General features: G+C 45.2%; 9 non-coding genes and 1 pseudogene across 9 annotated transcripts; 4 read left to right on the forward strand and 6 right to left on the reverse strand.

Annotated features, from left to right (window-relative positions):
- Window positions 1-5,799: 5,799 nt before the first annotated feature.
- TRNAM-CAU (transfer RNA methionine (anticodon CAU)) lies at window positions 5,800-5,872 on the reverse strand. The gene has a single exon. It is a non-coding gene; the product is annotated as a tRNA-Met (tRNA).
- Window positions 5,873-11,467: 5,595 nt separating this feature from the next.
- Window positions 11,468-11,540, reverse strand: TRNAM-CAU (transfer RNA methionine (anticodon CAU)). The gene has a single exon. It is a non-coding gene; the product is annotated as a tRNA-Met (tRNA).
- A 623-nt stretch (window positions 11,541-12,163) lies between these two features.
- On the forward strand, window positions 12,164-12,269 carry LOC131275396 (U6 spliceosomal RNA). The gene has a single exon (XR_009182860.1). It is a non-coding gene; the product is annotated as a U6 spliceosomal RNA (small nuclear RNA).
- Window positions 12,270-19,961: 7,692 nt separating this feature from the next.
- Window positions 19,962-20,034, forward strand: TRNAA-AGC (transfer RNA alanine (anticodon AGC)). The gene has a single exon. It is a non-coding gene; the product is annotated as a tRNA-Ala (tRNA).
- Window positions 20,035-29,147: 9,113 nt separating this feature from the next.
- On the reverse strand, window positions 29,148-50,264 carry LOC101428964 (biogenesis of lysosome-related organelles complex 1 subunit 5 pseudogene; annotated as a pseudogene).
- LOC111766514 (U6 spliceosomal RNA) lies at window positions 35,254-35,360 on the reverse strand. The gene has a single exon (XR_002798546.2). It is a non-coding gene; the product is annotated as a U6 spliceosomal RNA (small nuclear RNA).
- TRNAM-CAU (transfer RNA methionine (anticodon CAU)) lies at window positions 35,986-36,058 on the forward strand. Its single transcript has one exon. It is a non-coding gene; the product is annotated as a tRNA-Met (tRNA).
- On the reverse strand, window positions 39,519-39,591 carry TRNAA-AGC (transfer RNA alanine (anticodon AGC)). The gene has a single exon. It is a non-coding gene; the product is annotated as a tRNA-Ala (tRNA).
- On the forward strand, window positions 41,682-41,754 carry TRNAM-CAU (transfer RNA methionine (anticodon CAU)). The gene has a single exon. It is a non-coding gene; the product is annotated as a tRNA-Met (tRNA).
- Window positions 46,944-47,016, reverse strand: TRNAA-AGC (transfer RNA alanine (anticodon AGC)). The gene has a single exon. It is a non-coding gene; the product is annotated as a tRNA-Ala (tRNA).
- Window positions 50,265-71,554: the final 21,290 nt, after the last annotated feature.

Raw genomic sequence — 71,554 nt, forward strand, 5'->3', positions numbered from 1 at the left:
CACAAAGTGATTGACTGTCCCCGCGCACTGGCCCCAGGCAGTCTGTGAGATCCTGGGCAATGTTTGCGATCCTAGTTTCACCTTGTTGCCTTAAAATTAAAGGGAAATTGGTTCCAAATTGCAAAGCGTTGAAATGCGTGTAGAAAAGCAGCTTTCTCACGGGGAATGAGCTCAGGTGGTAGAGCGCTCGCTTAGCAGGCGAGAGGCAGCGGGATCGACGCCCGCATTCTCCAGCTCTAAGCCGGAACTGGCGTCTTGTGGTGGTTTTTTCATTAGTCCTAAAACGGTTATGTGAGGTAGGAGAATAGGAATACTTACTTGACCAGGCAACCTTTCTTAAGCAGATGTGTGTCTGCCCACTGCTCTGAATAAGTTTTGAGAACAACAAAGACCGGCACCTAGGAGCCACGATTCCTAGTAGCGATCCGGATCCCTAGGAGAGGAGCAAGGAATCCACAGTAGGCGGTTAACATGAGGTGCTGAAGCTTGTCACGGATCCCAGCGACACAGAACATTGTGTCTACACGTCATGGTTTTCCGAATTTAAATCCGTAGAAAGATCTGGAAAATCATAGAAACAGGTACAATTCTCCTATGTCAATGCCAGAACCCAAGATATTCTTTTCTTCTGGTTTTAGAAGCAGAAATATGGAAAGTATGCAAAAATTCACGGTGGGATACAGTGAAAAACAACTTTGTTTTGGTCAGTTCTCAGATCCCGGTAGGGGTCAAGTGAAGGGAAGGAGGTTGTCCAGGGTCGAGCAGTGGAGTCCTGGCCTTTCACCCCCAGCCCATGCGCTTCCTCCCCTTCACCTTGACCAAGAACCTGAGACACCCAGAAGCCTGGAGATGACCTTCTGGACATGACAGACCTTGGGAAGGGGTGGACCTTCAGGAAAGCCGGCGCTGGTTAGGCCCGGGATGCATGGCCTCCAGGAAAGAGGTGGGACGATTCTCCCGTCAGGCTCTCTTGCAGACACCCAGAGCCCTGGGCCGCCAGCCTCCCGCTGGGAACTTGTCTGCTCTTGCTCTGTCTTGGCAAGGCTGCCGCCCTCTCCCCCTTCAGGCTCCAGCTCAGTGGTGCTCCTTCAAGGAGCTCTGAGGCTCGTGGTGAATCGTGCCCTCCATCGTCATAGAAACCACCTGTATTGAAGAGTTTCACTACGTTGTTGCCCTGTGGTCTTTCTCTTCTCTAGAAGTTAAACTTCCTGAGCCCTGGTCTTTATTAATCTCGCATTTTATCTCCAGAGATGAGAGTTAGCCCAGGGGCTCTGTGAGAAAGGGAGATTCTGGGAGAAAGACTAGAGAAGAGACAGTTGTGCATTCATCAATGATTCGTTGATAAGGAAAAGCTTATTTATGCTATGTTATTTATCATGTTATTCAAAGAGGCAGAAAGGAGTGAATGAAAGGAATCTAATATCCATCTGATAACTGCAGGCAGGTAGGAAATTCATTTATTCCCACACAAACCTTTTGTCTTCCTGTCACATGATGATTTGATGAATGTGTTTAATCTTCCTTATAGAAAATGAAGATTGAGGATATGTACTGTGATTAAAATAATGTCATAGAGTAGCATTCCTCACACTTAGTCATATTTCCATGGAAACAAATTTTAAAAAACTGCAAGTAAGAGAATTACATCCATCATCCATGTGGAATCTAAGCCTCCTCTATATATGGAGGTGGAGTGGACATCACCATTCCAGGGTCCACAGGATGGAGGAATAAAATACGGATTAGAGTGGACTTACTGGTATTCTACTATAGAACTATTGTGACTAGTAATGGAAGAAATAGTAGAATTGATGTGGAGAAAGTGGCCAAGGTATTTGCTGAGGTCAGGGAGAAGGAAGAAGTGGTGTGATGTGGGGGCATTTTTGGGACTTGGAGTTGTCCTAAATTATATTGCAGGGACAGATGTTGGGCATTATATATCCTGCCATAGCCCACTGAAGGGACTGGGAGAGAGTGTTACTACAATGTAGACTATTATCCATGTGGTGCAGCAGTGCTCCAAATTGTATTCAGCAAATGCAATGAATGTGCCACAACAATGAAAGAGGTGGTTGATGTGGGAGGAGTGGGGTGAGGGGTATATGGGAACCTCATATATTTTTTGAATGCAACATTTAAAAAAATACAGAGATCATTAAGAAAAAAAATGAAGAGAATTTGAAAATCACATTATAAATCAATGAGGTAATAAAAAGTGTTTGGAATTTAAAATATGTTAATTGCTTAATTAAATATCACAGTAATGTTATATTTCAAAATTAACATTCATTTTACTCAATATAGTAAATTCAATTTTAAAAATAAAATTAAATGGAGAAAGATGAAGGGTAGTAAATGCTATTCATTTTATAAAATTTCATATTACACTTTTGTAATATCATATATTGATATATAAAGTATAAAGACATAATTAAATTAGAAAATATCATTTAAAAACTTAAAATCCAAAACATGTACAGGTGAAAGATTAAATTTCATGCACCTGTGAGAGAAGTATAGTATCAGAGTCCATCCCATTTGCAAGTAAGGGCAGGTAGCAGAGAGTACTTATTCTTCTCTCTCTAAAGGGAGTTGTGATTGAGGTTCTGTGAAGTACAAGGGAAGGTGAGTTTCTGACCAAGAAAAGAAGCTGCCCTCTCTGAGGCTCAGACTCAGGACTGTCAGATTATGAGACTGACTGCTGCGCTAAGAAAGTGCTGTTAAACTACCACTGGCTAAAACTTAAAGGAGATTTATTGCATTTTTTGGACCACTTTCCAGTTTTCTCCACCCAGCATCGCTGGTACTGGAAGCTATTTCCAAGTAAGTCCACAAAGCCCCTCACACCGGAAGACCCCTGCAGTCACCGGGCAATTGCGCGTGCCTGACTTCTGTTGCTGTTGTTTTAATGATCTGGATCTTCCAGCCCTGAGAAATAGCCATCGACATTTTCCCTTCCATCGGCTCCTCTGTGGGAATAGGAAGCGCTCACTGAATATTACATTCGCTCATTACATGAATGAATGGCCCCCAAACTTTTCTGCAGTCTACACTTGTCAATTTAAATCTGCATTCCCACCCATGTCGCCTCAGATTTTGCCCCTCAAAATATCCTATACTGATTTTATGGCATTATGATTTTTTCACCTCTATGTATCAAAAACTCAAAAGACTTTATACACGGCATTTCATTTAATCCAATTTATTTTTTGCCATAATCTATATATCATTATCTCCATTTAACTGATGAAATTGAGCCTCACCAATTCCAAGAGGCTTTTCTGATTCCAAACATTGTACTCTTTTCTTCACTTCCAGCTCATATTCTCTTCACCATTCTTCTCCACAACAATATTATTAAGCAAATACATATTTTTTTTGCTCCTTTAATGCAATCAACAGACATAAATGATACCTACCTCTTCCTGGATTCAAAACTTCCATATCTTCTTTGTCCTTTCTCCCTTAAACCTCACAAATCCTGTAGATCAGCAGTTCTCCAAGCAGTGTCCGGACCCCCACAGGTCCAGAAGCACTTTCAGGGTGCCTGTTAGACGACCGCATTTTCATAATAATATCAAGACTTATTTGATATTATGGCTGAATCGCAATAACATATTAATTGCTTCAAGAATATGAGAATAAATTTAGATTTATTAATCAGCATTAATTTTTATCCTTATTTCTAAATTAAAATCTGAAAGTAAAATTAATAAGGGATAAAGATGAAGGGTGATAAATTCTATTCCTTTTTATAAAATTACCTATGTATACATATGTACTATTACATACTTATGCATACAATATAAACACGAAATTAAAATTGCAGATTTCATTTAAAATTTTAAAAACGAACACATATATATGTAAGATTAATTCTTAGTGCATAGAAAAATCATTGAAATGTAAAATCTGACTAATTAATGATGGAAATTATAGACACTGAAATATTTGATAGAATTCTTAGAATATACTTAAAATTTAGACTCCACCTTTGATGTTTTTAAATTACAAATGATGAAATAAACTGTGTACTCAACAAAGTAGTAAGAAAAAAGAAAGCATGAGTAATAAATATTGTGTAATTATCTATTACTGTATTCAGTATGCAATAATAGATAATTAAACCATAGCAGTATCTGGCGGTCCATTGGGGAAAAAGTCAATCATTTATAAAAAAATAATGGACAAAGGCAAATTTCTTAACTCTTTTTCTCTTTCAAGTAAAATGAATCAGTGGATGCTGGGGTTGACATTTTTTAAGATGGCAGGAAAATTATCAAGATTTCAATTTGTATTTTATCTACCTATTCCCCTGGGTGCAGAGAAGTGGGCGCCTTGCCCAAGCAGGGGCCAGAGTTCTGGGAGGGAAACTCGGGGTGAGAGCAGGGCCTCTGCGTGTAGCTGAAAGGGAGCCTGGAAATATCAGGTTTTCCAGTCATGAGGAACGCAGAGGTGTCCTCAGCAGAGCCAGCAGGTGGTCGTGTCTCTTCTCCTTTCTTCCAGATTGTGCATATGTTTGCACTTTGTTGAGGGACACCCTCCCTTTCCCCAGAGCCTCCGCGGGTCCCCAGCGTCACCCTCAGAAACCTCGGGGTGTGTGGGGCTCGGGGTAGAAGGTGGAGAAGTGCAAAGCTGTGAGCGAGAGCAGCAACGCGGGGACTGTCCCGAATCCTTCCCCTGCTGTCTTGGTCCCCACAGGTTCTGGGAACAGAGGAGGTGGGTGGCTCTTCAGTTCTGGCTGCGCAGAGGTTTTCTTCTATTCCTGTCCATCTCCAGGCGCCTGGAAAACCAGAGGTCAGTGTGCGCAGCCTTGTGCGTGGCGCATGGGAGGGGCCTCTTTGCTTCCTTCTGAACCCTGGAGGCTTCCAGGCTGTGGCTCAGGGCTGGCTCTACCCTAGAAATCGAGGGGCAGGAGGGGAAGGTGGGGTTCCAGGAGGTGGGCATAGAGCCTCGCTCCTGGTGGGCTTCCAGCGCCCCCGAATTCCTCGTCTCCGCGGTGGATTCTCTTCTGTAAACTCAGTTGGTGTCGGACCCCCTTGGGCTGGCTGCCCGGCATCTGCAGCCCCCTGTCCAAGCCCTGGTATCCCGGGAGGACTCAGACCCACTGATCGTCTCCTATCCACCCTCTTAGGGGCCGTCCTCGCCCTTCCCTGGGTTCCAAGGAAAATTCCCTCTCAAGTCCCAGCTGCAAGTAGCCGGGGGGTCTCCCTGCCCCCTTGAAAGCAGCTTTTTTAGGCTCTTATAAGTGGAGTTGGGGTTCCCCCCACGCCCTTCGCTGAGACGAGAAGCCCCCCAGGCCCGAGCCCTCTTGCCCTGAGCTTGTGGCCTGCGCGGGGCTCCCTGCCTTCCCAGCACTCCCGCGTCGCCCTCGCGCAGGCTGGGGTGGGGGTCGAGGGCTGCCAGCCTCGTCACCAGGGGAGCCGTGCGGGGAAAGCCAGGAAGAGCCAGCGCTCCCTTCCCAGGGCCCCCGGGGCTTCCTGTGCGAGGCGTCCATAGAGGGGAAAACAAAGACAAAAAGGAAGGGATGCTTCCCACACTGGACAGGCGGGACGCGGGAAGCAACGCTGGCTCCAACAGCTCTCAGCAAAGTGTCCCCAGAGGCTCTGCGCAAACACCCCGGAGGGGTTACTGCGGGAAGCTCTGTCCTGACACTATTTCTCTTTCTTGATACTGTAGAGGAGAAGGAGCTTTATTCCCCTTCCAAGTAAGTACAGCTTCCCCAGAGGCCTCTGATCTTTTTCTCTTAAAGGAAGTGGTGATGATGTTGTGGAGTTGAGAAGTCCAAGGAAAAGAAGCTGCCATCTCTGAGGCTCGAACTCAGGACCTTCAGATTATGAGACTGACGCGCTGCCTGCTGCGCTAAGAGGGCGCCGCGGTGCCACTTATGGCACATCTTTTCCGGAGCCTTCTGCGGGATTTCCCCGCACTTGGCCCAGGCAGTCTTGGAGATCCTGGCCAATGATCCGGATCCGAACTGATCTTTAGAGATCTTAAAATTACAGGAGGCGGGGCCCCGCCCCGGGCCACTGCCAGAGCCCACTCCCGGCCCCGGGGGCGCCGCGCCGGGGCTCCCGCTCTGCCCGGCAGGGGCTGCGGCGCCGCGGGCTCGGGGGCGGAGACGAGGACCCTCGACGACCAGCCGCGCGGCGAGACGGCGCTCGCGGGCCCCGGCGGCCTGGGGCCAGAGCTGGCGTGTGAGATGCAGGAATGCCCCATCCTACAACTCCAGGGGCGAGGGCCTCCTCTGCCCGCGTGCGCTCAGGGGGAAAAAGGAACGTGCGCCCCTTCCGCCCGAGAAGGTGAAGGTGCCCGGGCCTTCGGGATAATGCCAGCCTTTTGGTTTTCTGGTGTGTAAGGGAGCCTGTCCCTTCCTGGCGATAAGCGCGCCCTTTAGGACGCACCGCGTGTAAGGCTTATCAAGGAACGTCAGCATCAGGTGGGAGCAAGGTGGGCACACCCGGGCCCAGCCCTCCGCGGGCTTTGGAGAAGGGTGGCCAGTGCAGTCCCCTGATGCCCTTGGAACTTAGCTCTATTCTCCCTTGAAAAGCTGCCAGCTGCCCTGGATTTATCGTGCAGACACACAGAGAAGAGAGGGCTCTGAATTCAGTTTCCCGGGAGCACAGCCGGCGTCCAAGCACAGGTCTCCTAGGGAGAAAACGGTCCATTGTGCCTCCTCCAAACCTGCCGTGCATGGTCCTCCCTCCACGTTTGGCTTCTAGTAACTCCCGCAGGAGCACGGGATGTGGCCCCTTCCAGGCCTGTCTGTTCATTTTGCGTGAACTAATTGCCTGAAAGAAAAACAAACATTGTAATGTAGGCGATGGTTCCTACCTAATATAATTTTCTAGAAACTGTTATGTATTTACCAATGGCTCATGGAATCCAAGAAACCTGCTGTGGTCTATCAAAATGAACCCTGTTCACCTTTTCTTTCGAGGTCCTGCGATGATTCCAGCTCTGAGTTGCATCTCCTAATAATCTCAAGCGTTAAGCGGGTGCATTCTGGTGCTGGAGCCCCGGGAGACACTTCTGGGTGCAGATAAGATGTTTGGCAGCTTGTGTGACAAGTGAGTAACAGAAAAGGGAGGCAGAAGACATAGGCTCAAGTCCCAGCCCACAAACTTGGCTTCCTGATCTTGTTCCCCTCAGCTTTATCTTGGAGATAAATATATAGTCACTGAGAAAAATGACAGCATACTCTGAACTGGATAAATGTGCTGTGTGGAGTTTGGCACTCAACAAAACTATCAATTATAAATGCTTGTCAATGTCAAATCCCAATTCTTTAGGTTCCTTGGAATGTGATCCACAGGTGCTTCTCACAGAGTTTGAATTACGCAGTTCCAATTATGGAATTCTTGACAAGTACGCTAAATAGTTACTCTCAAGCAAACAACTATTTCTTGACCTCTGGATGATAACATCATGAAGATATCTAATGATTCTCTCTTTGGTCTTGTCTCCTTTCTAGTAAAAATTCATCCAACTGTGACCACTGTACAAAGGTAAAAGTTGGCTCAAGAAACACATAATCAGCCCTGGAAAGGAGTGAAGTTCTGAAGCATACTACACCACGGATGACCTTGAACACATCACGTGGAACAAAGTGAGCCAGACAAGGAAGGACAAATACTGTATAACGCCACTTACATGAAATATCCGGAATGGACAAATTCATAGGACAGGAAGTAGATTAGAGGTGCCCAGGGACCAGGGGGACAGAGGGGAAGGTAGTTATTCCTTGATGGGTATGGAGTTTGTTTGGGTGGTGAAATGTTTTGGTAATGGATGATGGCTGTGCATTTTACCTGTAATGTAATGCCACTGAACTGTACACTTAAAATGGTTAAAATGGCACAAAAACAAATGAAAGGAGGCGAAGTGGATCCAAATGCAACTGGTGAAATGTGTGGAAAGGACCCCTTACGAGGGGGAATTAGCTCAAGTGGTAGAGCGTAGCTTAGCATGCTAGAGGCAGCGGGATCGATGCCCGCATTCTCCAGTTGCTCCTGTAAATCAAACTCCTTCTTTGTTAAATATACGTATTTGTTGCAATTGTCAGATGCTTGAACTGTAATGGCCCTTTCTCAAAAGTACAGGAGAGCTTTTGTTTAGAGAATGAAATGAAAATTAATTCCATGTTTAGAAACAGAGACGTTCACAACCACCTAGGTTTTTAAAAGTTACTAAAAATTTTTTTCTCTTTACAATTCGGCCTGGAGGAGCCATCTTTTCCCCAATGTAATGGAGGTGGAGATTTATCCATGTGCAAGCTTTGAGTATAAGGAGATAAAAAGTAATTTTCACTTTCTTGAAACTGAGTTGATGAGAGGGCATAGGCGTCTCTAGAAATGTCTGATGAGTGGGAGCATTCGAATGACTAAATGACTTAGGAGCCAAAACGGAGGTCATCTCACAAAAGACTAAAGCTATGAATATCCCAACTGCCTTGTAACTACTTTGTTTTGTGCATCTGGGGAGATTTCGTTGCTAAAATGCCAAATTGCCATTGCCTATTTTCCTTTTTTTTTTTCTTAATATATTCCCTTTGTTAACAATAGCAGCCAATAAAGTTTACATAACCTCAAAGAGAACATGTATAGTCCATAGTCTGTAAGAAAAGATCAAACTGTATTGACTACAGCATAATAATATTTGTGTATGTCAAGTATTAGAATAGTAAGGGCCTCAAAACACTTTCCCTGACGCTGTTACTGGCCCGCGGTTTCAAAATAGCCATTTCATTATTTCATCATGGAGCAAAACTTTTCCTCTTTTTCTCTTTGCTTTAAGGAAAATGAAAAGTACTGAAAAATGACCTGACTGAGGCTCAGGATTCTCCTTAGCACCCAGCAGCAGGAGGTTCTTTCTGTGACTGAGTTGTGAGACTCCACAGGACTTTCAAGGTTTGGCATAAAGTCTTCAGCAGCTGCAACCACTGTTCCATTATCTGTGTAACTGGACAGCATCTTGAGGTTCTTCTCCTTTGAGAAAGACCATGTGTCATAGCTGTATGTCCTGAGCTTGAAGTCTGATAAGGCAATCCAATTGCGGAGCACTTCGACTTGGTGAATCACAGTTGCGATGTGACAGAATTTCAGCCAGGCGCTGCTTCTGGTAGACACTCAGAAGCATCGACACACTTAGAGGCCCAGCATTCGGTCTGCCCAGCTCCTTTAGCTTCTCCTGAAGTTTACAGTGGACTTTCTATTGCCATTTTCCTTATGGAGAACTAAGTTCTTTGAGGAATGTCAAGAAAGTTTTAAGATTCTCAACTGTGACAACCTCTGGAATTAGAACTGATTCACCAGATACAATAAGACCTCCAGATACAAATAACTCATTGTATGTATGATGCAAATCAAAGTGTTACAATAATTTAATAATGGAGAAAGATGAAGTGTGGTAAATTTTATTTCTTTTACACAGGCACATGTAAAATTACATACTTATGTATAAAATATAAACATGAAATTAAATGAGCAGATTTCACTTAAAAACTTAAAAGCAAAAAGTGTATTAAAGAAATTAATTCTTAGCACCTGTGTGAGAAAAATCATTAAAGTATGAAATCTGACTAGTTAGGAAATAATGAAAATGAGATCCACTGACAAACTTTATAGAATTCCTAAGATTATGCTTAGATTTTAGGTTTTAAATTACAGTGTTAAAATAAACTGGGTATTCAAAAAAGTAGTAAGGAAAAAGAAAGCAAGGGGAATAAAGGGTAAAGAACAATGCAATAATTGATTAATTAGACAGTAGCAATATCTGCTTGCCCCACTGGAAAAAATTCTATCATCAGTCAAAAATAATAGACAAAGACCAAATTTCTTAGCTCTTTTCCTCTTTCAAGTAAAATGAACCAGTGGATGCTGCGGTTAACATTTTCAGATTATGGTAGGATAATGTATCAAAATATCAATTTGTATTTTATCTACCTATTCCCCTGGGTGCAGAGAAGTCGGAGCCTTGGCCAGGCTGGGGCCAGAGTTCTGGGAGGGAAACTGGGGGTGAGAGCAGGGCCTCTGCGTGTAGCTGAAAGGGAGCCTGGAAATACTTGATGTACCAGCCACCAGGAGCACAGAGGTGTCCCCAGCAGAGCCAGCAGGTGGTCGTTTCTCTTCTTCCAGATTGTGCCTCTGTTTGCACTTTGTTGAGAGCCCCCTTTCCCCCTTCCCCAGGGCCTCCTCGGGTCCACAGCGTCACCCTCAGAAATCTCGGGGTCTGTGGGGCTCGGGGTAGAAGGTGCACAAATGCAAAGCTTTGAGCGAGAGCAGCAACGCAGGGACTATCCCGCTGCTCAGGCTGTCCCCAAATCCTTCCCCTGCTGTCTTGGTCCCCACAGGTTCTGGGAACAGAGGAGGTGGGTGGCTTTTCAGTTCTGGCTGCACAGAGGTTTTCTTCTATTCCTGTCCATATCCAGGCGCCTCTAAAACCAGAGACCAATGTGCGCAGCCTTGTGCGTGGGGCATGGGAGGGGCCTCTTTGCTTCCTTCTGTACCTTGGAGGCTTCCAGGCTGTGGCTCAGGGCTGGCTCTACCCTAGAAATCGAGGGGCAGGAGGGGAAGGTGGGGTTCCAGGAGGTGGGCGAAGAGCCTCGCCCATGGTGGGCTTCCAGCGCCCCCGAATTCCTCGTCTCCGCCGTGGATTCTTTTCTATAAACTCAGTTGGTGTCGGAACCCCCTTGGGTTGACTGCCCGGCGTCTGCAGTCCCCTGTCCAAGCCCTGGTATCCCGGGAGGACTCAGACCCGCAGATCGTCTCTTATCCACCCTCTTAGGGGCCGTCCTTGCCCTTCCCTGTTCCCAAGGGAAATCCCCGCTCAAGTCCCAGCTGCAAGTAGTCAGGGGGTCTCCCTGCCCCCTTGAAAGCAGCTCTCCTTGGCTCTTGGCTTCCATAAGGGGACTTGGGGTCACCCTCCCAGGCCCCACACCGAGACGAGAGCCCCCCCCCCCCTCCGCCGGGCGCGAGCCCTCTTGCCCCGAGCCTGTGGCCTGCGCGGGGCTCCCTGCCTTCCCAGCACTCCCGCGTCGCCCTCGCGCAGGCTGGGGTGGGGGTCGAGGGCTGTCCGCCTCGTCACCAGGGCAGCCGTGCGGGGAAAGCCAGGAAGAGCCAGCGCTCCCTTCCCAGGGCCCCCGGGGCTTCCTGTGCTAGGCGTCCATAGAGGGGAAACAAAGACAAAAAGGAAGGGATGCTTCCCACACCTGGACAGGCGGGACGAGGGAAGCAACGCTGGCTCCAGAAGCTCTCAGCAAAGTGTCCCCAGAGGCTCTGCGCAAACACCCCGGAGGGGTTACTGCGGGAAGCTCTGTCCTGACACTATTTTTCTTTCTTGATACTGTAGAGAAGGAGCTTTATTTCCCTTACAAGTAAGTACAGCTTCCCCAGAGGCCTCTGATCATTTTCTCCGTAAAGGAAGTGGTGATGACGTTCTGGAGTTGAGAAGTCCAAGGAAAAGAAGCTGCCCTCTCTGAGGCTCGAACTCAGGACCTTCAGATTATGAGACTGACGCGCTGCCTGCTGCGCTAAGAGGGCGCCGCGGTGCCGCTTATGGCACATCTTTTCCGGAGCCATCTGCGGGATTTCCCCGCACTTGGCCCAGGCAGTCTTGGAGATCCTGGGCGATTAGCGGGATCTTAATTGAACCTTGGAGTTCTTGAAAACTAAAGGAAGCCAAGCGGATCCAAATGCAACCGGGTGAGATGTGTGGAAAACGATGCCCTAAGAGGGGGAATTAGCTCAAGTGGTAGAGCGCTCGCTTAGCAGGCGAGAGGCAGCGGGATCGATGCCCGCATTCTCCAGTCGTACTTGAGTTTCGAACTCTTTTAATGCCCTAAATGTGTTCGCCGAGCGCAGTGAGTGTGCCGCAATGATGAGGGAGATTGTTCGTGTGCGGGGGCGGTGCGGGGTATACAGGAACCTCTTATATTCTTTAGTGTAACTTTTTTCGTGATGTACGTAACTTCAAAAAATACATAATTTACACAAATTATGTAGTGGGGGTGGGAGCGGGTTATATGGGAACCTCTTATGTTTCTTGGTTTTTAATGTAACATTCCTTGTGATCTATTAACCTTAAGTTAAAAAAAAGAAAAAAATATTTCTTGCAGTTGTCAGATGCTTGAACTGTTACAACACTTTCTCAAAAGTACAAGAAAGTGATAGCTTCGGCAGCACATGTACTAAAACTGGAACATACAGAGAAGATTAGCATGGCCCCTGGGCGAGGATGAAACGCAAATTCGAGAAGCGTTGCACATTTTAAAAAAATGTACAAGAAATCTTTTGTTTAGAGAAGGAGATGGAAATTAACTCAATTTTTAGAAAGAAAAAGTTAACAACAACGTTTTTCTTAAGTTAGTAAAATTTTTTTCTCTTTACAATTCGGCCTGGAGGAGCCATCTTTCCCCCAACTTAACGGAGGTGGAGATGTATCCCTATCCACGCTTTGAGTACAAGCAGATAGAGAGTAATTTTCGCTTTCTTGAAACTGAGTTGAAGAGAGGGCATAGGCGTAGCCAGAAATTCTGATGAGGAGGAGCATTCAAATGACTAACCTGATGGCACATATTTAATTGACTGTGATAAACCTGAGCGTTGCTCTATGAATCTTGTTCTGAATTGCTTTCTCTCCTTCAGAGCAAGGGGTACCAATGGACGCTCTCTCTACAGAAGTGATTTGAAAACTCTCATAAACTTTTTTTGCACCTCAAGAGACTATTACAATTCTATTCGAATACCCTTTTCTTATCTGTTCCACGTGATCCTTTCCTCTCTTTCGCCAATATTTCTGAATGGTAATTCCTGCATTTGTGAGATTTCATCCCGAATCCAGAGACATAGCCTCCTCATTCTTTTCATCACTTTCTAAAAGAGCTACACTTAAACAAAAGACCTCCTCTACTGAAATACACAATTTATTTAAGTTTTAAAACTACACACTACCACACAATATAGTGCACCAGGGACTGCAAGTCCACAATCCTCAGAGCGCGTCTTCTGCCACAAGTCCGCTTACAACACCCACCCTTGTGTGACTGTCCAAACAATCTGACACTGAAAGCTTCTGTGAAATGTTCACGTTTAATATTGGGAAATCCCAACTCCCAGCTCCAAAGGGGTTAATGTCAAAACAGCATCTAAAGTTATGCAGTAATTCAGTATTTGACAGAACAAATATAACATAAAATTGTTTGATACCTCGCTTCACTGGATTAGGAAACTGACCAGGCTTTATTGAATGTTTGATCATCTTTGCTTTCCTGAAAAAACAGAAAGTACGTCTTTTTGTTTTAGGAACCAAAACAGAGATCATCTCACAAAAGACAAAAGATATGAATATCCCAACTGCCTTCTAAATAAGGTGTTTTGTGCATCTGGGGAGATTTAGTAGCTCAAATGTTCAATCCCCGTGACCTACTTTCCTATTTTTTTCTTAATATATTCCCTTTGTTGACAATAGCAGCCAATAAAGTTTACATAACCTCAAAGAGAACATGTATAGTCCATAGTCCATAAGAAAAGATCAAACTGTATTGACTACAGCATAATAATATTTGTGCATATTAAGTATTAGAATAGTAAGGGCCTCAAAACACTTTCCCTGAGGCTGTTACTGGCCCGCGGTTTCAAAATAGCCATTTCATTATTTCATCATGGAGCAAAACTCTTCCTCTTTTTCTGTCTGCCTTAAGGAAAGTGAAAAGTACTGAAAAATGACCTGACTGAGGCTCAAGATTCTCCTTAGCACCCAGCAGCAGGAGGTTCTTTCTGTGACTGAGTTGTGAGACTCCACAGGACTTTCAAGGTTTTGCATAAAGTCTTCAGCAGCTGCAACCACTGTTCCATTATCTGTGTAACTGGACAGCATCTTGAGGTTCTTCTCCTTTGAGAAAGACCATGTGTCATAGCTGTATGTCCTGAGCTTGAAGTCTGATAAGGCAATCCAATTGCGGAGCACTTCGACTTGGTGAATCACAGTTGCGATGTGACAGAATTTCAGCCAGGCGCTGCTTCTGGTAGACACTCAGAAGCATCGACACACTTAGAGCTCCAGCATTCGGTCTGCCCAGCTCCTTTAGTTTCTCCTGAAGTTTACAGTGGACTTTCTATTGCCATTTTCCTTATGGAGAACTAAGTTCTTTGAGGAATGTCAAGAAAGTTTTAAGATTCTCAGTTTGATAACCTCTGTACTTAGAACTGATTCACCAGACACAATAAGACCTCCAGATATGAATAACTCATTGCACGTATGCTGTAAATCAAATTTTTACAATAAAATTAATAATGGAGAAAGATGAAATGTGATAAATTTTATTTCTTTTACATAGGCACATGTAAAACTACATACTTATGTTTAAAATATAAACATGAAATTAAATGAGCAGATTTCACTTTAAAACATAACAAAAAATACAAATAGACTATTTCTTAGTACATATGATAGAAAAATCATTAAAGTATAAAATCTGACTGGTTAGGAAACAATGCAAATGACATCTACTGACAAACTTTATAGAATTCTAAAGACTATACTTAGATTTTAGGTTTTAAATTACAATGTTAAAACAAACTGGGTATTCAACAGAGTAGTAAGAAAAAAGAAAGCAAGAGGAATAAAGAGTAAAGATCAATGCAGTAATTGATTAATTAGAAAATAGCAATATCTGGTTAGTCTATTGGGAAAAATTCATCTGTCAAAAATATTTCTTGGCTCTTTTCCTTTCAAGTAAAATGAATCAGTGGATGCTAAGGATAACATTTTCAAAGTGTGGTAGGATAATGTATCAAAATATCAATTTGTATTTTATCTACCTATTCTCCTGGGTATAGAGAAATAGGCACCTTGAAAAGTTCTGGGAGGGAAACCTGGGATGAGAGCAGGCCTCTGCATCTAGCCCTTGAAATACCAGGTGTACCAGCCACCAGGAGCACAGAGATGTCCTCAGCAGAGCCAGCAGCTGATCCTTTCCTCTTCTGCTTTCCTTCAGATTGTGCATCTGTTTGCACTTTGCTGAGGGCCCCCTCCCTGCTTCCCCAGGGCCTCCTCGGGCCCACAGCGTCACCCTCAGAAATCTCGGGGTCTGTGGGGCTCAGGGTAGAAGGTGGACAAGTGCAAAGCTGTGAGCGAGAGCAGCAACTCAGGGACTGTCGCGCTGCTCAGGCTGTCCCCAAATCCTTCCCCTGCTGTCTTGGTCCCCACAAGTTCTGGGAACAGAGGAGGTGGGTGGCTTTTCAGTTCTGGCTGCGGGGAGGTTTGGGCCTATTCCTGTCCATCTCCAGGCGCCTGGAAAACCAGAAGTCAGTGTGCGCAGCCTTGTGCGTAGCGCATGGGAGGGGCATCTTTGCTTCCTTCTGTGCCTTGGAGGCTTCCAGGCTGTGGCTCAGGGCTGGCTCTACCCTAGAAATCGAGGGGCAGGAGGGGAGGGTGGGGTTCCAGGAGGTGGGTGTAGAGCCTCGCTCCTGGTGGGCTTCCAGCGCCCCCGAATTCCTCGTCTCCGCCGTGGATTCTCTTCTATAAACTCAGTTGGTGTCGAAGCCCCCTTGGATTGACTGTCCGGCGTCTGCAGTCCCCTGTCCAAGCCCTGGTATCCCGGGAGGACTCAGACCCACAGATCGTCTCCTATCCACCCTCTTAGGGGCCGTCCTCGCCCTTCCCTGTTCCCAAGGGAAATCCCCGCTCAAGTCCCAGCTGCAAGTAGCGGGGGAGGGGGGGTGGGGGGTGTCTCCCTGCCTCCTTGAAAGCAGCTTTTCTTGATCCTACAAGGGGAGTTGGGGTGCCCGCCCCCAGGCCCTTTGCTGAGATGAGAAGCCCCCCCAGGCCCGAGCCCTCCTCTCCCCGAGCTTGTGGCCTGCGCGGGGCTCCCTGCCTTCCCAGCACTCCCGCGTCGCCCTCGCGCAGTCTGGGGTGGGGGTCGAGGGCTGCCAGCCTCCTCACCAGGGCAGCCGTACGGGGAAAGCCGGGAAGAGCCAACGCTCCCTTCCAAGGGCCCCCGGGGCTTCCTGTCTGCTAGGCGTCCACAGAGTTGAAAACGAAGATCAAAAAATGGAGTGATGGTTTCCACACCTGCCTGCAGGTGTAAAGCTCCCAGGTAGTCAACTGGAAGCCGCAGTTAGGGACCAAGGGGCAGGCCAGGAGCCAAGCTGGAGGCACCGGCCTGGGTCCCTCTGGCTCCTGCCTGCCAAGTGAACGAAGTACTATTTCGGGAGCCTTCCAGCTACTGGGAATTCCAGGCACGTGGTTATTTCGAGACTAGACCTTTAAAGCCCCGCCAGGTTTTTCAGGGTCAAGTTGGACACGGGAAGCAACGCTGTCTCCCAAAGCTCTCGGCAAATTATCCCCAGAAGCTCTCTGCAAACGCCCCGGAGGGGTTACCGTGGGAAGCATTTCGCTTTCTTAATACTGTGGAAGAAAAGAAAATTTGTCTCCCTTACAAGTACAGCTACCACAGAGTACTCTGATTTTTTTCTCTAGAAGGAGTTGTGATTATGTCCTGCAGTTTTGAGAAGTACGAAGAAAATTTTTTCTGTGTTAAGAAAATAAACAGCACTCTCCAAGGTTCGAACTCGGGACTTTGAGAATATGAGTCTGACGTGCTGCGGTCTGCGCTAAGAAAGCACCGCAATGTACAATGTACGCATTGGCTGGATCGTGAAGAAACCAGGTAACGTCTTTTTCGGGGCCATTTCCTGGATTTCCCCACATTGGCCCAGGCAGTCTCTGAAATACAGAGCAATTAACGGGATACTTTCTGCACTTTGTTTCTGAGCAGCGGGAGAAGGAAGAATAGGAGTAATATGGGATATTTTGGGAACACTGGACTTGTTCTGCATGTTATTGCAATAATGGATTAAAAGATAAAAGATGGATAAAAGACGTTAATAATAGGGGAAAATCTGAGAGGGGGTGGTTGGAGCACATGGGAATCCCTCTGCATTTTCAATGTAGGATGTAATCTAAAAAGCCTTTAAAAATAATATTGAAGAAAAGATACTGCCATATTTTCATCATCATGTCTACTGCCAAGTTTGAGGAAGAGAAAAGTGCATGAATGTCTCTCATTTCCAACTTTCCTTCCGTTTCACCACCTACTGTTTGTTACATTAAGGGACTGCAAACTTGCTAAGGCACATCTGTAAGAGACCAGTTACATTGTGGCAGATCATACAATGGAATCTTTGGTGGACCTCAAAAGGGAAAGAAGGCACAGGATGAAGAACAAAGAGATCCCAGGTCTATTGTTAAAAACAATTTCCTAGAATGTATAGCAAGGAGCCAATTACGTAAAAATATAATTTGGTACATAGATCATTTCCTCTATTCCTTAATGTTCAAAAAGATGCATATGTCTTTGCTAATTTTGGTTGCATGTGGTCCAGAAATTGAATGTATTGGAACACAGCGAGGAAAGAGATTCTTCTCTATCAAGCTTTGGAAATTTTCTAAAATATACAGAGGTGTGAATTTTTTTGCCTCTTCAAAAATACTTACACTTTTAAAACAATGTAATTCTCTCAGTAGTATCCACACTTCTTTGTTTTTCAAAACAAGTGCCAAATCTGAATCATCGTCTTCTTTATGCTCAATCTCAGGGGCCCTCCACAGACCCTGCACGGCAGTCTTCATCTGCAGAGACAAGGTGGAGGGATGCCCAGGGCCAGGAGCTCAACCTGCTCAGGACTCTTGCAATTTTGAGAACAGAAATTTTCAACATTAGCATGTTTTCAATCCTGGTGGCATTTCTAAATTTACCTGCCCAGGACTGAGAGTGGAGACAAGGTGTAAGTTTAGGGAGGTAACTTGCAAAGGGAAAGGGGACTCCTGGCCTGAGGGCAGGTGGGTGGAATCTCAAGGACTCCACCGAGTGCTCACAGGTTCTGGAGTAAAGGGGCTGCGGTGACAGAAAGCTCAAACCAAGTTTTCCTTGCCCAGGAACGACTGCTCGAGCCCTTGGTAAGGAAATTCAAACAGCGCCTGCTGGGGCTGGGGCTTTAAAGAAGGGGGCAGGAGGAAACGGCGTGCCCTGTCCTGCAGCCCCTGAGCTGCAGCCAGAAGGAGCCCAGCTCTGCCAGGTGCCTGCAGGGCCAAGAAGCCCCTGTCCCCCCACGCCGGCCCTGGCTCCAGCAATCACGCCTGCTCGCCCGCCCAGCTCCCACCCCTGGTCAGAGGACGTCCCGCCCCCAGTCCTCCAGCTCAGCCAACAACTCTCTCCTCTGAGCCTTCTGCAGAGCTCACGCCTTGTCCCCGGGGAGTCTGGGGTGAGTGGGTGAATCTGCGGACGCTGGAGCGCACGGTGGAAATGCGACGCCCGCGTGCACGGGTCAGACACGGGATCCTCCCAGGACCTGCGGCAGCCGAGGAGGGGGCGTGCGCCCCCCAGGCGGCAGGGGAAGCCACGCTGCTGGCCTCGGGGAGCTGAAGGCTCTGCGTGGAGGAGGGGGCAGGGAGAGGGTGGGCGCGGGGCCAGCGCTGTTGCTGGAGGGGAGGGGGGAGCAGGGGCGAAGCCAAGCTGCCCAGGCGCTGCGCGGAGCATCAGCATTAAACGTGATCGTTAACTTCTTTCTAACAAGTACTTTGTTTGACAACATTTTGAAAAATCACCAAAAATCCATATTCCCTGTGGCTGGAAAGGGTAGTCTAGGGATGTCAATGTCAATTGACAGAATACAGAATAGTCTAGGGACTGAATAACACAGTCAGCCCAGAGGTGGATGAGGGGTGTGGTTGGCGGGACGGATGCTACAGGAGATTATGGCACTATTGCAGGATGGTGGGAATGTGGAGAAGCATGGGAAAAATACGTTTATTGTGACCTATGGACTGTGCTTAAACAGTAATAATATAATACCCATGCATCTAAGCCAAAGATGTACCATCTTGATAATGATGGAGTATGGAAAAAAGTGTGCCCGGTGTACATTATGACCACGGTTGGTGGTAATAGTCTGGTGATATTATCTCATAATCTGTAACAAATATTCCACCATGGTGTGGTGTGTGGAAGTGGTGTAATAGGGGAATTCTACAGAAATACATGATTGTTTTGTAAGTTCAAAACTTCTGTAATAAAAAAAATTTTAATAAATAATAGTAGGGTAGGTTGAGGGAAAATACACCAAATGTAAGATATGGACAGTAATGAGTAGTAAGATTTTTGATGATCTTCTTTCATAATTTGTAACAAATGCCTCATGACAATGCAAGGTGTAGGTGGTGGGTTGATATATGATGCCCCATATATCATATATATCATATATCATAACCTCAACCCCTGTATGAGGTTATGCATGTGTGTTTTGTAAGTTCACATCTTTTACTATGCATTTATTGTTTATGGATGTTCATGTATGAATGATATGTTTCAATATAATTTTAAAACCTACATTCCCTTTCATACCTAAAGACGGCATATCTAATTGGAATTTTAAACTAATAGTGCTTATCTTAAATTATATATAAATGAACGATTTCCCCCACATCCGTGGTTATTCCGCTGATACCTGACTGGACACGCGGGGGGTGGCGGAGAGAACCCAGAGCCTGGGAAGCTGGCCCCAAAACCGCCTCCTCGAGGGCTGAGGGCCACGGGCAGCTGATAATCTTGACTCATTTTAAACTGAAGACCAGCAGAACATTCCGGGCTACCTGTGCAAATCTGTCCGAGATTTCTTCGTGTGGCTACCCCAGATGAGACGTGCTGTCTTCTCTTCCATGAAAACGGGAACAATCCGTTGTGATGGAGATAAGACACTTCCCAGCAGATCTTCTCCAGGTTTTCCTTATCCATTTCCTCCTCTTCCCCGCACAGGGATTGATTGTCCCCGCGCACTTGTCCCAGGCAATCTCTGAGATCCTGGGCAACGATTGCTATCCTAGTGGTACCTTGGTGGCTTTAAAATTAGTCGAATTGGATCCCAGTTGCAGGTGAGATGTGCGTAAACGGGCCATCTCGTCAGGGGGAATTAGCTCAGGTGGTAGAGCGCTCGCTTAGCATGCGCGAGGTCGCGGGATCAACGCCCGCATTCTCCAGGCACTGGGGTCCTGAAGTTTTTACGAGACTGGGAGTACAACTATTGTATCAACCAGCTGCAAATACAAAGGACAATGCAGGTGCTCTCTATTCTTCAGGAGTGGACTCTTGCGTATTGAATTAGCAGGTGCTTTCTATTCTTCAGGAGTGGACTCTTGCGTATTGAATTAGGCGGAGCCTTTTGGTCTCTCCCTCCCGCTCGGGGTCGGGAGAAGCTGGAATCAATGACGGAGTCAGCCTGGGGAACCGAGTGGGTGTCCGGAGCCTAATTTGTAGAGTTCAGGTGTCGGACTGAGATGGTTCAGGGGAGAGGGGCCCAAGGAGTGACAGGGTCACCACCGCAGTCCTTAGGACAACTTCACGTGGGAGGAGCTGGAGCAGACAGAAACCAGCAACAGTGGCCAAGACCGAAGTGTCACGGTCCTTACACTGTTAAAGCTGATTGGTCTAGAAGGTGGCATTCAAATTCTCATTTCTACTTCATTTCAATGGAAACATGCTAAGTGAGAGAGATGCTACACTATGACATTATTTTAATTGCAATCTATATCTTCAGTCTTCATTTTACCGTAAGGAAAAAGTACATTCATCAATCTATCATGTGACCTGAGGGAAATAGGTTTGTGTTGGAACAGATGAATTATCCTACCTGCCTGTAATTATAGATGGATATTAGATTCCTTTCTTTTATTTTATTTTATTTTATTTTATTTTATTGACTTTGTAATAATATTACATTAAAAATATATATGTGAGGTCCCATTCATCCCCACCCCCCCACCCCACCTCTCCCCCCCCCCCCCCCCAGCAAAACTCCCTCCCATCATCATGACACATCCATTGGATTTGGTAAGTACATCTTTGGGCACCTCTGCACCTCATAGTCAATGGTCCACATCATGGCCCATACTCTCCCCCATTCCATCCAGTGGGCCCTGTGAGGATATACAATGACCGGTGATTGCCTCTGAAGCACCATCCAGGGCAGCTCCATGTCCCAAAGACGCCTCCACCTCTCATCTCTTCCTGCCTTTCCCCATACCCATCAGCCACCATGTCCACTTTTCACAATCCAATGCCACCTCTTCTATGTGGACATTGGATTGGTTGTGTCCATTGCACCTCTATGTCAAGAGGAGGCTCAGATTCCACATGGATGCTGGATGCAATCCTCCCACTTTCAGTTGTAATCACTCTAGGTTCCATGGTGTGGTGGTTGTCCTTCTTCAACTCCATCTTAGCTGAGTGTGGTAAGTCCAATAAAACAGATTGTAGATGCTGGAGTCTGTTGAGGCTCAGGACCTGGCTATCACATTGTCAGTCCAGAGATTCAAATCCCCTAAATATATCTTAAACCCCAACATTAACTGCACCTCCAGCACATTAGCATGAAAGTCTTATGGAGGGAAATCCCATCTGAGTCCAGATTCATCACACATAAACACCATTTCCAAAGAGGGGCCATCTGACCTGGTAGTTAACCCCATCGGCCATGACCATAACTCCCATGGGTCTCTTTAGCCGTCAAAGGAACCAATATCTGGGGGTTATATCTGCTTTATCTGTCTCTCTGACTCTGCTCAGTTGTGCATAAGGGCAATCCTTCTGACAGCCTCCAGACTCTTTTTTAGAAACTCGTAGCCATATAAACTCATTTCTCCTTTCCATTTCCCCCTTACTTTAGGTCAAACAGCATTTTAAAGTCATGTTATTTTATGTAGACAGGGATATTCTGCTGATCCGCATTGAACCTTCTGGATAAGGTCATTTTCCAGTTGCATCATCAGTTGGTAGTTGATAGTGGTCCCTCGGTGCCAGGGAGGCTCATCCCCGGGTGTCATGTCCCACGCTGGGGGGAAGGCATTGCATTTACATGCTGAGTTTGGCTTCGAGACTGGCCACATTTGAGTAACATGAAGGCTGACAGGAGGAAATTCCCAGGCACAATGTTGCTCTAGGCCTTGTTCTTATTTTAGGCTTATCAGCTCACAAGCATAGTCATTAGCATCAGGAGCTCACTGTTGAACCCTCACTCCCTCCCGGTCCCCGCCGCTGCACCTGGGAGACTGTCGCTGCTTCCCTAGGGACCACGACAGAGCACCACTGGCCAGGAAACCAGTACCCCCCCTGCTGTGGTTTTTAATTGTTACCACTATGAGTATATCCAAACATTACCATGCACCCTGGACATATGTTCTGTACAGCTCCCTGTCAGCCATATATCACCTGTCAATGGCATCCCATACCAGTATCCCTCCATTGCCATTGTTGAAACACTCTGTGATCCAGAACTACCCGAAATTTGAAGCCCAATATAATGTCAGGGTCCCTTACTAGGGAATGGCATATAGCGATGGGTTTAAAGGTTAGATAAAGAACACGTGTTTACTTGGAAAAAATTCTACATCCTATCTTTTCCTTTTTTTTTTTCCCCCCTAATTATTCAGCTTCTCTTCACAGGAGCCCTAGACCACAGCAATGCATATATATAATATACAGCACTTCCATACATCCACCACAAAACCTTTTCCCTTCCACAGCGATACTCTTACACCCTATTCACATCATATTTACTTAACGTGATGTACAGAGTCTGAGACACTAGCTTTCTAACAAGGTGACATCTGTGCTTACATTATGGTGCATACTTTAGGATACACAGTTTTTTACATTCTTAGTTAGCCTATGTTTTACATTATGGTTTACATTATCAGTCTGTCATCTCCTATATGTTATGCTGTAATATTACATGTTTTATATCCATCCTTGTGTACTCTCAAGAAACTCCTCTCTCTTACCCCCCATTTACCTAGGTTCCACACATTTAACGTCCATTTTCCCTTCCACCTTGGTGCCCACAGTGACAGCCAACCTCCGTTTCCTGAGGAGCCACTTCCAGAGATAGATGGAATAGTGTTCAGGGCCTAACTTGCTCAACTGCCCCAATGCCCTGGGAGCCACCCTTTCTCTCGAGGGATACAGTTCCCTCTATTTGATGGCATTAGTCCTCCCCAGGATGTGGGTCCACCCCCGCTCTCACTACTTGGGTTTCTACCCCATGGTGTCACCCACTCTGGCAGAATGAGCATTTAGACATTCCCAAGGAGCCCGTCCTGCATCAGACCCTCCCCTCCGAGCATTCTAAACAGGTAACCCTCTTTATTATATTTTGATATGATTTCTCGGCATTTTACTCTCCACCAACACCTGACCCTCTCCTGAGATTCCTTTCATTCACTCTTTTCTCCCTCTTTGACCTGGGCTTGAACTGAGAAAAGAACATAATAAAATATAGCTTTTCCTTATCAACTAATCATTGATGAATGCACACTGTCCCTTCTCTAGTCTTTCTCCCAGAATCTCCCTTTCTCACAGAGCCCCTGGGCTAACTCTCATCTCTGGAGATAAAATGCGAGATTAATAAAGACCAGGGCTCAGGAAGCTTACCTTCTAGAGAAGAGAAAGACCACAGGGCAACAACGTAGTGAAACTCTTCAATACAGGTGGTTTCTATGACGATGGAGGGCACGATTCACTGAGCCTCAGAGCTCCTTGAAGGAGCACCATTGAGCTGGAGCCTGAAGGGGGAGAGGGCGGCAGCCTTGCCAAGACAGAGCAAGAGCAGACAAGTTCCCAGCGGGAGGCTGGCGGCCCAGGGCTCTGGGTGTCTGCAAAGAGCCTGACGGGAGGATCGTCCCACCTCTTTCCTGGAGGCCATGCATCCCGGGCCTAACCGGCGCCGGCTTTCCTGAAGGTCCACCCCTTCCCAAGGTCTGTCATGTCCAGAAGGTCATCTCCAGGCTTCTGGGTGTCTCAGGTTCTTGGTCAAGGTGAAGGGGAGGAAGCGCATGGGCTGGGGGTGAAAGGCAAGGACTGCTCTGCGCAGCCCTGGACAACCTCCTTCCCTTCACTTGACCCCTACCGGGATCTGAGAACTGATGGGAACAAAGTTGCTTTTCACTGTATCCCACTGTGAATTTTTGCATACTTTCCATATTTCTGCTTCTAAAACCAGAAGAAAAGAATATCTTGGGTCCTGGCATTGACATAGGAGAATTGTACCTGTTTCTATGATTTTCCAGTTCTTTCTACGGATTTAAATTCGGAAAACCATGACGTGTAGACACAATGTTCTGTGTCGCTGGGATCCGTGACAAGCTTCAGCACCTCATGTTAACCGCCTACTGTGGATTCCTTGCTCCTCTCCTAGGGATCCGGATCGCTACTAGGAATCGTGGCTCCTAGGTGCCGGTCTTTGTTGTTCTCAAAACTTATTCAGAGCAGTGGGCAGACACACATCTGCTTAAGAAAGGCTGCCTGGTCAAGTAAGTATTCCTATTCTCCTACCTCACATAACCGTTTTAGGACTAATGAAAAAACCACCACAAGACGCCAGTTCCGGCTTAGAGCTGGAGAATGCGGGCGTCGATCCCGCTGCCTCTCGCCTGCTAAGCGAGCGCTCTACCACCTGAGCTCATTCCCCGTGAGAAAGCTGCTTTTCTACACGCATTTCAACGCTTTGCAATTTGGAACCAATTTCTCTTTAATTTTAAGGCAACAAGGTGAAACTAGGATCGCAATCATTGCCAGGACCTCACAGACTGCCTGGGGCCAGTGCGCGGGGACAGTCAATCACTTTGTGACGAGGCTCGCAAATAATAGTTCCCGTTTCCGTGGATGAGAAGACAGCGCGTCTCATCTGGCGTAGCCTTACGGGGAACTGCCGGCTTAATTAGCACAGGTATCCCAGAACGTTCTCCTCCCATTGCTAGTTTTAAGAGTAGCTAATAATTATCAGCTGCCCGTGGCCCTCGGCCCTCGGGGAGGCGGCTCCGGGGTCGCCCTCCAGGCTCTCGGTTCTCTCCGCCACCCCCAGCGTGGCCAGCCAGGTATCAGCGGAATAACCGCGGCTGTGCGTGCGTGTGTGTGTGTGTGTGGGCAGTTCATCCATATGTAATTCATGATGACGCTATTAGTTTAAAATTCCAATTAGATAAGCCGTCCTTTAGGGTGAAAAGGCTTGTGCATTTTTGGTGATTTTTCAAAATGTAAAACAAAGTACTTGTTGGAAGGAACGTAACGATCAGCCTGAAGGGCTGCGCTCCCAGTCTACCTGGAAGCAGGTGGGGCCGCAGCGCCTGGGCAGCTTGGCTTCGCCCCTGCTCCCCCCTCCCCTCCAGCAACAGCGCTGGCCCCGCGCCCACCCTCTCCCTGGCCCCCTCCTCCACGCAGAGCCTTCAGCTCCCCGAGGCCAGCAGCGTGGCTTCCCCTGCCGCCTGGGGGGCGCACGCCCCCTCCTCGGCTGCCGCAGGTCCTGGGAGGATCCCGTGTCTGACCCGTGCACGCGGGCGTCGCATTTCCACCGTGCGCTCCAGCGTCCGCAGATCCACCCACTCACCCCAGACTCCCCGGGGACGAGGAGTGAGCTCTGCAGAAGTCTCAGGGGAGAGAGCTGTTGGCTGAGCTTGAGGACTGGGGGCAGGACGTCCTCTGACCAGGGGTGGGAGCTGGGCGGGCGAGCAGGCGTGATTGCTGGAGCCAGGGCCGGCGTGGGGGGACAGGGGCTTCTTGGCCCTGCAGGCACCTGGCAGAGCTGGGCTCCTTCCCGCTGCAGCTCAGGGGCTGCAGGACAGGGCGCGCCGTTTCCTCCTGCCCCCTTCTTTAAAGCCCCAGCCCCAGCAGGCGCTGTTTGAGCTTTCCTCATCAAGGGCTAGAGCAGTCGTTTCTGAGAAATTAAAACTTGGTTTTCAGCTTTCTGTCACCGCAGCCCCCTTACTCCAAAACCTGTGAGTATTCGGTGGAGTCCTTGAGATTCTACCCACCTACCCTCAGGCCAGGAGTCCCCTTTCCCTTTGCTGGTCGCCTTCCCAACCTAAACCTCGCCTGCACCATCAGCCATGGGCAGGTAAGTTTAGAAATGCCACCAGGATTGGAAGACAAGGTAACTTTGAAAATCTCTTTCATAAAGATAGTAAGAGTCCTGAGCATATTGAGTTCCCGGGCCCCGGCACCCATTCTGTCTCTGTAGGTGAAGATTGCTGTGGGTAGTCTAGAGAGTTCCACCAAGCTTTAGCTAAAGAATGCAATGATTCAGATTTGGATTTTGTTTTGAAAAATAGAGAAGTGTAGAGACCAGTGAGAGTGTTACTTCACTAAATTACATCTGCCCCTCCATGAAAGTTTTGTTTTTTTCCTACGTTTTAATTCAGGAGCTACCAGGGATCCAACGCCTCATACATAAGATACAGGCGCTCAACCACTTGAGCTACATCCGCTTGCTACCATGTTAAATAGGTACAATATTTCCTGTTGTGTATTCTGGAGGTTTTCTTAAGGTTGATAGAGAAGTAGCTCTCTTCTTGCCATGTTCCAAGAGATTAAATTCCTGGACCAGATGCAACCAAACTAATCAAAGACTTATGTGTCTTCTTGAAAATATTAAGGAATGGAGAGGAATTTATCCATGTACTTAAGTGTATTTTTACATAATTTGCTTCTTGCTATGCTCTTTAGAAAGTTGTTTTTAACAACAGACCTGGAATCTCTTTGTTCTTCATCATGTACCTCCTTTCCCCTCTGAAGTCCACCAAAGATTCCAACTGTATGGATGGACCGTCTCCTGTAGATGGGCTCTCAGCAAATTTTCAGACCCTTAATGTTGTAAATAGTAGGTGTGGAAAGGAAGGAGAGTTGGAAATGAGAGACATCCATGGATTTTCCCTGGAACTTGGCAGCACAGATAATGATGAACTTATGCCGATATCTTGAGTGAAGAAAAAAGGGTAGTTTGGGGCCAAGGAGAGTATTGTTTGTGTGTGTATGTGAGTGTGCGGTTAGATCATTAACTATAACAAATACTATTTAATATTCAATTCCTCTCAAATTTCCCTGATTTTCGTGCAAAGAAATAATCTCCTTTCAGTTAATTTGAATCAGAAACTAAATAAAGTCCTCACTATTTTGATGTCTTTAAAGTCTCTTTTCATCTATAGCTGGCTAAATGTGACTGTAACTGTAAAATATATTTGCAGTTCCCCTTCTCTTTGCATGCCATTTAATTGGGGAAGGACTTGGGTCTTTTGCCCTATGGAAATGACCAAATTTTGGGTTTAGTTGATTGTGTGTTGTTGGTGTCCCTTAACGTGTTTTGTTTGGTTTGGTTGTTTGTTTTTTTAAAAAATTTTTAATTTTTTTTGAGGTACCAGGATGGAGATTGAACTCAGGACCTCATATGTGGGAAGCTGGTGCTCAACCACTGAGCTTATTAGTTCCCTATGTTTGTTTGTTTGTTGTTGTTGCTTTTCATCTCCTCTATTAACTTTAATCACATTTTCAATATGCAGCCAGGAACAAAGTTTTTTTGTTTGTCTTTATTTTTTTAATGTTACATTCAAAAAATATGAGGCCCCCATATACCCACACCCCCCTCATCCCACTCCTCCCCCCACAACAACAACCTCCTCCATCATCATGAGACATTCATTGTATTTGGTGAATACGTCTCTGAGCACCGCTGCACCTCATGGTCAATGGTCCACACCATAGCCCAGACTCTCCCACAGTCCACCCAGTGGGCCATGGGAGGACATACAATGTCCAGTAACTGTCCCTGCAGCACCACCCAGGACAACTCCAACCCACTCCCTATCTCCAGCAGCCACCATGGCCACTTTCTCCACACCAAGGCCATATTTTCTCAGATTACTAATCACAATAGTCAGGAAAAAAGTTTTGGCACTAAGCCATAAATTTACACAGGCATGCATTACCAATTTTATGCAACCATAACACTGAAATAACACAAGAGATTTGGATATTTTCTTTCTTTCCCTTTTCTTTACTGCAGAAAAATAAAAACAAATTTGAAAGATTTATCCATATTTCAACTTCATCTGCCATAGACCTCTCGAAAGTACTGCATTTAATTTTCTGTGGTTTTTGACAAATAAAAAAAACCTACTTAGTTCTTCAGTTACATTGTTAAATACAGGTTTTAATGATGATCGTGATGGCAGAATTGGTACATGTCTCATCATAGTACACCCACCTATGGAAATAACTGTTAACACTAAAATGATTTCCATTATCGTGGACCATTTGCTAAGTGGTAAACACTTTGTTTCACTCAGTGCAAGTTTCTTTACACAGTTCCCAAGGAACTTCTTGGCAGATTTTGCTGGTTACTCATTAAACAGTTGAAACTTGTGTAGACATTATTTTTCCCTATAAAGATTACCCTCAGCAAAACAGACACAAAAATGAGGTAAATACTATGGGCAAGATTATGGTCCTCGGAAAGGCTAAAAGTCCAACTGTATTTTGGGTAAGCATTTCCTTTTAAGCATATTTTAAAAGCTGAAAATATCAATTGTTGGAGTGCCACAAAACTTAGCAAGCATGCCTTGTTATTTAGTAAAATACATGGCTTTATGCTGCACTGCAAAATTTGCTACATTTTCCAGTAGGCAGTTCGAAGCCCAATATAGCCAGCTCGGCCATGGGTGAGATAATATTTTGACTCTTCTCTTAAATATAATCTTTCCTCCAAGGGCAGTTATTTTTTTCTACATTGTTGTGGAATAATACTTTCTATATTCTTCCTCTTGCCTTGTAAGCTACAGATGGCAGGTGTTATACCTGCCTCTTAAGCCACAATAATATGCTAACCCGGCATAGGAATGAATTATTTTGCAATAAGTCTATAATTAGAGTTCTTTGAGCTAATCAACAGTAAAGAAGTCCAATTCTAGTTAACAAAATATGAATTTAAACAATTTTTCTCCTACTCCTCCCCCTCTAAATAATCATATATAGGCACTTCATAGCTAGAAAGTTATAGTACTCTTTTTCTATTAAACTTTTCATCAGGATTCTAGCAGGAGTTTCTTCTGCAGTAGGAGTGCCATTGAATATATTGCCAAGCTTGAAGCAGAGGCTAAATGGTTTGGTGGGATTTTTTTTTTGTAAATTATAGTTTTTATAATTTAGTCTCTTTAGTAAAACACGTTGATGAAAATTATTTGTATTTTGCTTAAGAGTATTTTAAACACTTCACAAAAAATATTTTACCTATTATGCATTCATTCAACAAATACACAATGTACTCAAGATCTTAAAAGTTTGAAAATTTCTCCAGGTCCTTCTCCATCTCGGCACATTGTCCCTTAAGACTCTCCATGGCTGTTTTGTGCTCTTCCTCCACTTCCGCTCGTTCGTTGTGTGGTTCGTTCATGAATCTTCCCCTGGACGGCATGCTCTCAGTGTACCACATGCTCAGGTTGCATGTCATTTTGGTTCCTGCTCCCTCTGTTGAATGAGTGAGTGATTCGCTGCTTTCAACCTCTGGAGAACGTGGTTTCAGTTGCCCTGCATTATCTCTCCATGGTTGCGAAGAGTCTGTTCATTTGTTTCGGGAACTATATTCTCCGACTTTTCAAATTTCTCAAAGACCAGGTTTTTCTTCAAATTCTTTCACGAAGTAACGGGTATCACCTTGAATAATTGGTCTGTGATCTAATAGTCTTGAGTGGATTTCTCCAAGATCCTTGCAAATGAGGTGCGCGGACGCGCCCGCGGGCAGCAGCAGGTGCCTCTTCTCGCTGCCGCCGCCCGGGGCCTCACAACTCGCGGGGTCGTCTCCGCCACTCTCCCTACCGGCCGCCTTCAACGTGCCTCTTAGTTTGATCGATTTCCTGATAACTGGTAGCTAGAAGGTGAGGCTCATTTAGATTCAGGTTCTAATTATTTTAACAATAATATTTAATAGGTGATATTGTGTACTTAAATACCCTTAAATACATTAAAAATATTTTAGGAGGGATGGAAGATTGAACCTGGTATCTCATACGTGGGAGACAGGGACTCAGCCACTGAGTTACATGCGCTCCACCTTCAGATATTTTTTATAATTTCAGAGCATTAAAATAAATTACTTGCATTCAACATACAAGTAAGAAAAAAGGAAAAGGAGAAGAAACTGTAAAGAAAAACCTGCTTGGACCCAGGCACCACACTTTGAAAACTGATGGTCCACAGTATTTGTGAGGATTTGAGGGAGAAAAGGCCAAGAATGCGTTAGAAGTTTTGAGGCCAGGTACCAGGCACATACATGGCAGGTGTGAATTAAGGTCTCATGATTGCATTAAAGGATCCATAATTGCATGCATGATCACTTAATAATGCTGATGTGGAGAAGAATGGTGAAAAGAATGAGCGCTGGAGTGAAGAAAAGACTATAGTCTTTGGAATCAGAAAAATCTGCTTTCAGGTCTGCATTGCCATTTGGAAGCTGTGGATTTATTTCCACTGAGCCTCAGTTTCCTCATTATAATGGAAATAATGAAATATAGGTTTATGGCAAAAATTAAATTGGACTAAATGAAAGGAATAAAATCTATATGACTTTGATAAATGAAAAATGAAAAAACATGGTGACAAGAATCAGTTTATGATATTTTGAAGGGCAAAATCTCAGGAGACATAGGTGGAAATGCACATTAAAATTCACAGTGAAGCATAGACTGCAGATAAGTTTGGGAGCCATTCATTCACCTAATGAGCGAATATTTAGTGAGCACCTTCTATTCCAACAAAGGGGCCTATGGAAGGGAAAATATCAGTGGCTATTTCTAAGGAATGGAAGATCCAGATCAATTTAAACATACACACGCACACAAAACAAACTGTCAGAGGTCAGGCAGGCACAGTTTCTTGGTGAGTACAGCGGGCGTCCGGGTGTGATGTTCTCTGTAGTGGAGACTAAAAAGCATTCCTTGTGGACTTACCTGGAAATAGCTTCTAGTATCACCAACGCTGGCTCAAGAAAACTAGTAATCCAGAAAAGGGTTCAGGAAAAAATGGAGTTTACTTTCTTCGTGGTGTAGCCACACCTGCTTTAAAATGCCTTCTTAGTGCATTAAGCAGCGCGTCAGTCTCATAATCTAAAAGTCCTGAGCTCAAATCTCAGAGGAGGTAATTTGATTTCTTGGCACAGAAACTTGCTTTCTTCTAGTTCTCAAAACTTAGGAGGATAATCACAACTACCTTTAGAGAGAAAACAGACTACTCTGGGTAGCTCTACTTGCTTGCAGGTAAGACGAAGTTTCTTTTCTTCAACAGTGTCAAGAAAGTGAAAGAGAGTCAGAGCTTCCCACAGTAACCCCTCCGGGGTGTTTGCAGATAGCTTCAGGGGATAATTTGCCGAGAGCTTCTGGAGACAGCGTTGCTTCCCCTGTCTAGCCTGACCCTGTAAACCTGGCGGGACGTTAAAGGTCTAGTCTTGAAAAGACCACGTGCCTGGAATCACTAGTAGCTGGAGGGTTCCCTAAATAGTACTTCGTTCACTTGGCATGCGGGAGCAGAGGGGCCCAGGCCGGCCCCTCCAGCTTGGCTCCTGGCCTGCCCCTTGGTCCCTAACTGCGGCTTCCAGTTGACTCCCTGGGAGCTTTACACCTGCAGGCAGGTGTGGAAACCATCACTCCATTTTTTGATCTTCGTTTTCAACGCTATGGACACCTAGCAGACAGGAAGCCCTGGGGGCCCTTGGAAGGGAGTGTTGACTCTTCCTGGCTTTGCCCACATTGCTCCCTTGGTGATGAGGCTGGCAGCCCCCGACCCCCACCCCAGACTGCGCGAGGGCGACGTGGGAGACCTGGGAAGGCAGGGAGACCCGCGCAGGCCACAAGCTCAGCGCAAGGAGGGCTGGGGTCTGCGGGGCTTCCTCTCTCAGCAAAGGGCCTGGGGGCGGGCACCCCAACTCCCCTTATAGGATCAAGAAAAGCTGCTTTCAAGGGGTCAGGGAGACCCCCCGGCTACTTGCAGCTGGGACTTGAGCGGGGATCTCCCTTGGGACCCCGGGAAGGGCGATGATGGCACCTAAGAGGGTGATTACGAGATGATCTGTGGGTCTGAGTCCTCCCGGGATACCAGGGCTTGGACAGGGGACTGCAGACGCGGGACAGCCAGCCCAAGGGGGCTTCGACACCAACTGAGTTTATAGAACAGAATCCACGGCGGAGACAAGGAATTGGGGAGTGCTGGAAGCCCACCAGGAGTGAGGCTCTACGCCCGCCTCCTGGAACCCCACCTTTCCCTCCTGCCCCTCGATTTCCTGAGCGGTAGCCTGGAAGCCTCCAAGGCACAGAAGGAAGCAAAGAGGCCCCTCCCATGCGCCACGCACAAGGCTGCGCACATTGGCCTCTGGTTTTAGAGGCGCCTGGAGATGGACACGAATAGGCCCAAACCTCCCCGTAGCCAGAACCGAAAAGCCACCCACCTCCTCTGTTCCCAGAACCTGCTGGGACCAAGACAGCGGGGGAAGGATTCGGGGACAGCCTGAGCAGCAGGACCGTCCCTGCGTTGCTGCTCTCACTCACAGCTTTGCACTTGTGCACCTTCTAGCCCAAGCCCCACAGACCCCGAGATTTCTGAGGGTGACGCTGTGGACCCGAGGAGGCCCTGGGAAAGGGGTGAAGGGTCCCTCATAAAGTTCAAACGGATGCACAATCTGAAGGAAAGCAGAAGAGGAAAGGATCAGCTGGTGGCTCTGCTGGGGACACCTCTGTGCTCCTGGTGGCTGGTACACCTGGTATTTCAAGGGCTAGATGCAGAGGCCTGCTCTCATCCCAGGTTTCCCTCCCAGAACTTTTCAAGGTGCCTATTTCTCTGTACCCAGGAGACTAGGTAGATAAAATACAAATTGATATTTTGATACATTATCCTACCATACTTTGAAAATGTTATCCTCAGCATCCACTGATTCATTTTACTTGAAAGGAAAAGAGCCAAGAAATATTTTTGACAGATGAATTTTTCCCAATAGACTAACCAGATATTGCTATTTTCTAATTAATCAATTACTGCATTGATCTTTACTCTTTATTCCTCTTGCTTTCTTTTTTCTTACTACTCTGTTGAATACCCAGTTTGTTTTAACATTGTAATTTAAAACCTAAAATCTAAGTAAAGTCTTTAGAATTCTATAAAGTTTGTCAGTACATGTCATTTGCATTGTTTCCTAACCAGTCAGATTTTATACTTTAATGATTTTTCTATCATATGTACTAAGAAATAGTCTATTTGTATTTTTTGTTATGTTTTAAAGTGAAATCTGCTCATTTAATTTCATGTTTATATTTTATACATAAGTATGTAGTTTTACATGTGCCTATGTAAAATAAATAAAGTTATCACATTTCATCTTTCTCCATTATTAATTTTATTGTATGAACTTGATTTACATCATACGTGCAATGAGTTATTCATATCTGGAGGTCTTATTGTGTCTGGTGAATCAGTTCTAATTCCAGAGGTTATCAAACTGAGAATCTTAAAAGTTTCTTGACATTCCTCAAAGAACTTAGTTCTCCGTAAGGAAAATGGCAATAGAAAGTCCACTGTGAACTTCAGGAGAAGCTAAAGGAGCTGGGCAGAGCGAATGCTGGGGCTCTAAGTGTGTCGATGCTTCTGAGTGTCTACCAGAAGCAGCGCCTGGCTGACATTCTGTCACATCACAGCTGTGACTCAGCAAGTCGAAGTGCTCCGCAGTTGGATTGCCTTACCAGACTTCAAGCTCAGGACATACAGCTATGACACATGGTCTTTCTCAAAGGAGAAGGACCTCAAGATGCTGTCCAGTTACACGGATAATGGAACAGTGGCTGCAGCTGCTGAAGACTTTACGCCAAACCTTGAAAGTCCTGTGGAGTCTCACAACTCAGTCACAGAAAGAACCTCCTGCTGCTGGGTGCTAAGGAGAATCCTGAGCCTCAGTCAGGTCATTTTTCAGTACTTTTCACTTTCCTTAAGGCAGACAGAAAAAGAGGAAGAGTTTTGCTCCTTTATGACATAATGAATGGTTATGTTGAAACCATTCACCAGTGATAGCCTCAGGGGAAGTGTTTCGAGGCCCTTACTATTCTAATACTTAACATGCACAAATTGTATTATGCTGTAGTCAATACAGTTTGATCTTTTCTTACAGACTATGAACTATACATGTTCTCTTTGAGGTTATGTAAACTTTATTGGCTGCTATTGTCAACAAAGGGAATATATTAAGAAAAAAATAGGAAAGTAGGTCACGGGGATTGAACATTTGAGGTATACTAAATCTCCCCAGATGCACAAAACAACTTATTTAGAAGGCAGTAGGGATATTCATATCTTTCATCTTTTGTGAGATGACCTCTGTTTTGGTTCCTAAAACGAAAAGACGTACTTTCTGTTTTTTCTGGAAAGCAAAGATGATCAAACATTCAATAGAACCTCGACAGTTTCCTAATCCAGTGAAGCGAGATATCAAACAATTTTACGTTACATTTGTTCTGTCAAATACTGAATTACCGCATAACTTTAGATGCTGTTTTGACATTAACCCCTTTGGAGCTGGGAGTTGGGATTTCCCAATATTAAACGTGAACATTTCACAGAAGCTTTCAGTGTCAGATTGTCTGGACAGTCACACCGGGGTGGGTGTTGTAAGTGGGCTTGTGGCAGAAGACCCGCTCTGAGGGACTGTGGACTTGCAGGCCCTGGTGCACTATATTGTGTGGTAGTGTGTAGTTTTAAAACTTAAATAAATTGTGTATTTCAGTAGAGGAGGACTTTGGTTTAAGTGTAGCTCTTTTAGAAAGTGATGAAAAGAATGAGGAGGCTCTGTCTGTGGATTTGGGATGAAATCTCACAAATGTAGCAATAACCATTCATAAACATTGGCAAAAGAGAGGAAAGGATCAGGTGGAACAGATAAGAAAATGGTATTCTAATAGAATTGTAATAGTCTCTTGAGGTGCAAAGTTTTCAAATCACTTCTGTAGAGAGAACGTCTATTGGTACCGCATGCTCTGAAGGAGAAGGTAATTCACAACAAGATTCATACAGCAACGCTCAGGTTTATCAGTCAATTAAATATGTGCCATCAGGTTAGTTATTTGAATGCTCCCACTCATCAGACATTTCTGGGGACGCCTATGCCCTCTCATCAACTCAGTTTCAAGAAAGCAAAAATTACTCTCTATCTGCTTATACTCAAAGGTTGCCTAGGGATAAATCTCCACCTCCGTTAGGTTGGGGGAAAGATGGCTCCTCCAGGCCGAATTGTAAAGAGAAAAAATTTTTACTAACTTATGAAATACGTTGTTGTTAACTTTTTCTTTCTAAAAATTGAGTTAATTTCCATCTCCTTCTGTAAGCAAAGGATTTCTTGTACTTTTTTTTTTTTTAATGTGCAACGCTTCTCGAATTTGCGTTTCATCCTCACCCAGGGGCCATGCTAATCTTCTCTGTATTGTTCCAATTTTAGAACACGTGCTGCCGAAGCTATCACTTTCTTGTACTTTTGAGAAAGGGTTGCAACAGTTCAAGCATCTGACAACTGCAAGAAATATTTTTTCTTTTTTTTAACTTAAGGTTAATAGATCACAAGGAATGTTACATTAAAAAACAAGAAACATAAGAGGTTCCCATATAACCCGCTCCCACCCCCACCACATAATTTGTGTAAATTATATATTTTTTGAAGTTACATACATCACAAAAAAGAGTTACACTAAAAAATATAAGAGGTTCCTGTATACCCCGCACCGCCCCCCGCACACCAGCAATCTCCCTCGTCATTGCGGCACACTCATCGCACTCGGCCAACAACATTTAGGGCATTAAAAGAGTTCGAATCTCAAGTACGACTGGAGAATGCGGGCGTCGATCCCGCTGCCTCTCGCCTGCTAAGCGAGCGCTCTACCACTTGAGCTAATTCCCCCTCTTAGGGCATCGTTTTCCACACCTCTCACCCGGTTGCATTTGGATCCACTTGGCTTCCTTCAGTTTTCAAGAACTCCAAGGTTCAATTAAGATCCTGCTAATCGTCCAGGATCTCCAAGACTGCCTGGGCCAAGTGCGGGGAAATCCCGCAGATGGCTCCGGAAAAGATGTGCCATAAGCGGCACCGCGGCGCCCTCTTAGCGCAGCAGGCAGCGCGTCAGTCTCATAATCTGAAGGTCCTGAGTTCGAGCCTCAGAGAGGGCAGCTGCTTTTCCTTGTACTTCTCAACTCCGGAACATCATCACCACTTCCTAAAGATCAGAGGCCTCTGGGGAAGCTGTACATACTTGTAAGGGGAATAAAGCTCCTTCTCCTCTACAGTATCAAGAAAGAGAAATCGTGTCAGGACAGAGCTTCCCGCAGTAACCCCTCCGGGGTGTTTGCGCAGAGCCTCTGGGGACACTTTGCTGAGAGCTGTTGGAGCCAGCGTTGCTTCCCGCGTCCGGCCTGTCCAGGTGTGGGAAGCGTCCCTTCCTTTTTGTCTTTGTTTCCCCTCTATGGACGCCTCACACAGGAAGCCCCGGGGGCCCTGGGAAGGGAGCGCTGGCTCTTCCTGGCTTTCCCCACACGGCTCCCCTGGTGACGAGGCTGGCAGCCCTCGACCCCCGCCCCAGCCTGCGCGAGGGCGACGCGGGAGTGCTGGGAAGGCAGGGAGCCCCGCGCAGGCCACAAGCTCGGGGCAAGAGGGCTCGCGCCCGGCGGAGGGAGGGGGGGTCGGCGGGTTTGGGGGGAACTTCTCGTCTCGGTGTGGGGCCTGGGAGGGGGACCCCAAGTCCCCTTATGGAAGCCAAGAAGGGCTGCTTTCAAGGGGGCACGGAGACCCCCCGGCTACTTGCAGATGGGACTTGAGTGGGAATTTCCCTTGGAAACAGGGAAGGGCGAGGACGGCCCCTAAGAGGGTGGATAGGAGACGATCGGCGGGTCTGAGTCCTCCCGGGATACCAGGGCTTGGACAGGGGACTGCAGACGCCGGGCAGTCAACCCAAGGGGGCTTCGACATCAACTGAGTTTATAGAAAAGAATCCACGGCGGAGACTAGGAATTCGGGGGCGCTGGAAGCCCACCATGGGCGAGGCTCTACGCCCACCTCCTGGAACCCCACCTTCCCCTCCTGCCCCTCGATTTCTAGGGTAGAGCCAGCCCTGAGCCACAGCCTGGAAGCCTCCAAGGCACAGAAGGAAGCAAAGAGGCCCCTCCCATGCGCCACGCACAAGGCTGCGCACACTGACCTCTGGTTTTCCAGGCGCCTGGAGATGGACAGGAATAGACCAAACCTCCCCGCAGCCAGAACTGAAAAGCCACCCACCTCCTCTGTTCCCAGAACCTGTGGGGACCAAGACAGCAGGGGAAGGATTCGGGGACAGCCTGAGCAGCGGGACAGTCCCTGCGTTGCTTCTCTCGCTCACAGCTTTGCACTCGTGCACCTTCTAGCCCGAGCCCCACAGACCCGAGATTTCTGAGGGTGACGCTGTGGACCCGAGGAGGCCCTGGGAAAGGGGGGGAGGGGCCCTCAACAAAGTGCAAACGGATGCACAAACTGGAAGAAAGAAGAGAAACGACTACCTGTTGGCTCTGCTGGGGACACCTCTTTGCTCCTGGTGGCTGGTATATCAGGTATTTCCAGGCTCCCTTTCATCTACACGCAGAGGTCCTGCTCTCATCCCAGGTTTCCCTCCCAGAACTCTGGCCCCAGACTGGGCAAGGCTCTGACTTCTCTGCACCCAGGGGAATAGGTAGATAAAATACAAATTGATATTTTGATACATTATCCTACCATAATTTGAAAATGTTAACCGCAGCATCCACTGGTTCATTTTACTTGAAAGAGGAAAGAGCTAAGAAATTTCGTTTGTCCATTATTTTTCACTGATGATAGAATTTTTTTCCAATAGACTAACCAGATATTGCTATTGCCTAAGTAATCAATTATTGCATTGTTCTTTATTCTTTATTCCTCTTGCTTTCTTTTTCCTTACTACATTATTGAATACCCAGTTTATTTTAACATTGTAATTGAGAACCTAAAATCTAAGCATAATCTTAAGAATTCTATAAAGTTTGTCAATGGATCTCATTTTCATTATTTCCTAACTAGTCAGATTTCATACTTTAATGATTTTTCTAACACAGGTGCTAAGAATTAATCTCTTTAATACACTTTTTGCTTTTAAGTTTTTAAGTGAAATCTACTACTTTAATTTCATGTTTATATTTTATACATAAGTATGTAATTTTACATGTGCCTGTGTAAAAGAAATAAAATTTACCACACTTCATCTTTCTCCATTATTAAATTATTGTAACACTTTGATTTGCATCATACATACAATGAGTTATTCATATCCGGAGGTCTTATTGTGTCTGGTGAATCAGTTCTAATTCCAGAGGTTGTCACAGTTGAGAATCTTAAAACTTTCTTGACATTCCTCAAAGAACTTAGTTCTCCGTAAGGAAAATGGCAATAGAAAGTCCACTGTGAACTTCAGGAGAAGCTAAAGGAGCTGGGCAGACCGAATGCTGGGCCTCTAAGTGTGTCGATGCTTCTGAGTGTCTACCAGAAGCAGCGCCTGGCTGACATTCTGTCACATCGCAGCTGTGACTCACCAAGTCGAAGTGCTCCGCAGTTGGATTGCCTTACCAGACTTCAAGCTCAGGACATACAGCTACGACACATGGTCTTTCTCAAAGGAGAAGGACCTCAAGATGCTGTCCAGTTACACGGATAATGGAAGAGTGGCTGCAGCTGCTGAAGACTTTATGCCAAACCTTGAAAGTCCTGTGGAGTCTCACAACTCAGTCACAGAAAGAACCTCCTGCTGCTGGGTGCTAAGGAGAATCCTGAGCCTCAGTCAGGTCATTTTTCAGTACTTTTCACTTTCCTTAAGGCAGACAGAAAAAGAGGAAGAGTTTTGCTCCTTTATGACATAATGAATGGTTATGTTGAAACCATTCACCAGTGATAGCCTCAGGGGAAGTGTTTCGAGGCCCTTACTATTCTAATACTTAACATGCACAAATTGTATTATGCTGTAGTCAGTACAGTTTGCTCTTTTCTTATAGACTATGGACCATACATGTTCTCTTTGAGGTTATGTAAACTTTATTGGCTGCTATTGTCAACAAAGGGAATATATTAAGAAAAAAAGGAAAATAGGCAATGGCAATTTAGCATTTTAGCAACGAAATCTCCCCAGATGCACAAAACAAAGTAGTTACAAGGCAGTTGGGATATTCATAGTTTAGTCTTTTATGAGATGACCTCCGTTTTGGCTCCTAAGTCATTTAGTCATTCGAATGCTCCCACTCATCAGACATTTCTAGAGACGCCTATGCCCTCTCATCAACTCAGTTTCAAGAAAGTGAAAATTACTTTCTATCTCCTTATACTCAGAGCTTGCATATGGATAAATCTCCACCTCCATTACACTGGGGAAAAGATGGCTCCTCCAGGCCGTATTGTAAAGAGAAAAAAAATTTTAGCAACTTTTAAAAACCTAGGTGGTTGTGAACTTCTCTGTTTCTAAACATGGAATTAATTTTCATCTCATTCTCTAAACAAAAGCTCTCCTGTACTTTTGAGAAAGGGCCATTACAGTTCAAGCATCTGACAATTGCAACAAATACGTATATTTGGCATAGAAAGAGTTTGATTTCCAGGAGCAACTGGAGAATGCGGGCATCGATCCCGCTGCCTCTCGCATGCTAAGCGAGCGCTCTACCACTTGAGCTAATTCCCCCTTGTAAGGAGTCCTTTTCCACACATTTCACCAGTTGCATTTGGATCCACTTCGCCTCCTTTCATTTTTTTTTTTTTTTTTTTGGCCATTGAACCATTTTAAGTGTACAGTTCAGTGGCATTACATTACAGGTACAATGCATTGCCATCATCCATTACCAAAACATTTCACCACCCAAACAAACTCCATACCCATCAAGGAATAACTACCTTCCCCTCTGTCCCCCTGGTCCCTGGGCACCTCTAATCTATTTCCTGTCCTATGAATTTGTCCATTCCGGATATTTCATGTAAGTGGCGTTATACAGTATTTGTCCTTCCTTGTCTGGCTCACTTTGTTCCACGTGATGTGTTCAAGGTCATCCGTGGTGTAGTATGCTTCAGAACTTCACTCCTTTCTAGGACTGATTATGTGTTTCTTGAGCCAACTTTTACCTTTGTACAGTGGTCACAGTTGGATGAATTTTTACTAGAAAGGAGACAAGACCAAAGAGAGAATCATTAGATATCTTCATGATGTTATCATCCAGAGGTCAAGAAACAGTTGTTTGCTTGAGAGTAACTATTTAGCGTACTTGTCAAGAATTCCAGAATTGGAACTGCATAATTCAAACTACTTTGTGAGAAGCACCTGTGGATCACACTCCAAGGAACCTAAAGAATTGGGAATTGACATTGACAAGCATTTATAATAGATAGTTTTGCTGAGTGCCAAACTCCACACAGCACATTTATCCAGTTCAGAGTATGCTGTCATTTTTCTCAGTGACTATATATTTATCTCCAAGATAAAGCTGAGGCGAACAAGATCAGGAAGCCAAGTTTGTGGGCTGGGACTTGAGCCTATGTCTTCTGCCTCCCTTTTCTGTTACTCACTTGTCACACAAGCTGCCAAACATCTTATCTGCACCCAGAAGTGTCTCCCGGGGCTCCAGCACCAGAATGCACGTGCTTAACGCTTGAGATTATTAGGAGATGCAACTCAGAGCTGGAATCATTGCAGGACCCGAAAGAAAAGGTGAACACGGTTCATTTTGATAGACCACAGCAGGTTTCTTGGATTCCATGAGCCATTTGTAAATATATAACAGTTGCTAGAAAATATATTAGGTAGGGACCATCTCCTGCATTACAATGTTTGTTTTTCTTTAATGCAATTAGTTCATGCAAAATGAACAGACAGGCCTGGGAGGGGCCACATCCCGTGCTCTTGCGGGAGTTACTAGAAGCCAAACGTGGAGGGAGGACAATGCACGGCAGGTTTGGAGGAGGCACAATGGACCGTTTTCTCCCGAGGAGACCTGTGCTTGGACGCCGGCTGTGCTCCCGGGAAACTGAATCCAGAGCCCTCTCTTCTCTGTGTCTGCACGATAAATCCAGGGCAGCTGGCAGCTTTTCAAGGGAGAATAGAGCTAAGTTCCAAGGGCATCAGGGGACTGCACTGGCCACCCTTCTCCAAAGCCCGCGGAGGGCTGGGCCCGGGTGTGCCCACCTTGCTCCCACCTGATGCTGACGTTCCTTGATAAGCCTTACACGCGGTGCGTCCTAAAGGGCGCGCTTATCGCCAGGAAGGGACAGGCTCCCTTATACACCAGAAAACCAAAAGGCTGGCATTATCCCGAAGGCCCGGGCACCTTCACCTTCTCGGGCGGAGGGGGCGCACGTTCCTTTTTCCCCCTGAGCGCACGCGGGCAGAGGAGGCCCTCGCCCCTGGGGTTGTAGGATGGGGCATTCCTGCATCTCACACGCCAGCTCTGGCCCCAGGCCGCCGGGGCCCGCGAGCGCCGTCTCGCCGCGCGGCTGGTCGTCTAGGGTCCTCGTCTCCGCCCCCGGCCCGCGGCGCCGCAGCCCCTGCCGGCCAGAGCGGGAGCCCCGGCGCGGCGCCCCCGGGGCCAGGAGCGGGCTCTGGCGGCTGCCCGGGGCTGGGCCCCGCCTCCTGTAATTTTAAGATCTCTAAAGATCAGTTAGGATCCGGATTATTGCCCAGGATCTCCAAGACTGCCTGGGCCAAGTGCGGGGAAATCCAGCAAATGACTCCGGAAAAGATGTGACATAGTTGCCTCATGGTTTATCCAAAGCCACCATGCCAGCGCCCTCTTAGCGCAGCAGGCAGCGCGTCAGTCTCATAATCTGAAGGTCCTGAGTTCGATCCTCAGAGAGGGCAGCTTCTTTTCCTTGGACTTCTCAACTCCAGAACATCATCACTACTTCCTATACGGAGAAAATGATCAGAGGCCTCTGGGGAAGCTGTACTTACTTGTAAGGGGAATAAAGCTCCTTCTCCTCTACAGTATCAAGAAAGCGCGCAGTAACCCCTCCGGGGTGTTTGCGCAGAGCTTCTGGATGCCCCGGGGGCCCTGGGAAGGGAGCGCTGGCTCTTCCTGGCTTTCCCCGCACGGCTGCCCTGGTGACGAGGCTGGCAGCCCTCGACCCCCAACCCCAGACTGCGCGAGGGCGACGCGGGAGTGCTGGGAAGGCAGGGAGCCCCGCGCAGGCCACAAGCTCGGGGCAAGAGGGCTCGGGCCTGGGGGGCTTCTCGTCTCAGCGAAGGGCATGGGGGGGACCCCAACTCCACTTATAAGAGCCTAAAATGCTGCTTTCAAGGGGGCAGGAGACCCCCCGGCTACTTGCAGCTGGGACTTGAGCGGGAATTTCCCTTGGAACCCAGGGAAGGGCGAGGACGGCCCCTAAGAGGGTGGATAGGAGACAACCTGTGGTTCTGAGTCCTCCCGGGATACCAGGGCTTGGACAGGGGGCTGCAGACGCCGGACAGTCAACCCAAGGGGGCTTCGACACCAACTGAGTTTATAGAAGAGAATCCACGGCGGAGACGAGGAATTGGGGAGCGCTGGAAGCCCACCAGGAGCGAGGCTCTACGACCACCTCCTGGAACCCCACCTTCTCCTCCCTGCCCCTCGATTTCTAGGGTAGAGCCAGCCCTGAGCCACAGCCTGGAACCCTGCAAGGTACAGAAGGAAGCAAAGAGGCGCCTCCCATGCCCCATGCACAAGGCTGCGCACACTGACCTCTGGTTTTCCAGGCTCCTGGAGATGGACACGAATAGGCCCAAACCTCCCTGCAGCTAGAACCAAAAAGCCACCCACCTCCTCTGTTCCCAGAACCTGTGGGGACCAAGACAGCAGGGGAAGGATTCGGGACAGTCCCCGCGTTGCTGCTCTCGCTCACAGCTTTGCACTTCTCCACCTTTTACCCCGAGCCACACACACCCCGAGATTTCTGAGGGTGACGCTGGGGACCCGCGGAGGCCCTGGGGAAAGGGAGGGTGTCCCTCAACAAAGTGCAAACAGATGCACAATCTGGAAGAAAGGAGAAGAGAAACGACCACCTGCTGGCTCTGCTGAGGACACCTCTGCGCTCCTCATGGCTGCAAAACCTGATATTTCCAGGCTCCCTTTCAGCTACACGCAGAGGCCCTGCTCTCACCCCGCGTTTCCCTCCCAGAACTCTGGCCCCTGCTTGGGCAAGGCGCCCACTTCTCTGCACCCAGGGGAATAGGTAGATAAAATACAAATTGAAATTTTGATAATTTTCCTGCCATCTTGAAAAATGTCAACCCCAGCATCCAATGATTCATTTTACTTGAAAGAGCAAAAGAGTTAAGAAATTTGCCTTTGCCCATTATTTTTTTACAAATGATTGACTTTTTTCCCAATGGACCACCAGATACTGCTATGGTTTAATTATCTATTATTGCATACTGAATACAGTAGTAGATAATTACACAATATTTATTCCTCATGCTTTATTTTTTTCTTACTACTTTGTTGAGTACACAGTTTATTTCATCATTTGTAATTTAAAAACATCAAAGGTGGAGTCTAAATTTTAAGTATACTCTAAGAATTCTATCAAATATTTCAGTGTCTATAATTTCCATCATTAATTAGTCAGATTTTACACTTCAATGATTTTTCTATGCACTAAGAATTAATCTTACATATATATGTTTTAGTTTTTAAAATTTTAAATGAAATCTGATATTTTAATTTCGTGTTTATATTGTATGCATAAGTATGTAATAGTACATATGTGTACATAGGTAATTTTATAAAAAGGAATAGAATTCATCACCCTTCATCTTTATCCCTTATTAATTTTACTTTCAGATTTTAATTTAGAAGGATAAAAATTAATGCTGATTATTAAATCTAAATTTATTCTCATATTCTTGAAGAAATTACTATGTTATTGAGATTCAGCCATAATATCAAATAAGTCTTGATATTATTATGAAAATGCGGTCATCTAACAGGCACCCTGAAAGTGCTTCTGGACTCTGGGGGTGCGGACACTGCTTGGAGAACTGCTGATCTACAGGATTTGTGAGGTTTGAGGGAGAAAGGACCAAGAAGATATGGAAGTTTTGAATCTGGGAAGAGGTAGGTATCATTTATGTCTGTTGACTGCATTAAAGGAGCAAAAAAATACGTATTTGCTTAATAATATTGTTGTGGAGAAGAATGGTGAAGAGAATGTGAGCTGGAAGTGAAGGAAAGAGTACAATGTTTGGAATCAGAAAAGCCTCTTGGAATTGGTGGATTTAATTCCACTGAGGCTCAATTTCATCAGTTAAATGGAGATAATGATATATAGATTATGGCAAAAAAATAAATTGGATTAAATGAAATGCTGTGAATAAAGTCTTTTGAGTTTTTGATACATAGAGGTGAAAAAATCATAATGCCATAAAATCAGTATAGGATATTTTGAGGGGCAAAATCTGAGGCGACATGGGCGGGAATGCAGATTTAAATTGACAAGTGTAGACTGCAGAAAAGTTTGGGGGTCATTCATTCATGTAATGAGTGAATGTAATATTCAGTGAGCGCCTCCTATTCCCACAGAGGAGCCGATGGAAGGGAAAATGTCGGTGGCTATTTCTCAGGGCTGGAAGATCCAGATCATTAAAACAACAACAGAAATCAGGCACGCGCAACTGCCGGTGACTGCAGGGGTCTTCCGGTGTGAGGCGCTTCGTGGACTTACTTGGAAATAGCTTCCAGTACCAGCGATGCTGGGTGGAGAAAACTGGAAAGTGGTCCAAAAAATGCAATAAATCTCCTTTAAGTTTTAGCCAGTGATAGTTTAACAGCACTTTCTTAGCGCAGCAGTCGGTCTCATAATCTGACAGTCCTGAGTCTGAGCCTCAGAGAGGGCAGCTTCTTTTCTTGGCCAGAAACTCACCTTCCCTTGTACTTTACAAAACCTCAATCACAACTCCCTTTAGAGAGAGAAGAATAAGTACTCTCTGCTACCTGCCCTTACTTGCAACTGGGATGGACTCTGATACTATACTTCTCTAACAGGTGCATGAAATTTAATCTTTCACCTGTACATGTTTTGGATTTTAAGTTTTTAAGTGATTTTTCTAATTTAATTATGTCTTTATACTTTTTATATCAATATTTAATATTACAAATGTGCAATATGAAATTTTATAAAATGAATAGCATTTACTACCCTTCATCTTTTTCCATTTAATTTTATTTTTAAAATTGAACTTACTACATTGAGTAAAATGAATGTTAATTTTAAAATATAGCATTACTGTCATATTTAATTAAGCAATTAACATAGTTTAAATTCCAAACACTTTTTATTACCTGATTGATTTACAATGTGATTTTCAAATTCTCTTCATTTGTTTTTTTAATGATCTCTTTATTTTTTTAAATGTTGCATTCAAAAAGTATATGAGGTTCCCATATACCCCTCACCCCACTCCTCCCACATCAACCACCTCTTTCATTGTTGTGGCACATTCATTGCATTTGGAGAATACAATTTGGAGCACTGCTGCACCACATGGATAATAGTCTACATTGTAGTAACGCTCTCTCCCAGTTCCTTCAGTGGGCTATGGCAGGATATATAATGTCCAACATCTGTCCCTGCAATATAATTTAGGACAACTCCAAGTCCCAAAAACGCCCCCACATCACACCACTTCTTCCTTCTCCCTGACCTCAGCAAATACCTTGGCCACTTTCTCCACATCAATTCTACTATTTCTTCCATTACTAGTCACAATAGTTCTATACTAGAATACCAGTAAGTCCACTCTAATCCGTATTTTATTCCTCCATCCTGTGGACCCTGGAATGGTGATGTCCACTCCACCTCCATATATGGAGGAGGCATAGATTCCTCATGGATGATGGATGTAATTCTCCTACTTGCAGTTTTTTAAAAAATTTTGTTTCAATGGAAATATGACTAAGTGTGAGGAATGCTACTCTATGACATTATTTTAATCACAATACATATCCTCAGTCTTCATTTTCTATAAGGAAGATTAAACACATTCATCAAATCATCATGTGAGGGAGGGCAATGGGTTTGTGTGGGAATAAATGAATTTCCTACCTGCCTGCAGTTATCAGATGGATATTAGATTCCTTTCATTCACTCCTTTCTGCCTCTTTGAATAACATGATAAATAACATAAATCAGCTTTTCCTTATCAACTAATCATTGATGAATGCACACTGTCCCTTCTCTAGTCTTTCTCCCAGAATCTCCCCTTCTCACAGAGCCCCTGGGCTAACTCTCATCTCTGGAGATAAACTGGGAAAATAAGAAAGACAAAGGCTAAGGAAGCTTACCTTCTAGAGAAGAGAAAGGCCACACGGCAACAATGTAGTGAAACTATTTAATACAGGTGGTTTCTATGACGATGGAGGGCACGATTCACTGAGCCTCAGAGCTCCCTGAAGGAGCACCATTGAGCTGGAGCCTGAAGAGGGAGAGGGCGGCAGCCTTGCCAAGACGGAGCAAGAGCGGACAAGTTCCCAGCGGGAGGCTGGCAGCCCAGGGCTCTGGGTGTCTGCAAAGAGCCTGACGGGAGGATCGTCCCACCTCTTTCCTGGAGGCCATGCATCCCGGGCCTAACCGGCGCCGGCTTTCCCTTCCCAAGGTCCGTCATGTCCAGAAGGTCATCTCCAGGCTTCTGGGTGTCTGGGGTTCTTGGTCAAGGTGAAGGGGAGGAAGCGCATGGGCTGGGGGTGAAAGGCAAGGACTCCTCTGCACAGCCCTGAGAACCACCTTCCCCTCACTGCCTTGACTCCTGCCTTGACTCCTGCCAGCTCTGAGAACTGACGGGAGCAAGCTGCTTTTTACTGCATCCGACTGAATTTTTGCACATTTTCCATATTTCTGCTTCTAAAACTAGAGGAAAAGAACATCTCGGGCTCTGGACCTGGAGAATTGCGTGTTTCCTTTTGTAATTTTCGAGGCCTTCAGGAGGATTTAAACCTCCGTGTCAGACGGTGGCATGCAAGGTGGGACTAATGACCAAAGGCCAGCTTGGGCCATGTCAGAAGTTGGCTAAAGTGGAGAATGCGGGCGTCGATCCCGCTGCCTCTCGCGTGCTAAGCGAGCGCTCTACCACCTGAGCTAATTCCCCGTGGGGGACTTGCACTTTTCACACATTTTACCCACGCGCAATATTAACGCCACCAAGGTGCCACTAGAATCTCAGTCATTGCCCAGGATCTCAGAGACCGCCTGGGACCAGCGCGCGGGGACAATCAACCGCTTTGTGACGAGGCGGGAAAGGGAAAGGAGAGCCTGGGGAGGGTCGCGGCGGGAGCGTCTCGTCTCCGCCCCAGCTGGGAGCTCCCGTGTTCGTGGGTGACACGACAGCGCGTCTCGTCTGGCGCGGCCACACCGGGAACTGTCGGGCTCCTGCGCGCAGGTTCCCAGAACGTTCTGCTCGTCCTCAGTTTAAAAGTCCTTCAGAGTTTCAGCCGCCCGTGGCCCTCAGCCCTCGGGGAGGCGGCTCCGGGGTCGCCCTCCAGGCTCTCGGTTCTCTCCGCCACCCCCAGCGTGGCCAGTCAGGTATCAGCGGAATAACCGCGGGTGTGGGGAAAACTGTGCATTTACAGGAAATTCAAGACGGGCATTTCAAATTCCAATTACACGTGCCGCCCTTTAAGTATGAAACGGAATGAGTTTTTTAGTGTTTTTTTAAAAAAGATTGTCAAACAAAGTACATCTTAGAAAGAAAGCAACGATCAGTCTTAAGGGCTGACACTCCCAGTCTACCTGGAAGCAGGGGGGGCCGCAGCGCCTGGGCAGCTTGGCTTCGCCCCTGCTCCCCCCTCCCCTCCAGCCACAGCGCTGGCCCCGCGCCCACCCTCTCCCTGCCCCCTCCTCCACGCAGAGCCTTCAGCTCCCCGAGGCCAGCAGCGTGGCTTCCCCTGCCGCCTGGGGGGCGCACGCCCCCTCCTCGGCTGCCGCAGGTCCTGGGAGGATCCCGGGTCTGACCCGTGCACGCGGGCGTCGCATTTCCACCGTGCGCTCCAGCATCCGCAGATTCACCCACTCACCCCAGACTCCCTGGGGGACGAGGTGTGAGCTCTGCAGAAGGCTCAGAGGAGAGTTCTGTTAAAACTGCCTTCTGCAGATTTAAGGGGCACTCTAGTGGCCTTGACGCAAGTCGACGTAGAAGGGGAAGGAAAGGCAAGAGGGCTGGAAATGAGAGACAGCCGTGCTCTTTTCTCTTCCTCGAGCCTGGCAGTAGAGATAATGATTAAACATGCCAATATCTTGAGAGTAGAAATAGGGATTTTGGGGGCCAAGGAGAATGTTCTGTGAGTGTATATGAGTGTGTTATTAATTCATTAACTATAACATAAATATTTATATGCAGAGTTTTTTCAAATTTCCCTGATTTTCACATGCAAGCAAATCTCTTCTCAGTTTATTTGAATCAGAAACTAAATAAAGTCCTAACAATTTTTATATCTCCTTTAAGTCTCTTTCCCCCTATAGCTAGCAACATGTAAGTATAAAACACACAGCAGGGTCCCTCCTTTCTGTTTGCATGCCAATTAATTGGGGGAAAGGAACTTTGTCTTTTGTCCTATGGAAATGACCACATTTTGGAGTTATTTGATAACATTTTCTTGGTGTCCTTTGTTTCTTAATTTGACCTATTTTCTGTAAATTTTAGCTGAAAGGTGAGGCTCATTTAGATTCCGGTTCCAATACTTTTAACAATAATATTTAATAGGTGTTTTCTTTACTTTCCATTGTATCACTTCATTAGGTATACAGTGTCTGGCTTCTATTTTGTTAGATATCAATGTTAACATTGATTCATGGATTCAAATGTCATATATATGAAACAAAATTATGTGCTGTGTATAAAATCCATATACAACGAAATTAATTTAGAAATTATAAAAAATGTGAACACAATGGCAAACAAGAAGCGATTAATTCTCAAAAAAATTAAAAGCATATTTTCAGACTACTTAGATAATGAAAACTCAGATTTGCAGAAAATGTTCACTAATTTATAATTCCAGCCTAAAATACTTTTTGTAGTTATAAAGCATTAAAATAAATAACCTGTCATTCAACATACAAGTAAGAAAAAGAGAAAAGGAGAAGAAGCACTACAAAAAACCCTCTTCGAACAGACACCGCACTTGGAAAACTCATGGTCCACAGTATTTGTGAAGATTTGAGGGATAAAGGGCCAGGGCCGGTTGGAAGTTTTGAAACCAAGTACCAGACACATATACGGCAGGTGTGAATTAAGGTCTCATGAATGCATTGAAGAATTCATAATTGCACACATATTGCTGAATAATGCTGATGTGGTGAGGATGGTGGAGAGAATATGAGCTGGAGTGGAGGAAAGACTACAGCCTTTGGAATCAGGAAAATCTGCTTTTCAGTTTCATCATTATGGGGATAATGAAATATAGTTTGATGGCAAAAATTAAATGGACTAAGTCAAAGATGTGGATAAAATCTATTGAGTTTGGTTATGTAGAAATGAAAAACACCGTGATCTAAAATCAGTTTAGCATAGCTTGAAGGGTAAAATCTCAGCCAGCGTCGGTGAAAACGGAGACTTAAATGAACAGGTTAAGTGTAGACTCTGACATGTTTGAGAGCCTTCATTTATTCAGTGAGCTAATATTTAGTGAGCGCCTTCTATTCCAACAGAGGAGACGATGGAAGGGAAAATATCGACGGCTATGTCTGAAGGAAGGCAGATCCAGATCCTCCCCTAGACAACAAGGAGGATGGTCCAGGCGAGGCCAGGCAGAACTGCTCGCTGGGTGCAGCGGGGCTTCCGGGCCTGCGGCCCTTTGGAGCTCGCGGCTGAAGAGGAATCCTCGCGGTCTTACTTGGAATTATATTCCAGTACGAGGGACCCTGAGAGAAGAAAACTAGAACTCCACCAAGAAGCTCGGGAAAAGATAATGGATGCCCATTTCACTGGCTGCCCACAGGTGTTCATAGGATGCTTCTTAGCGCAGCATGCAGCGTGTTCCTCTCCTTACCTGAAGGTCCTGAGTTTGAGCCTCAGAGAGGGAACCTGCTCTCAGTACAGCAACCTTCTTTCCTTGTAGTTCTCAAAACTGCGGGTGATAATCACAACTGTCTTCAGAGAGAAAAGAATCCGAGTGTTCTGGGATTGCTGTACCCACGTGCAGCTGGGACATAGTCTGATCTTACACTAGTGGTTTTAAGAAAAATGCCTGTCAAATACTGAATTTGAGACAAACATACTATTGTCTGTCACTTTTTCTTTTAAATAAAAATGATGTTCCATGATAAAACAAAAAGCAAAGATAATTCAGCTCACAACTCAAACTGTCACCCAGGTGTTTACCTGGAGACAACCGTCATGTTTCGGGCACATCACTGAAGTGCTGCATCTGGACTCCCAGGTAATCATACAGCATAGTGAGAGACATGGACTAGCAGGTGGAGAGCTAATACAATTAATAATATGTATTGCTTCATCAAGGTCATCCTTTGGTAAAACTCTTTGTTTTGTTTTGAGTGTGTGGATTTGTGTACAATGACTGCTGGTACCATTTGGCACCGCTATCTTGATCCCATTTGGCACCAACAGGTTTTTTTAAATATAGCAAATAAAGTCTTGATATTCTTATGAAAATGCAGTCAGTCTCACGGTCACCCTGACAGCGCCTCTGGACCTCCAGGGACCCAGGCACCACACTTTGAGAAGTGATGATCCACAGTATTTGTGAGGATTTGGGAAGAAAAGATCAGGAATACCTTGCATGTTTTGAACTCAGGTCCCAGATACATGGAAGGTGTGAATTAGTGTCTGCTGAATGGATTAAATGATCCATAATTGTTTTGGTTGGCTAAGGCTGTCAGTGCAAAATACCAGGAATGGGTTGGCCTTTAATAATGTAAAATTTATTAGGGTAAAAGCTTGCAGTTCCAAGGTTGAGAAGACGTCCAAGTCAAAGCAATCAGAGAGGCTTTCTCAACAAGAGTCAGCTGCAGGTGGGATCCTGAATTCCTGACAAGTGGTACAGCAAAGAGTTGCTTCTCCTTGCTGGGGGTCTGTCTGCTATCTCCAGCCTCCAGGGGCTTCTTTCGGCCTCTCTCTGAGCCTCTCAGGGGTCTCTGCCTTCCTGCAGTCCTCTCATACTGCTGGGTGAAATGGTAGCTGTCTTTCTCTGTGAGTTTCTGTTTCCCTTTCTCTGTTTATATAAGACCCCAGCAGGAGGGGTAGACAACCTCGGTTACATCTCCTGACACAGTCCAATCAAAGGCCGTAAAATGATGTAATCAATGTGATCTAATCAAGTCTCTTAACTGAAACTTATGCAAAAAAGGGTCTGCACCCCCAGGATTGGATTAGTTCTGAGAATATGGCCTTTTCTGGCATTCACAAACAAACTTCAAACAGTTGCAATAATTCTACCCATACATGCTTAATAATGCTGATGTGGAGAAGAATGGTGGAGAGAATATGAGCTGGAATGGAGAAAGAAGTAGTTTCTGGAATCAGAAAAATCTGCTTTGCCGCTTGGAAACTGTGGATTTAATTTAACACTGTCGTCATTGTATGCACATGGAAGTACAATCGTGTGCATACAGCTATCTTCTTCAACAGGCGTTCTTAACTGTTTTTATTCCACCGACCCCTTTGCCAGTCAGGTGGAACCATGGCCCCTTACTAAGTCCACACTATGTTGTGTATTATTTAATAAATCACGCCTGCACCAACAAGTCCCCACAAGAATAATGTTTTTTAAAATTTCATTTCAACCTCACAGAGCCCTGGTGAAGAGCCCCGTATAAAACCTCGTATGTGCATAACGATGTATCTGGTCTTGTGAGATGCCTGAGCCCCGATCCTGAAGGCAGTGGTAAGCTTCATTCAGTCCTTATCTTCTTATTCACTCAGGTGTATGCCGAGTGTGTGAGCTCCCGTCCACGCAGGTACCAAAAAAAGAAGGCAGGAAGGAAGGCTAATCCAGCTCCTGTTTCTACAATGGCATCTCTGCAGCGTCCATGCCATAGGATGAGTTGTACTATAGACTGGGGGCTTTTCCTGATGTTAGGAGCCCCTTTTCTAATGAACTTTCTCTCCAGTGAACTTTTGTCATTTGTCTTGGCCAATGTCACAAAAGGGTCTGTACGTCCAGATGCTCATAAGAACTCGAGATGGTCTTCTCTTCCTCAGCACCTGGGTGAGTCATTTTCCTTTGAGGCTAGAAGTTCCACATCCAGGAATCAGCAAGGTGATGCTTTCTCCCCAAAGACTGTGGTGCTCTGGGCCTGGCTCAGGTGATCCTTGGTCCTTTTCCTTTCCATCATGTGGAAATGAAATCCACACGGTGGCATCTTATCCTTTTTTTTTTTTTTTTCCTCCAGTTTCCACTGACTTCCAGCTTCCTCCCTTCCAAGTGGCTTTCTCTCTATATATTTGAATTTCATTGATTAAATCCCAACCCGATTCAGCTGGCCATGCCTTAATTGAAAATATCACCTCCAGAAGGTCCTATTTATAGTGGGTTCACACCCAAGGCTTGTGATTAAGAACACGTTTTCTGGGATACATAAGTCAGTCACTCATGGGCTTGTTAAGGAGGTAAGTGGGGACTATTGGCCAGAGCCAGATATTGTTCTCAGGGTGAAGGTTATTGGAACATGTGTTAGTCAGCCAAAGGGGTGCTGATGCAAAATTGGTTGGTTTTTTAAAGGGTATTTGAGCTTACAGATACTGGGCCATAAAGCATAAGTTACTTTTCTCATCAAAATCTGTTTTCACATGTTGAAACAAGGTGGCTGCCGACATCTGTAGGGTGCAGGCTTCCTGGGTTCCTCTCTTCCAGGGCTTGCTTCTTCCTGGGCTCAGCGTTGCTCTCTTCTTGGGGCTTGCTTCTCTTTCCTCTGTGTGCTTACTTCCTGGGGCTCTAGCTTAAGGCTTCGGCATCAGACTCCAACATCAAAACCCTCAAATCTGTCCTTTGCCATGCCTTTTATCTTTGAGTCCCCACCCACCAAGGGGTGGGGACTCAAAGCCCTAATGACGTGGCCCAATCAAAGCCCTACTCATAACTTAATTATACCCAGGTACAGACCAGATTACAAACATGATCCAATATCTATTTTTGGAATTCATAACATATCAAACTGCTACAGGAACATGCTTTTTCATTTTATTTATAATTTCTGAATAGAAATTAAAAATGTCAAGTGGCTTCTTTATGTTATACACATTTTTGTATCTGCCATCTGTGTTTCCTGAGATATCACTTAGGAATGGGTAGCTACATAATTTTATCAGTCTTCCCCAAACACTGTGATATGAATGTGACAAACCTCTGGGATATAACACAGAAACTGTGTTTTGGTCTTCAATTATAATTTTAATTTTGTTCAGAGAGATTTACTCTTTTTCTACCTCCATTTGAAGACTTAGGCCATCCCACGACTTTCTGTATCAGTCTTGGTCCCAAAATTAAAATGCTAAAATTCAAACTTGACCTAACAAACTTCTCCCTTCACCCACTGGGGCTGTTGAATCATAGGTAACTAGGTGATTGGGAGGGGAAGTATGTTTCTATTTGTCTGTCTTTCCCTATCCTAACCTCTGCCCCTCTCCTGCCATCTTGCTGACCCTTCCAAGTTTTCAGTGTGGTGGAGAATAAGTTAAGACAGGGTTGGTGGGGGTGGGGAGAGGAGAGGCCTGGGGGCATGAGGGTTGTGGGAGGGAAGGCAGAGCAATAAAGTTCCGACTTAAATGGTGCTGTCTTCAGTGTCATGTTATCTGGACTTTCAGACATTTGGGTTGGGTAATTTTCCTTGGAACACCATCCAGCTTTGGGATTCTCACTTGGCATTTCCCTTGATGTTCTCCTCCACCTCCTTCGTTGTGACTGTTTTTCCAGACACTGTGAAACTCAAAGTTCCCTCTTGCTTCTTTTTTCTGAGTTCCGTTCATCTGTCCACACTGCCTATTTGGACTGGCTTAACTGACCCCGTGTCAGTGCTCTCTCTCTTCTCTTTCCCACATCTGTTTTATGGGAAATACCCATGGATAGTTTTCCCTGAAAAGCTCCAGGACTACAGGCCAGTCCCAATGAAGGAACAAACGCAGGTAGTCAAGATGCCCAGCTTTTTTATATTAGCCATGCATCTCTCCACTTTGTCTCTCATATTTTGATGACATTGACTGACCTCTAGTGAAACTTAGAAAATGGACTGAGACGCCCCAATTTTAGGGAGAATGTGTGGAAATAGCACACGGACAGCTCATTCTTCTTCATAAATGCCATCTCCACTGCTGTTGCTTAGTCCTACTTGATGCCATTCTCGCTATGCTCAGGATGGGAAGCCACAGGCTGGGCTCTGCCCCCCACAGATACCTTCCTGAGTCCTGGTCTCACTGGGGCTCTTTTAGCTTGCTAAGCTGCTCAAAGCAGATACCATGAAATACACTGGCTTTTAACAACGGGCATTTCTTAGCTTCCAAGCTTACAGTTTTGAGGCTGTGAGAACGTCCAAATCAAGCCATCATCAAGGTGGTGCTTTCTTCATGCAGACTGCCTGCTAGCAATCTTCCACTCCTCTGTCACCTGGCAAGGCACGTGGTGGTGTCTGCTGGTCTCTCCCTTCCTTTCCAGATTTTATTGCTCTCAGCCTCTCGCTTCCGTGTCTTTCTCTCTCTCTTCCTATTCCTCTCATTATAAAGTAGTTCAGTAAGAGGATTAATACCCACCCTGTGCCATGCATTAACTGAAGTAAACTCATCAACAAATTCCTCTTTATAGTGGGTCCACACGCACAGGAATGGGCTGGTTTTAAGAGCATGGTTTTCTGGGCTGCACACAGTTTCAGCCACCGCAGGCTCCAGCACTGTGCTCCCGGCCCCTCCTCCCTAGCGGGTCCCCCTCCCTCTGCTTAGTCTGACAGCCAGCACCAGCTGCCGTTCTGCGCGCATGCCCCCCTCACCCTGTGTGGGCCTGTGCCTCACACCACTTTCCACACGCGTATCACCTTCACTGGTGATGTCCTGGGGCGTCTCAGCTCCACAGCCCCTTGCACAGAGACTCACCTTGCCTGGGAAGGGGAGGGAAAGTGACATGGAAGGGAAGGGATTGATCATGTCATTTGGGAATGGAGATGGGCTCGCTTCTTCCTTTCCTATTTGAAAGACCTTTATTTCCTTTTTTTTTGGCCTGATTGCTCTCGCTAGAATTTCCACTATGATGTTGAGTACAGGGGAAACTAGGCATCCTTGTCTTGTTCCTGATTTTTAGGGGAAAGTTTTCAGTTTTTTACCATTCAGTATGTTGTCTCTGGACTTCTCATAAATAAACTTTATCCTATTCTATTGCTATTCTTTGAGTGTTTTTTATCATGAAAGGGTGCTGGATTTTATTAAATGCCTTTTCTGCATCAAATGAGATGGTCATGTGGTTTTATTTTTCATTCAGTAATGTAGTATATTACATTGATTGACGTTCTTATGTTGAACTACTGTCTTAGTTTTCCAGGCTGCTATGACAAATAGCACACAGTGGGTTGGTTTAAACAAGAATTTATTAGTTCACAGCTTCAGAAGCTAGAAGAGTTATTTCCTCCTGGGGGCAATAGTGTTCTGTCTGGAGATTCTTGAGATGCTTGACTTGTATCTCTACTTCCCTTCGTCAAATGGCTGTGTCCTCTCTTTTCTCTTCTGAGTTCCATTGATTTCCAGTTCCTTTCCATGACTTTCTCTCTCTGTCTGAATTTCTTCTGCTCATAAAGGACTCCAGTAACCTGGATTAAGGTCCATCCTCATTCAGTTGGGTCACAACTAAAATAACGTCTTCAAGAGATTCTATTTACAGTGCCCCTGGAGTCACAGGTCAAGATGAAGATTATGTCTAAATTGGGGTACACAATTCAATCTAACATAGTCTGCCCTCTTGACCCTAACAAGACATGTTCTTCCCATATCTGAAACATATTCACCAAATCCCAGTATCACAAAGCCTTAAGCATTTCAGTAACAGCTTTAAGTCCAATGTCTCAACAAAATCAGTAAAGGGCATGGTCCTTCCTGAGGCAAAATTCCTCTCCCTATGATGAACCTGTGAAACTGAGAAAACAAGTTATCTGCTTCCAAAATACAATGGTGGGACAGGCATAAAATGGACATTCCCATTCCAGAAGGGATAAATTGGAAGGAAAACTGGGGTCATGGGTCCCAAACAGTCCAAAACTCTCCAGGGCAAAGTACATTAGATCCCAATGTCTGAGAACCAACTCTGCCTCGATGCTTTGTCCTTTGGGCCTGCTGGACCAGCAGCTACACCCTTTCCGAGCACTCATGCAGTGGTCATGCTCTCCCTCAATGCTGTGGCAGCCTAGCTCTGCCTGACTACTAGGTGTGTGCCCCACCTTCCCCAACCATTGGGGTAACAACCCCCCCTTTGGGGCAGGAGCCCTCTCCCTCTGAGAGCTGAGGCAGATTGCTGGCCCCCTCCAAGAACGGGGTGGACTTGCCCTTTCCACATGGGTGGGTGGCTCTCTTGACTAGAGATCTCTTAGGTCCAGACCTCGGCTTCCATATTCCTCCCTTAGAGTCATCCTTCCTTCAATTCATGCCTCCTCTGTCCCTTTCAGTCCAGGATGGCAATACTTCTGTTCATGCAAAATTACAAAAAATCCTTGTCAGCTTTGCAAGCAGTTCAAGAGAGCCCAAACATCAGACACACGACTTTCTACAGACCTTTCCTGGAAAACCCCATTTCCAGTTTACTCCTGATTTCCTCCGAGATGGCCGACTGGATCCATGGTCAGCCACACCCTTTTTAGCAAAGGGTTGTTCAGTTAAGCCCTCTGGGGACTCACTCCTTAGAAGCTCCAGGAGGCCCTGATAGAGTACCTTCTGGCCCTAGTCAGCGCCCACTGTCAGGATAGGTTGAGAATTTTCTAAGCCATCAACTGGTGGCTCCTTTGTGCTTATGAGCCCAGTTCCCAGCTTATCCCTTTACTAAAAGCTGCAAGGAGAAACTAGCCTGTGCCTTCCACAATTAGTCTGGAAATCTCCTCAGCTGAATATCCAAGCTCATCAGTTACAGATTCCACTTTCAATCCATTACTAGGACACAATTCAGTCACATTCTCTGCTACTTTACAATAAGAATCACTTTTCCTCACTCTCTTCATTTCCTTCTTAGGTCTCTTTGGAAGTACCATTAACATTTATGTCTCTATCAACAGTCTCTTCAAAGCCATCTAGGTGTTTTCTATTGATCACCTCACAATTTCTCCAGTCTACCCATTACCCAAATCTGAAGCCATTTCCGCATTTCCTGGTACTTGTAATGGTAGTGCCCTAGTTTCTGGTACCGAAGACTGTGTTAGTTTTCCAGGCTGCTATGACAAATACCACACAATGTGTTGGCTTACGCAGAAACGTATTGTCTCACGACTTTGGAGGCTGGAAGTCTGCCATCAAGATGCTGGCAGGGCTTGCTTTTTCCTGGAGTCTGGAACATCCTCGCAATCTTCTGTCACTCAGCAGTCTCTCTCCTTGAGTCCATTCCTCTGATCTCCAGTGACTTCTGGCTGCTTCTGCCTCACTGGGTCTGAATTTCCTTTGCTTATAATGATTCCAGTCATGTGGCTCAAGACTCCCTGACTGAATTTGTCTCATCGAAACAGGGTCTTCAAAGATCCTATTCACCTTAACTACGAATAGCACCTTCAAAGGTCCTGTTTAAATGGGATTCACACCCACAGGAGCTCGATTAACACTTACACGTGTCTTTTGTGGGGTGCATGATTCCATCCCTGTAGCAATTTGATATGGTTTATGAATTCTAAAAATAGAGATTGGATTATGTTTGTGAGCTCGTCTGTTCCTCTGGGCATATTGGAGTGTATTGGATTCAGACGTTTTACTTTTACTTGACTAAATAATGATTAAGGCTCTCATTGGGCCACACCAGTAGGACTTAAAGGGGGTGGGGACTCACACAGAAACCACGCTGCAGAGGAGGGAGGTTGGAGTCTTGAGCTGGGGTGCCGGGAAGTAAGCATACAGAGGAGGTTGGTTGTGAGGAAAGAGAAGGGCAAGCTCCTGGAAGAGAGAACCCTGAGTCCAAAAAGAAGCAAGCCAGGGGAAGAGAGGAACCCAGGAAGCCGGAACCCTGGCAGACATCGTCAGCCATCTTGCTCTAATACATGGCAAAATACTTGGGTGAGGGAAGCCGCCTATGCTTTATGGCCTGGTAACTACAAGCTTTTGCCCCAAATAAATACCCTTTATAAAAGCAAACATATTTCTGGTATTTTGCATCAGCATCCCTTTGGTTGACTAATACAATCCCCAACAGTTGTCTTTTGATGAATACAAGTTATTTATTTCAACGTAGATCAATAAATAACTTTGTTTCCTATACGGTGTATCTCTTTGTATGCTGTGCCCTGCTTTAGAAATCTTTGTCTACTCTAAGAGAATGATTATATTCTATATTTTACTGTAACCATTTTATTGACTTTTTACTTTATATCTGCGATTCAACTACATGATTTTTTTTGGTAGAGTCTGGGTAGCGTCACATATATTATTTCCATTTGGCTATCCTGTTGACCCAATACAATCTATTGACGCATCCATCCTCTACCACTGAACCTCTGTGATGAGTCAGACGACTGTGTGTTTGCCTCCCTCCAGCACTCTCAGCAAGGCTTTACAGTTGTCAGTGGAAATAGCACATAAACCATTTGATTCATTTCTAGATATTTTATTTTTTTATATCATTGTAAGTTATTTTTTACTTAAAATTAATTTTCCAATTGATTTTGCTAGATGGTAAAAATATAATTAATTTTATATTGACCTTTTATCTAGAAAAGTTGCTAAAAGTTAATACTCCACAGAATATTTTGGTTGTGCATTTTTTTGTTGTTTGCTTTCTTGCCTTATTAATCTGATTAGGGCCTCCAGTAACCCATTGAATAAAATTGTCTTGTTTCTCATCTAAGAAAGACATGTTCAAAATTTTGCCAACTATGTATGATGACAGTTGTGGGTTTTTATTTTTATTTTTTTGTCAAAGCTTTTATCAGATGAAGGAAGTTCCTATTACTAGTTTCCTGATTTTAAAAAAGGCCACTAAGAGGTGTTACATTTTATCATTTTTTTCATTAAGAGATTAAGATGATTATACGTTCCTTTTCTACTTCTTTAGTCCTAATATGAAAAATTACTTCGATTGAGTATCAAATGTTACACCATCTCAGCATTCATGAAGTAAATACCACTTGTTAATTTTGTATTTTTATATGTTGCTATATTCTATTTGCTAATACTTTTGTATAGAAGTTTTGATTTACGTTCATGAGATACATAGGCCTTATACTTCCTTTTCTTCTTAGGTTATGGTATAAAGGTTTTGTAGGGCTCTCTAAATAAATGAATTAGAAAGTGTTTTCTTTTTTATATATATTTTCTGGATTATTTTTGGTGATATTATTTCAAACTTACAGTTTCAGAATTTCTCTTTGATATTTTTCAAATACACTGGAGTTAATTATCATCTTTTCCCAATGATTCACTGCCTCTTCCTGTGGATGAACTATATATTTCTATCAATTACCATGTGACTTATGCCTCCCCTCCTTGTCATGGGAATGTAATTCCTGTCCTGTGATATAAGAATTGAAAACAAGATGAGATGTGATTTCTTAACTCAATGGAATGCAAGCAGATAAGACACATGTAAGTGGAAGTTAAAGAATCATCTCATAGTTCCTTAATTGCTCCTTCCTTTCTGCCATGTTCTAGATATGGAATGTTCTCTCAACATGGATTCCAGAAAAAAGAGATCTGTAGCAGAGAGTCATAGCAAAGCTAGAGCTGGCCTGGAATATTAGCAAAGAATAAAATTTTTTTATGTCACTGAGAGGATAACTAGTGCTTGTTCTCTGCTCATATTTTCAAGCTTTATTTAGTTAAGCTTTTTTTTTTTTAATTTTTTGAGGTATCAGGGTGGAGACTTGAACCTGGAACCTCGCAAGTGGAAAGCTGGTGCTCAACCATTGAGCCACATCAGCTCCCCTACTTAGAGCATTTAAAATTAGTGTTTTATGTTTCTGGTTCAATAATTTTAATATATGAATATTGTGGATCTGTTTCTGCTGACAATATTTTCTCCTAGGTTTTGTGCTTGGTGCTTCATTTTCTTGTGTATTTTGGACTCTTTTGAACCCGAGCTTCTCATTTTATTTGCACTAAATCTGTGGAAATACTTTAACACCTGGGTTGAGATTTCACACTTCAAAAAGGATGTTCTTTGTTTAAGGTATTGTGGACCATACAACTAAATAAAAACAAAGCAAACTTGAAAAACAAAAACCAAGAAATCCTCTTAAGGCCAGTTTATGCACACACAAACTTAGGAAAGTCTTTTTTTTTCTCACTCAAACTAGCAAACAGGTCAAATAAAATTTATTTCGTATTCTCTTCTGTGAAATAGGTTATTTTTCTCATTCATATTTATTCAGCAGTTATACCCTTGGGTGTATCAGATTTGCAGGGAAGTACCCTATTCTCTTCTCTTTAGTGTTCCCTAAATTGATCTGCACACTATGTAGTCTCCTCAAGCAGAAACCCCAGGATTGCTGTATTTGGTTGAAACTGTCAGGATAGTGTTTGCTTTTCACCCTCATTTTCTTCCTCTAGTTTTTATGGTTTTACTTCTTTTGTGGGTCTTAGAGGCAATCACCCCTATGCCAGGTCAAAACCTGTTTAAGGATACTTAAACCTTTATTCTGAATTAGGTTGCTTTGATCTGGGGATTGTACAGTATATCTATATTATATTCCACAAAACAGCAAGGAATAGAAGTTCTAACCTTATAAAAGATTTTTGTTAAATTTAACCCAGGGTTTTAGTTACTCAAGTACAGAAGATTCTAAGGAAGGTACAGTCCATCTCACTGTAAACACAGAAGTCCTGATTGTTCTTTTTTCGTAGAATTCTAAAATAAATATCTCACACAGATTTTGATACCAATCTGACTGACTCACATTTGCTCACCTCGCCCTCCGGTATATCTCACACTGCAATTCCACAGCTCCTACAGGGTTCTAGATGTGACTACTTGCTTTCTTACTCTCATACTTCAGATTGTAGCTGTCTTCTCCATTCTGCTCTATTGGGTGCATCTGCTTTCTATATTCCAAAATTTGCTGAAATTTTTCACCCACTATATTTATAATCCATTATCTTTGCCTCATGTGTTGATTGCTTTTTCATTCTACTGTAATAATTTTAACATGGCTTATGGAGGAAAATGAGGTAAAATATGAATTTATTCTGTCTTCTCCAACAATCAGCCTTTAGATTTAAATAGAAGTGATACTGTCAAAAACTTAGCAATAAACTTAAAGAATGTTTATTTTTTGTGGAATAAATAGGATATATATAATATAATTATCTTGAAATTACCAGGAGGTTGAAATTTGAGTTCATTTAAAATGAAGAATAGTGTAGAGTTACAAACAAGGCGGAATCTTTTATTTTATTTTTCCTATCTTCATTACTCTTGATTCATAAAAATGAAACAATCTGCATTTTAGTCTTTTTCTTTTGTTTCAAGAAATGCTTCTGCCAAGGATCACACCCATCTTTGTTCTAATCTATGTAGGTTGACAGTGGTATCATTAGAAGCAACATCATATGGTTTTGGTACAAATTATCCTTTTCTCAAGGAAGTTATGCCACATATTATAGAAAATAAAACTAGCAAAATGCAGATAATTTTTATTTTTATACTGCTCTGATTGAAGAAAATTTGGGAGATGATGTGAGCACTGAGGTACAGGCCTCAACTCAGTATATTCCATATGGTATTGAGATTCCTTCAGTAAATAGAGCCCAGTGCCCAAATATGCCAGCTCTACTCTTTGTGTTCCAAATCTGTCTAAAGGAGGAGTCATGTCCTACTCAACCCTTAGATTTCAAGGCCATGTTAATCCCTTGATGGTTTATTTCTCAGCACGCAAAACATTTCTCTAGTCATCTGATGCCTTCTGTTTATGCCTACTCTCAACCTGGCCTCTTTCGGAAGGTTACATATTTACTGCAGCTCGACAAATAAATACCCTTTATAAAAACTGAACAATTTCTGGTATTTTGCATCAGCACCCCTTTAGCTGACTAATACAGAATTTGGTACTGAGGAGTGGGGAAGTGCTTTTGCAATTACTGAAATGCTGGAATGGTTTTATAAATGGGTAAGGGGTATTTTTTGGAGGAATTGTGAGATGCTTGAGGAAAAGGCCTATATCGCTTTGAAGAGACTGTTAATAGCGATATGGATGCTAAAGAGAGTTTTTATGATGCCTTAGAAGTAAATCATGAAACTATTAAAAAACTGGAGGAAAGGCGATCTGTGTTTTAAAGTTGTAGAAAACTTAGCAAGATTAACTCCTGGTGTTTTATGGAAGGCAGAATTTGAAAATAGTGAGACTGGGCATTTAGCTGAAGAAATTTACAAAGTAAACCCAGAGAATGTGGCTTGGCTTCTGCTTGCAGCTTTTCGCAAAATGCTAGACGAGAGAGATGTCCTGAGGACTGAACTGTCAGGCACAAAGAAAACAGAAACTGATTCTGGAAATTCCAAGCCTCTGGAAATCAAGCTTCCAGAAGTAAGTGCTCCATTGGAGAACTTAACTAAACTTGCAACCTGTAAATCAGGATTGAAGATGCAGTTATCTTGGAAAGACTTGTGGAAAGTCTTACTGTCTGATGGTTTGGACCCCTGCTTCTTGCATGCCAAACCAACAAGGTTTTTGAGAAAACTGTATGAACAAAAACATTATCAGCTTGAATGAAAAGGGATGTGGAAAGGAGAGAATGTAGTAGAAACAGTTTTAAGAAAAAAAAACATGGAAGCTGAGATCTGGAATTAAGACATCACCTTGGGTCAAGAGAGGAGACTCACCCATGTGTACAGAGAGGGTGAGTTTGCACCAGCAGTTGAAGAGGGTGGATGTTCCCACGCAATGTTTTGGGAGAGTTTTGTCACCCCACGGTACAGGGAGGGGCACATCCCCCAAGAATTATGGTGGTTAAGGTAAGCACCCCACAGATCTGAGAGGGTTAGACTTGTCCCCCATGGATCAGGGAAGGCCACGTGGTCAACTCATTGCTCTGAGAGGGTTGAGCCTGCATGCCAAAGTTAAAGAAGGCCAGGTCATCAACTTGCTGTTCTGAGTGGGTTGAGCCTGTTTGCTAAGGGTTAGGGGGAATGTTGTCTTCATGTTACTGTACTAGGGGGGTTCCAACTCTAACTCAAAGATTGGGTAAGGTGTGGCAATCACCCCAACACTCTTGGATGGTGAGGTCTAGAGCTTGGTTGACACCCAGATGCTTGATGAAGGTGGAACCAAGAATATAGCCTTTGGGCAAGCCTGTGGAAAGGGTGGGTTACCATAAGGCACCAAGGAGAAGAAACCATCATCTTAAGAATGACTCTCAGACTAAAATAAAATTGAGGATGCCCTGCGAATTTACTGAACTGTAGAGAACCCGTGACTCATGTTTCCCTCCCAATTTCTCCTTATTGTAATGAAAATTTTTACCCTCTGTCTGTCCATTTGTGTATTGGAAATAGGAAAATGTTTTGTAAGTTTCAAAGGTCTATAGCAGACAGGACTTTGCCCCAAGACAAACTGTATTTTTTTTAATTGATTGTGATATCATTTAGTACTTGCATTGTTACTGATTTAAGGTTTTTTGAATATTGTAATGTCTTTTTGGAATTCAGAGAGTGGAGTGTAGCAATTTGATATGGTTATAAATTCCAAAAATAGATATTGGCGTATGTTTGTGATCTGGTCTATACCTGGGCATGATTAAGTTATGATTGGAGCTTTGACTGGGCCACATCATTAGGGCGTTGAGTCCCCACCCCTTGGTAGGTGGGGACTTGTGGATGGAAGGCATGGCAAAAGACAGAGTTGAGGGTTTCTGATGTTGGAATTTGATGTTGGAGTTTGATGCTAGGGTTTTGGGCTGGAGCCCCGGGAGGTAAGCACACAGAGCAAAGAGATGCAAACCCTGGTAAGAGAGGACCTGAGCCAGGAGAAGAACACAGAGGAATAGAGATGGCTCCCTGGACACGGCAGATGCCCTAGGGAGAGAGACAGAGCCGTTCACCTGGTAGTCTGCAGCTGACCTTGTGGGGAGAGACAAAGCCTAGAGAGCCTCACGGTCTACAGCCGACCTTGTGGACAGGGCAGGGAAGCTGAGCCCAGAGGAACCCAGGAAGCCTGAATCCTGGCAGACGTCAGCAGCCATCTTGCTCCAACACATGAAAGAAGACTTTGGTGAGGGAAGCTTATGAGGCCATATGTTTTTGGCCTTGTATCTGTAAGCGCCTACTCAAATAAATACCCTTTATAAAAACCAACCAATTTCTGGTATTTTGCATCAGCACCCCTTTGGTGCTGACTAATGTAGCCACTATTCCAGATAGTTTTTTTTGTTCATTTGTTTTTATTTTTTATTTTATCATGTTTTTAAAGATTTGTTTTATTTCTCCCCACCTGCCCCCGTTGTCTGCTCTCTTATGTCCATTCTGTGTGTTCTTCTGTGTCTGGTTGTATTCTTGGCAGATCCGGTAATCTGTGTCTTTTCTTTTATTGCATCATCTTTCTGTGTCAGCTCTCCATGTGTGCAGCACTATGCCTGGGCAGGCTGCGCTTTTCGCGTGGGTGGTTCTCCTTGCGGAGTGCACTCCTTGTGCATGGGGCTCCTCTATGTAGAGCCACCCCGAGTGGCATGGCACTCCTTGCACGTGACAGCACTGTGCATGGGCCAGCTCACCACACAGGCCAGGATGCCCTGGGTTTGAACCCTGGACCTCCTATATGGTAGATGGAGGCTCTATCAGTTGAGCCACATCCGTTTCCCCAATTGATTTTTTTAGACATATCACAGCCAAAGAGAAGCTTCCACAGACAGATTTATGTATTTCAGGAACATGGGCAGGGAAAGATCTTTACCCTTTTTTATTCACTCTAAGTCTTCTTCTTTTGAAATGACTGTTCACATGGGATCCTGACAACAGAAGTAGGTCCCACTAGTAAACAATATTCATCAGTCAACCCTGGATTTTGAGATCACCAAATAATATACTTTTACCAATATATTCAAATATTTGGTGGGGATTTCAGAACCTATATATATAGTTCCTAGAGGAATCAATGTAGTGAGTAGTTTCCCCCACTTCTCACTGAGTGCTCCAGCATTTAGCCAGGTGGACATCCCTGATAATCAACAGAAACAGACTGAGACTGGCATAACCTAGTGACAGAACTATTTGAATATTTAATATTACAGAGTCATTTATTGAGAAGGAACCTAAATAGAAGGAGAAAATGTACTCTGTCTAGTAAAAGGAAACAGGCCATGAGAATGAGAACAGTTTGAGCAGCACGGATCTCTGGGTTGGAATTTTTCATCAACCTGCAGCTCTGCATGTAGAGGACACGCCGATGATGCTGACACAGGCGAAAAGCCACGTAGCCACTGCTCCAGCCCACGAGGCTCAGGAGGGTGACAGCCCGCACGGCCGTGAGAGTAAGGAAAGCCACCTAACCACTTGCCCAGCTGGCAACATATCACAATATCCAACATGCTGCCTAAGTCCAGATCTGGTTGGGGCTATTGACTGCTGTGATGCAGTAGAGCAAGGGAGAGCTTACCAAGAAATTGAGGGTCAGTAAAAAGAGGAGATAGGGAAGAACTTGCCATGCAGTCCGTGGTTTGAGTTCTCTCCATGAGGTGGCCCTGGAACTGATGGCGATGACTTGGACAACAGTGAGGAGACATGTGGTGCAGATTGAAAAGCCTCGGGCCACCCTTCCGAGATAAAACACACTTTTACAACCAACATTGCCTGGGAAATTTCTGAAATGAAAAGCCGTGCTTATATTCTGACGCCCTTTGGTACAAAGGATGATTACATTAGCACAAGCCAAATGGCTGAGGAGAAGGTCTGTGGATTTTTTATTGGGACCCATGACAAAAGTGTTTACCTTTTCCACAAATAGAAGGACGTTTCCTACAATTCCAGCTCCAGCAAGAGAAAGGAAGATTATTCCCTGGATGAAGTGACTCCAAATCATCTTCTGACTTTGTGGGCAGAACTAGGAAAAGCTTTTTGAGAAATTACAAATAAGTAAAGAGGACATATTACAGGTCTGTGGCTTTACTCTGTGTTTAGTGAAAAGAATAGTTGGAATCCTGAAGTATGTAATTCCTTGCATATTTATTATTTTACTCTTTGCTCTTCTCTCTCTCTCTCTTTTTATTTTTGCTTCAGTTGCCAAAAGATGGTGATGACTACTATCTACACATCCAGCCCAGATCACTCATAAATTCCGCACGGGTACATCCACCAGCCTCTCCACCAGCTCCTTCCGTGTATCCCTTAGGTTTCAAATGGAAATGAGAATATTCTTCCTAGACAGTCCTTGCCTGGCCGAGCACAGACAGCATCGCTCACTCCACTTCTAGCATGACTCTGGCTATCACCCTAGATCCCTCGGCCTCCTTCTCTCTTCTTATCCAATAAATTAAAGCCCTCTCATGGATTGGGTGAGTGCCCCACCCTGATTCTCTTTACCAGTCCCTGTGTCTGTCCATTCCTCAGATACTGTGAGTGTCTGGCTGATAAAGAATCTTAGCTTCCCCCTTCCTCTAAAGAATTGCACTAGGCTTTGAGGGAATAGTTTCTCAAGGGAGGCTGTAAAGCTCATCCCTCTTCTCCACGCTCAGTAGTAGACCTTGACTAGCAACTAACACACAGGTAAGAGAACGAGACAAGTCAGTCTTCTTGGCTTCAAAGTGGGACTAACGCTATGGTGACACTGTGCTCCAGACCTGCCCCACGGGTCATATTTTGAGGTTGGGATACTAATTTAAAAGGAAAATCCAGAATAAAAAAAAATCTTAATAAAGAGAGTCCCATACTGAAAAATCTGAAGAACACCAGAAAGTAAAATACACAGTTTAAGAAAATATTCCCTCCGCTGGGAGGGACAGCAGACAAAAGCCGGGGGGAGACGGCTTCTCTGGCTACCCTGAGAATGCCAGGGACGAGGGATTGTCCCTGGGCCTTCCCACCTGTCCAGGAAGGGAAACTCAGGGAAAACCAGGGCATCGAGCCCCGCGGCACAGCGGCTCTCCCCCACCAGAGAGAAGCAGACGTTTCTAGACGGCGGTCGGGAAGCGATCAGCCGTCTTCTCGCTGAGTCTTGGCACCTGCCTCTTCCAGGGGCGACAGAGTTGCTCACACGCTTCTCGAGCACGTCCCGCCTGAGGCCAGCGCCTGCCCCCCGGCCTCCCCGCCAAGCACGGGAGCCGCCCCGCGCGCTCGGGGTGCTCACCCGGGCAGCCCTGGCAGCGGGCTCGGGGCGCGCGGCCTGCAGCGCAGCTCCAGACGGCGCCCTTACACCTCCTGGAGCCCCAGCGCTCGCGGCTGTCACGGTGCCAACTCCAGAGGTCCCGGCTTCGCCAGGGGAGAGGGCTCCTTCTGACAAGGCCGATCCCTGGAGCACAACTCCGCCCGCTGCCTGATGCCTGGAAATTGCTGAGCCCAGAAACATCCCAATCCCAATTAGGGACAAAGCGCAGTAATGAGCGGGAGGCTCTGTAACAAAGCACAGCTCCCCGAAGGGCCCAGGGTTCCTGCATGATATTCTCATGCCACCCCCTCCACAGCTCAGGAAGCAATGTGGAAGAACGTCTGAGAATCGGAGATGGTCACTTTCTGGACTTTTGAAAAGTCGATTCAACATTGATGATGAACCATCAAGTGCTAGAATCAGCAAACTGGCTACGCGTGGGGTAAACTCGTCTGGAAGGTGGCAGAAGGGGGACTTCTCAGCTGGGCGTGTCTGTTTCTTGAACAGGGGGCTGGTTTCACTGAGATGTTCACTCACGCTCTGTGCGCTTCTTTGTATCTATCTATACACTCCTGTAAAACAATACAAGACTGCCAGCTCTGGAAACCCAAGATCCGTGGTCTTGGCCCAGACCAAGCTCTGAGCGGGATGTGCATTGCCCTGGCCATCAGAATTGCAAGGTAGCTCTGGGTCACTACACCGTTTTCACAAATGGTTCCTTTCTTCCTTGTCCATTAACCCATGAAGGGGCGTCCAGGGGAGGCGGCAGCTGCCGGCTCAGCCAAGCGGACTTGCTCCATTACACGTCTCCAACCGCTGTCACACGCTTCCCTCCCCAGCGGCCAGCCGAGCTCCTGGTGCGAAGGAATTCAGTGCAGCGGGTGCAGGCTGAGGCCCAGAGTTCAGGTCGTGGTATTTTTCCAGCCCCGAGAGCAGCGGTGCCTGTCGCCCTAACTAGGTAACCCCGAGGAGGGCGAGGAGGGCCCCTGAGCATGCGCAGAGGAACTGGCCTGCGGGATTTTCTTGTAGCCCAGAGGAACAGCCCAATGATGCAGCTTCCTCCTCCTCCGCTCTGGTCATGTGTCTTCTTGAAGACTCAGTCTCAGCCTTGTCCTGCCTTTTTTTTTTTTTTTTTTTAAGGAGGTACTGGGGATTGAACCCAGGACCACGTAAATGGGAAGCAGGCGTTCAACCACCAAGTTACATCCGCTCCGCTCGTTGCGCATTATTTTTATTAAATTCCTGAGTCAGTGTGACATTTGCGCTCCCTCCAGACTCAGTGTGTGACTGTAGACATAACCACAGCGTCTACTGTTCGGAGAGCCCCTGTATGGGCAGAGCGAAGATGTACGCCCAGTACTTTCGGAAAGAAAACCACGGGTGTCTAAAACTCCTGCTCTGTGCCTGTGAGATGGGCCTTAATCCCATCGCCCACGTGACTTCACTGGCGCCAGGTGATATGATTTGATCCTGGGACGCCTGGTCCTGCCCGTACGCGAGGGGAGATTAGAGGGACAGGAACCGTCAAGGCCTTTTTAGACACTTGTCCCACATTTCCCTTATATTTCTTATCAAATCTCTGAATTTATTTTGGCGGCCATGTTAAAGGTCTGAGATACGGGAAGTGAGGAAGTGACGCCGACGGTTCGATTTTGCCTTCGACAGAAGTTGGATGGGGAGATGGGAGGAGGCGGAGGCCAGCAGGGCGAGCTCGGGCAGGAGAGGGAGCGGCTAAGCTGGGCTCTGGCCAGGGCAGCTTTTACTTTTGGGAAGAGTGCCTGGGAGAGGGGAGCCTGGGAGTTGCTTCGAACTTATTGGTAATGTTTTATTTCTTCATTTGGGTGAAGATTTGTTGAGCTGTAAATAGAATATATGTGTTGTTTTCTTTATGTGTATTTCATTTCACTAATAAAATGAAAATTTAAATGCCTTAGCTGTAGAAAGTCTTTCTGAACATTTATATGTCTGAAGATTATTGATGCTTATTGTAGACAATATATCCCCTGTAAACATCTTTTTGGCTAAAATAATAAAAACCCATCTCCCCTCTATGTTACTTTTCTGCCAGAGCATTGTAACCTACACTAGGCTATTACAATACTCTTACTGGTAAGAATTTGCCAAGGTGACAGAAAAATGTACTAAATCTCAGAAACTCCTTGTCTGAAAAAAATGAGGACAATAGTAACTATATCATGATCTCTACAAAGACTAGCAAGAGCAATTTTACAATTGCAAATAGTTCATTGCCCTGCACCCAGTGGTCGCTCATTAATTTTACAGAAGTGAATAAAATAGAGCAACCACACTGAGTTGCTGAACCATCCATGAGGAAGAGATTTCTGTCCTGTGTGTGGACTGCAAATGTTTATCTCCAGAGTCTGCTCAGAAAGGAGTTCTGTTTGTGTGTTAAAAAGTTCCTGTTTTTCTTCTGCTCACTCTTAATGAAGAAGGGAGAGTAAATGCTAGAATGCAGCATGTAGTTCTTTCTGTGGGAGGCCGAGTAATTTACACAGGACAACAGAGGCACTACCACAATAGTTCTGTGATTTGCTGGACTCTGATTCTGTCAATGATATTTATAATAAAGGGCTGAACCTTTCTCTATGTCTACGATGAAGACATAGAGGTCTTCCCCAAAACCCTTGTTGTGTGCACACCACTGTTTTCCCTAAGACATGCCATGAGTTCCTGCAAACCTGAGCGCATCATCAAACTGACGAGAGTCTTTGTAGTGTCGCTTGATTCTGTGCCATCTCGTGGGCAATTAAAATGAAACTGTGTGCCAGAAAGCAAAAAGTAGGTGGAACTCTGAGTACTAGAAAACAGTGTGGTTGGGAATTGTAATTAAATAAAGGACACATCTTTGAAATACCAGGTTCAATAGTTAATGACTCACTATTCTGAAGAACTTTAAATCCTGAAGGTCTCCTTAAGAAGTACATTTGTTGGGGAGCAGATGTGGCTCAAGGGGCTCTCGGAGCCTCCTAACAAAGACAAACAACAAGCAACGCTATTGAAAACGCCAGCCTAGTGGGGGTCCCTGTGCCCTCCTGTATTTTAAAAGGGGAGGGAAACAAAGAAAAGATGTGCACTTGGGAGGTTTGAATTTTTACCCTTTTTACCTCCTACCTTCAACAACCCACTTTTGGAACCTGTGAGAGAACTCTGTACACTGGAGACACGAGAAAACTGGATGTCTTCTTCGAAGGAAAACCAAACTTAAAACAAAGAAATGTGGAGTAGGGGCGGTGTGTGTGGAAAGCAAACCTTTTGCTTGGAGTTTTGTCCTGCTGTAGTCATTACAAGTCCTGAAGAATTCATGGTATGTTCCGTGCTGGAAAAAAGTTCAGGGTTTAATTTCAGTGCCTTCTTTTCCTCTCTTGCGGACCCGCACCTTAATCCTTAGTTTAAAACGCTGGTGTACTCTTGACCAAGCTATGCGAAGTGGAAAATATCTCTGAGTGAAAAGATACAAGGATTTAGACCCACCATCCGAATTATTTCATGTGGTTTTGAGGATTATTTCTGACACTGTCCCATCACACAAAACAGCAGCCTTTAATTGCCAGACTATGCAATCATAATTTTATAACACTAAAATATACAATTCTTGCTGGTTGATTGTCTTAATTGCCGGGGATTCTATGACAAATTACACCCAATGGGCCAATGGGTTGGCTGGAACAACAGAAATTTATTTTCTCATGGGTCCTGAGGCTGGAAGTCCAGCATCGAGGTATTGGCAGGACTTAATTTTCTCCCAGGGTCTGAAGCATTTCAGGAATCTTCTGTCACATGGTGATCTCTCTCACTCTCTCTCTCTTTTGTGTCTGCTTCTCTGATTTCTGCTGACTTTAGGCTTCTACTGACTTATGGCTTCTTCAATGCCCAATTTCCTTTGCTTTTAAGGACTCAAGCCATAACTGATTTAAGGCCCATGGTGATTCGATTTGGCCTTATCTAAATAGGATCTTGAAAGGTGCTATGTATAAATGAGTTCACAGCCCCAGGACAGGGGTTTAGGACTTAAACTCTCTTTACTGGGGACATGATTCAATCCTCAAAACTGGTTAAACGCTTTCTGGTACATGGGACTTAAGATCTTGTGACTTTGAGATGTAAATAAACCGAAAGTTCAGGGAACTCAAGCATTGTCCTCTCTGCATCTCCCATCCCACCTCAATTCTAGTTAGTGGTAAGGCAAAGTGCAGAGGAGATCATTACGG

Source organism: Dasypus novemcinctus, chromosome 22 (assembly GCF_030445035.2).
Source record: "Dasypus novemcinctus isolate mDasNov1 chromosome 22, mDasNov1.1.hap2, whole genome shotgun sequence".
NCBI lineage: Eukaryota > Metazoa > Chordata > Mammalia > Cingulata > Dasypodidae > Dasypus > Dasypus novemcinctus.